We start from the raw sequence: 72,089 nt of genomic DNA on the forward strand, positions 1-72,089 counted from the left end.
AGCATAGAAAATTACATGAAATATCTTTACCATATGAAGATGGGTTTAATGAAAAAGATATACCAACAAAAGCAAAACCAATACATATGAACAAAGAGTATCCAGATATTCTTGTATTTCTTTTTTACAATATTCTAGATACTCTTTGTTCATATGTATTGGTTTTGCTTTTGTTGGTATATCTTTTTCATTAAACCCATCTTCATATGGTAAAGATATTTCATGTAATTTTCTATGCTGAAAAGCTGTGGGGTTTAGACTACATAATTCTTTCTTAATTTTTTCTTCAATTGTTTTTATTTTATCTTGTATTTCTGGAGTTTGTAACTGTTCTTCTATTCTTTTATGTGTAACTTCTTGGTTTAAATAATTAATTTGTCTTGTCTTTCTTTCTATAATATTAATTTGGAGTGGTAGATTTAGAATTTCCTCTTGGCTTAAACAATTAACTTGTTTTGTTTCTGTTTCCATAACTCTAATTTGTGTAGATAGGTGTTGTAACATATTGAGCTCATGATGTTTTGGAAAAAATTAAAAAGAAAAAATTTTATAAAAAACCTAAATATAATATAGACAAACCCCTTTATTATGAACAGAAATATTATAAAAAATTCCATAAAACTCCTAAAGGAAAACCTAAAACTTCTAATAAGAAAAAACAAGTGACATGTTGGAAATGTAAAAAACAAGGGCATTATGCTAATAAATGTACGACAGAACAAAAAATAAATAAAATAGAAAATAAAGAGATTAAACATGCTTTAACAGCAATATTAATCAATTCAGAATCAGAAGAAGAATCGATTTATGAAGATTCTTCTGAAACTGAAGACTATTTTATACAACAATTAGACCTTATGACAGAAGAAGAAAGCTCAGAAGGAGATAGTGGGAAAGAAGAACAAAATAATTGTTTAGGAATAGGATTATGTAACTGTAGAAATTGTGAAAAAACTGTAAATGTTTTAACTAGGGAACAAACCTCTACACTAGTCAAAATAATAGACAGGTTAGAAGATACTCCATTAAGAGATGATTTCATAAAACAATTAGCTGAATTAGTTAAAAAAGAAGAAGAAAGTAAGCAGGAAATAAGACCAACAGAAATAAAAGAAATTTATGATCGTTTTAAAAATCCGCAGGAAAAAGTTTCCCTTAATTCTCTCAAAGAGGAAATAAAAAAGTTAAAAAGAGAAGTTTCAGAATTAAAACAACAGAATATCAATATGGATTATAGATTACTAAAAATAGAAGGAGAAAATATAAATCCAAGAACAAACTTTACAAAATAATGATAAAAAAAATATATATATATATATATATATATATATATATATATATATATATATATAAATTATAAAAAAATAATTGAAAGTAATGTGATTAAGCATAATTTATTTAGATATAATTAAAAAATAATTGAATACTATGTACAGTAAAAAATTAATATTATTGAAAGATAAAATTAAATTAAAATTTATTTTTATATATCGTTTTTGTCCATAACGTTTTCGTCCTATTTAAGTCCCTAACGTTTCAAAATCGTCTCAATTTTTGTCCCGCCGTCAATTCTATTAACGGATCCCTAACGGCAGGACAACATTTAGTCAATTTTAAAACGTTAGGAACTTAAATAGGACGATTGAAACGTTAGGGACAACTTTGGGACTTATCCAAAATGTTAAAGACAAAAACAATACTTTACTCTATCATTTATCATCAATCATCAAACTCCAAAAATGGTATATGTGTGTATGTTTCACTTTGTTTAGAGTCACAATTAAGCAATAAAATGTTACCATACTTAAGGTTGATGACTTCAATACTCACGAGGAACTTTAAAAAGGTACAATAGGGTAAAATCTCCAATAATCATATTCATGTCAAACACAACAGCCTTCTGTCTAAAATTAAAAGTGAGTTAAGTCAGTTTGAGTGAATTTAAATTTATATATCTGTTTCGAAAGTTATCTAAAACGTTGATTTGGGTTTGAACGTGAGGTCTATATCCCTTAGTATGGCAGCGTCCGACCTCTTTGGTATCGAGGTGCTGCTTGTCCGAATTCTTCGTGAGAAGGTAGGAGGTGGTACCTGCAAGAGACTCCAATGCTTAAGTTAGCAAGGGCTTTAAGCAGGTTTTTAGTAGATTAGAACGTGAGTATACCTGAGGGGTATCAGTGTATTTATAGTAGAGTAAATAATCATCTTTGTTAGAGTAGTTCCATCTTTTCTGATGGATAACTGTTCCCTTTATCTTGAAAGTTTGTTAGGACTTGTCTTGTTAGAGAAGATAAAGATTTCAGTCGAGATTTCCGTAGGTAGTTACCTACCTTGAGTAGGTAAAGCTTTGCCCCGTTTCGCCGGTGTCCAACCTCTTTAAAGAGGTCGGGCTTATTGTGAAGGCCACCCTTCTTGGTAGGCCTCTTTGTCTTATTGGGCCTGGCTTTTATTTATTGAGCTAGGGTATGAATAATTCCCTTACTTGAGTCTTGAGCTTTCTGTAGGTCGGACTCAAGCAATTTGTGGCTTCTGCTTAGACATCGGGTGTCCCGCCCTTCTGTAGGTCGGATACTCGACGTGTTTTGAAAATTTTCAAACGTTGCTTCTTTAAAGATGGGCGAACGTTGCGCGGTAGTTTTTTCTTGAAATATGTGCATGTTTAAAGAGGAATAAAAGAGCCGTTTACCATTTGTCCCTTGTAAAAAGGCTTTTCAGCTCTTCTTCTCCCTTTTCCTTGTTTCTGAAAAAACTGCTTCATTTCTCCTTCACAAAGAACTTCTCTTGTGCAATCCGATCACTTCTGTTCCTTCCAAGATTTCTTTATCTTGGATTTTGAATATATTTTGCTTTCGCTAGCGTGAAGAGGAACGTCCGTGTTTTTGCTATTTAGGCGTGCCCTCCCTTTTTCTACAGTCTTCATCGAGGATGATTTTGTTTCCTCTTTTTCTTGTATTCTTATTTCTATTTGTTTGGGATTGCTTTGTTGTTGTTATTGAGTTTGCTTCTACTGTCTTTGCACTTTTTGTTTGAGAAAAGTCTATTTTGATTTTCTTGTTTGATGTGGAACGCTTGGAATGTTAAAAACGTTTGTCATCAAAAGATTCTGAAAGACTCTCTTTTCTCTGAAAGAATCTTCTTTTGTATTATGGTACCTGTTACCCTTTGTGTATTGTGTTGCCCCTAACGGTGTCACTTTAATGTGATGACGTTGCATAAGAGAGGCACCATTTGGTTGTTCTGTAGGAGAATTTTTTAAAAGAGTAGCTTTCTTTTTGGCTTTGTTGATTTACCCGACTTGTTTTGGACGAGGTCCGACTTCTTTTAGTAACGGTCTTCTTTACTTTTGCATTTGTAGGTGTAGCCTTTATGTCTCGCGCTGTTCTTACGTATATGTCAAACAAAGTCCCCCTTAGTCTTTGAGTTTGGGTAAACACCACCGTTCTTTCTTGTGCCCCTGTGACTGATAGAGAGTATTGTGAGGAATTTTGTAGGCATCATAATATATGTGAGAGCAGAAAAGATGAGAGGAACTATGTGTTAAAGGCCCCTGATCCAGAAGAGAGAGTGTGTTTTCCTCCCCTGGAGAATTTTGAGCAACCTTTCTTCTATGCTTATGATTGCTTTTTCACTAGGTTAGGTATCCGACTTTCTTTTACTGCCTTTGGTTTGGATGTTCTACGGTCTTGTAACCTTGCCCCTAGTCAATTGCACCCGAACTCTTGGGCTTTTATGAAAATGTACCAGCTCCTATGTCGGGAGCTGGTTGTCCGACCTTCATTAAATGTCTTCTTTTATCTTTTTGTTGCAACAAAACCATACAGTTCCATAAAAAAGTCGGGGTGGATATCCTTCCGAGTTGTACAAGGTCGGAAGGTTTTCTCTATCTTTGATGATTCTTTTCACGATTTTAAAAATTATTTTTCAAGGTCCGGAGTGTTGAGAGAGTCCGACCTTTCTTTTACCCGAAAATCAAGAATTTCCTTTTCTCTTGTACTGGCAAGATACCCTTATAACCCTTAGGCGTGAGGTAGCCGAGTTAGATGACATGGAGAGGGGTGTGGTTCTTTTAGATACCTGGGACCAGACTCCTTACTTGGATACGAAAAGATTTTTGGGAGATCCCAGCATTTTGAAGTTTGAGCTCAGTAGCTCCCTCTTCCCTTACTTGTTGACTTCTGTGTTTTATTATTTTCATTTTTTGATATATATTTTGTTTTGTTTTGCAGAAAGTGTGGCTAGTTCTTCGAAACACTAAGAAAACTGTTGTAGTCCGTAATCTTCAGCAGTAGAAAGAGGTCGGGGCCGGATCCTCTGTCCAATCTTCCCTGAGGAAGTCGGAGTCGGGTCCGTCCGAATAGAAGGTCATCATTCCTACTCCCCTCTCCAAACTTATTCCTTCTGAACCTTCCCCTTAGTCTCCTTCTTCCACTGAACCTCCCTCCAAGAAACAAAAAATGGAAGAGGAGGAAAGCATTTATACAAGGAACTTTGACGCCTTGGCTTGGAGGGAGAAGAACGTCCTCCCTTACCACCATTTGGGCACGGATGATGTGCCACTTCAAAACCACCTCCAGACTTTGGCGCGTGGAGGTCTTCGTACAGTCGGAGTTTGTACTACCCTTGATAGGGAGTTGAGGAACTCTTCCCATTCAAGCCACAACTAGTGCGTTGGTGGCTGCCCGGACCGATGTGGAGAGGTTGAATAAGATAAAAAAAGAATTGGAGCAGGAGAGGGAGACCTTGAGGACCGACCTGGGGAAAGCTCGGGAGAGAACGAGCAAGTCGGAGGCTTCTGCTGCCTTAGCTGAGGAGAAGACAAAGAGATATGAAGAGAGCTATACTCATGTCTTCAAGGAAAGACTGGCACTGGAGAAAGAGTTGGAAAAAATGAAAGAGAAGCTCGCCGACCTTGAGGAGTCGGTAGCATTGGGGTTGGATGAGATGTTCGAGAACCTAGAAGCTCAGGTTAAGGTCTTGGCTCCCGACCTTGATCTTTTCCTTTTCAGCATGGACAGCATAATGGTGGATGGCAAGATAGTCCCTACACCCGAGGAAGATAACGAGGAGCCTCCACTTAATCTGAAGACCTCGGGGCCTCAGGTCGGTCAGACCTCCACATCGGAAGCCCAACCCGAAGCTGCTGTCATGGAGACCTCTTCTTCGGCTCCTGTTGTTGTTTCGGCTGTGCCAGTGTCCGTCCATCCTCCAACTCCTTCGGCCAAGAAAAATGAGTTACAGGCGAGGACTTTACTCCTCTTTGAGCCTTTTGTATTTTGCTTTAGATGTACTGGTATGGCCCACTTATGGGTCTTATAACACTTTAATTTTTTTGCAATAGCTTGTAATTTTCTGAACACTTTTATCTTCTATGTAGTTGCTTTTCACAACTTTTTTATGAAGTAATGTTCAAAACTGTCTTTTAATGTTGTAAAGTACCCTTCCATTTTTTTTTTAAACGAAGTTATGTTCTTGTAGTGGGGTATAGTTTGCTTTGACTTTTGAGTCTCAGTAATTTTCGAACGTTTATTAGTTTCCTTACATAGATCCGACTTCGAGTAGTTGGCCTTTGTTAAGTTACTTTTGCAACTCGTTTTTTATCTATCCTTCTTAAGGTCGCTTTGTACGAGTTGTTTATATAACTTCTTACATTAACTTGTACCTCGTTGCTTCATCTTGCTGACCACTTTAGGTCGGGCAATGATTTTCGCAGTTTATCGAACTTAAATTAATGCATTCAAGATAGGAAAATTTTAAAGAAAGAAATGGAATATGAATTTTTATTGATGCTTAAGAAATTCCCTTACAAAAGCATACTAGGGGTTTGAACGTCCCTAGCCCTCATATTGGTGCCTTGTTAAAAAACCCTTGAAGTCAGGAAAAAGAGTGCACCCATTTAAACGAGGTTCACTACTTAGTTGTAGTATTTGTTTAAGTTACAAGCGTGCCAAGACCTCAGGAGCTCCCGCCCTTGAAGGTCGGACACTTTGTAATAATCTTTACCTAAGACCTCTACTATCCTGTAAGGTCCTTTCCAATTTGTAGCCAGATTTTCTTCTCCTGACTTCTGTATTCTGATGTCATTTCGGATTAGGATAAGGTCATTGGTACTGAAGTTTCTTTTGATCACCTTTTGGTTGTACCTTAGAGCCATCCTTTGCTTTAGAGCTTCCTCCCTAATCCGAGCTCTTTCTCGAACTTCATGGAGGAGGTTGAGCTCTTCATTTTGCGCTCGGGTATTAACTCTTTCATTGTAAAATATGACCTTAGGTGATTCTTCAGCTACCTCTATGGGGATCATTGCTTCCATTCCGTAAGCAAGTCGGAAGGGTAATTCTCTCATTGTGGAATGTGGAGTGGTCTGATATGTCCATAAGACTTAAGGAAGCTCGTCAGCCCAAGCCCCCCCCTTTGCGTCTTGTAGTCGACATTTTAACCCGGCTAATATGACTTTGTTGGCAGCTTCAGCCTGTCTATTGGCCTGGGGTGTTCTACCGATGTGAACTAGTATTTTATTTTTAGGTCGGCCACCAAGTTCCTAAAGGTTGAGTCGGTAAATTGAGTCCCATTGTCCATGGTGATGGAGTGGGGAATCCAAACCTTGTGACAATGTTCTTATACAGGAATTTCTTACTTCTTTGAGCAGTGATAGTTGCTAAGGGCTCTGCCTCAATCTATTTAGTGAAGTAGTCAATTCCTACTATGAGGTATTTGACTTGGCCTAGTGCTTGTGGAAAATATCCGAGTAGATCAAGGACCCATTTTGCAAATGGCCATGATGAGGTAACACTAATGAGCTCTTAAGGAGGTGCCACATGGAAATTAACATGTTTCTGGCAAGGTGGAAATGCCTTAACAAACTTGGCTGCCCCCTTCTGTAAGGTCGGCCAGAAGAAGCCAGCCCGGATCACTTTTTTGGCTAGTGACTAAGCTCCCAAGTGGTTTCCACATATGCCACTATGTACGTCCTCCAAGACTTCCTTTGTGTTGGAGGTCGGGACACATTTTAAAAGGTTTGTTGAGATCCCTCTTTTGTATAAGATATTGTGGACCAGTGTGTGATTTTGTGCCTCTTTTACGAGCCTTCTGACTTCCTTTTTATCCTTGGAAAGTATGTCAAATTTGAGGTAGCTGACTATAGGAGTCATCCACCCTAAATGTTGATTTGATATAGTCAATACTTCCTCCTCTTTTGATATGGATGGTGATTGCATAGTCTCTTGAATGAGACTTCTATTGTTGTCCCCTGGCTTGATGCTGGCTAATTTTGAGAGGGCATCAGCTCGGGCGTTGGATTCTCGGGTTATATGTCGGACTTCACTTTTCAAAAAGTGTGTCAATTGTTCTCGGATTTTATCCAAGTATTTCTTCATAGTGGTGTCTTTAGCTTGATAAGTGTCATTAATTTGCGAAGTTATTACTTGCGAATCATTGAACACCACCACTTTTTCTGCCTCTACTTCTTTAGCCAGCTTCAAGCCAGCAAGTAAAGCTTCATATACTGCTTGATTGTTGGAAGCGGGGAACTCGAACCTTAAAGAGAGTTCTATCCGAGTTCCTTGGTCACTTTCTAGAATGACACCTGCTCCACTTCCGTCTTTGTTTGATGACCCGTCTACATACAAACTCCATATAACTGGGTTTTCCGGACTTTTCGTATATTCAGCGATAAAGTCGGCAAAGTATTGAGATTTAATAGCTGTCCGAGCTTCGTACCTCAGGTCGAACTCGGACAGTTCCACCGCCCATTGTAGCATTCTTCTGGCCAAGTCTTTTTTTGTAGAATGTGTTTCATTGGTTGGTTAGTGCGGACTATGATGGTATGAGTCTGGAAATACAGTCGAAGCCTTCGAGATGTGAAAATAAAGGCATAAGCAGTCGGTTTTTTATTATATTAATTATTTTATCTTTTTAATAAGTTAATTTTAAATGAAAAATTTTCTTCTGTTTAAAAAATAAATTTAAAACTATTTTTTATTTGGTGATAATGTAATATAATTCGGTTGGAATAGATATATTATTGTTTCATTTGAATTTCAAATAAATTTTGAACAGTTATAATTTTTTGTTATTCGAAACGCTATATAAATACTTTTACTCTCTTCTAATGACATAGACGTTAGCATATTATCAAATTATCTTTTCTAATATCATTCTATAAAAGCATTATCTACTCCATATTTATTTATTTATTTGGCGTCACATTCATCCAGGTCTCTATTTTAGTTCTCAATGCTAATTCATTCCTGCATGTGCATCCAATAATCTTTACTCCCAACTTATATATGCAAATATCTTGTTAAAAAGATTAATTTTTGCCATTAATTTTTTTTTTATTTCACTGACCCTTTTGGTTTCGCTTTGATTATTTATGCTGTATTTAAAATATTGAATTAACATTAATTAATTTATTTATGTATTAAAAATATGTTCCTAAATATTTTCTATTTTAAAACTTATCCAATTATCTCATTGAAAAGATAAATTTTTTCTAAGTTTAATTTTATTTTGCTGACCTTGTTGGACTTATTTTCTCCATATTAGGCTTAGCTTTTTGGCTCTTTGGACTACATACACAAGGTAAGTAACGAAAGAATAAAATTCTTTAATATTTGAATATATATTTATTGAGCTCTTTTATTTCGTAAGTACATACTCTCTAAATTATCTATTTTTTAATTAATATTATAAACCCTAAATATTAATTGTTGAAAACGGAAAACTTGTATGTTCAAAGATAAATCAACAACTTATTTGGCAGACTATTTGATCATTATTTTAACTTTAATTAGGTTAGAAAAATATTTATTCCCTCTTAATGAATATAAAACTGTATTATAAACACGTTTACAAAATCAATCTTTAATAATGATTTTTCGTGTTTAATAAATTATTATTTGTTTAAATAAATTTTGTAGTTTTACACACTACATTTAAAATAAACATTGACGTCGTTATCCAGGACCTAGAAGTTAACACCGTACGATGACAGACGATATCTCTGAAGATTTTTACATAGTTTCTGACTCTAAAGCCCTAGAAGAAAAGCAACATAACTGCGATTGTGCATAAGTCATACATCCCCGAACTAATAGAGGGAAAGGTGTGGCTAGAAATGCGCATCCTTCAAACTCGGAAGGACACAAAATAAGCTCAGAAGTGCACCCACCTGAAATATCCAGACCAAAAAATCCCACAGAAATTATGGGACTTGTCTACGGACATCAAAACCGATTAGAACAAGAACAGGAACTAGAACGACAACGAGAATCTGAAAGAGTCCTGAGAAGGGAGGTACGACGATGAAGGAAATTAGAAAGAAAAGCTCTTGAAATTGGAATCCAACTTAGTTGAGGTCACCAACCAAAGAACAAACATTGCCATGCATGTTGATCTCAATAAAATATCAGGAAAAGACAAAGAAACTTTAAATTGAATTTGTTTTAATTTATGAATTCAGACATTTTATTTTTTCTTGTATATTTATACTTGAATGTAAACATAAAATATCTTATGGTAAACGAGGTAATATAATTACAAAAATTTGTTCACATGATTAAATAAACATATATTTAATTGATTATTTTTTTTACTCAAAACAAATCGAAAGATAGTGTTACGGTTTAAGTAACAGTGATTCAAACATATTTTTTAAAATAAATTTTTAGAATATATTAAAAATTAAATATAGACAAACCCAATTTACTTACTAATCAATACTTCTATATTTTACGAAAGGCAACATTATGTTATTATAACATTGAAGGAAGTGGTGAGAACTTAAGTAAATTATACCCTATTGATTTTTTAAAAAGAGATAACATTCAAATGTGTAAATGAGAATTTAAACTCATTTTACGACGGTTGAAAGAAAACTGCCGCTAATAATAAAAAAAGCTACCAATTCCAAACGGCAAATTAATTTGTTACGTAATTTGAGGAATTATTATTCACATACTTTAAGCGCTGAACGCTAAAATAAACTTTAATATTGGTAGTTTTGCTAACAAACCATATCCGTAAAGTTAATTTTAAAGAGCTAGTTTTGCTAAGAAACCATTATCTTAGCTTTGCAAAACTATTTTTTTTTATATATTTTTTTATTATTATATTAAAATATAGTTAAAATAATACTTATCTTTTATTAAATTAGACTTTCAAGCAATCTAAACGGTTATAAAATTTTGCATCTTTAAAGTCTATATAAAGACTTGCACTCTGCCATTTATCAAAGTTTTAATTGTGCCCTGTGAAACAAGGTGTCAGGTTAGTTTTTTCCCATCACGGTTATTACTAACACAAAGTAGGGGTGTTAATGGATCGGATCTGATCCGCATATCCGCGGTGTTTATCCGAATCTGATCCGAAAATTGCGGATATAAATCCGATTTGCAAGGCTTTTGGATCGGATCAGATCAGATTCGCACACTAATCAGATCGGATTGCGGATTTTGTGTTAGTATCCGCATATCCGCAAAAATAAAGAAATAAATAAGTAAATATTCTTTTTATGTTTTATTTCAACTAATAATTATCATATATGTTGTATTATTTTAATTTATTATTTAAAAAAAGTAGGTTTAATATTATTTTAAGAGTAAACATATTTAAAAAAATAGAAAAAATGAATTTTATTGATATTTTTTTAATAAAAATAAGTTTTTAAAAATATTTTTGTGTTTTGCGGATATATCCGATATCCGATCCGATCCGATCCGCACATTTCGCAAATGTGCGGATCGGATTGGATCGGATCCAACCTTAAAAACTGCGGATATTGGATCCGATCCGATCCGATGATTTTAGTGCGGATCGGATCGAAATTTTAGCCATATCCGATCCGATCCGCGTGCACCCCTAACACAAAGCATTAATATATTGAATTTTTTACTTTCTCCTCAATCCTTCTCTTTCTTTTATATCAGTGTTCTACATAAAATGTATTTATGCAATTAATTATATCATTTAAATGATTAATGTCGAGATAAATGATTAAAATATTTTTATTGATAAATACAAAAGTTGATAAATTTTATTTGTATTTTAGCTAATTAAATTATCTAACTATTATATGCTGGTAGTAATATTTATTTACTTTTATTAGACACAAATTATCCTATTGATTTTTTCTCCTAATTAAGTTTTAATTACATCCAAATGGCTTTTATTTCATACTATGCATGTAATTTTCTTGGGAACTATAATTGCTTTAAAACACGTGTTAGACTTCAGTCTATGATTGATTTTAATTGTTCGTAGTTGAATTAATACACAACCAGGTGAAATGATCAAGTAATTTGAGACTGAATGAGTAAAATAATATTCACCACAAATATACAATTTTTTTTCCTTTTAATTATGCTAACAATCTATTATAAGATTAATCTGTGCCATTAATTTTATTATTTAACCAACTAACAAATTTTTTGGTATTCTTTTAGGAAAGGGAGATTTATTAAGAAAATCAGGAACATCCACAAAGGTATGTTTTCAATTTTTCAAATATAAAAAGAAGTTATGAAATTAATATTAACGAATTTTTTATGTTATTTGTTTGAAACATTAAGATTTACAAAGTGGATACCGTTTATTTAAATGATGGTTAATTAAAGTATCTAATTATTAGATATTAATTCTTTGTTGTACATTTATAAGGGTAAGATTTACAGTTTAACACAAAAATATAGAAGATATCACCTAAGAAAAAAAAATTTGTTGATTCAATTTCGTGTAATTGAACTACTATGCAATTTGGATTTAAAATAAATTTTAAATTTCAAATGGTTAGTTCTTTGGTAGTGGTGATTATTCTTATGGATTTGACAAACACTTTTAATGTTGTATTTCTCAAACTTAAATTATATGTTTCACCATATGAAAAGTAGCATATATGCCTCTCTTTTTTGAAGGAGTGAATATACACATAATTGGAGATACAAAGTAAAGAGATCAATTAATCTACACACACCACTCATCCATCGTTATCGAACACAGTAAGTCATCACCCACAGACATTACATATATTGTTTGTTTTACTTTTTATATTATAATTAGCATTTGGTTATTCTGTAATTTAGAAAACAAAAACAAATTAATTATTTTGCACACATATTTATGCTGATTACATGTATGTTAATATTATAACAGGTAGTGCCTAGTAATAAGAAAGAATAATTAGTTTTTGTAACTTGAACTATAATAATAAGCAACATAAGTAAAAATGGAGATAAAATAGATATTAATATCTAATATTTCTTCTAAATGTATGTTGTTCGACGGGTGTCATTAGCCTTGGGGATGTTGATATGTTTTGTTTCCTTTCAGAAGCCAAAAAAACAAAGTAAGAATATAAAAGTAAGTGACTATTAAAGTTGCGAGAACCGAATCAGTCATTGAATCGGTCAGGTGACAGATTCAATAGTTCAATGGTTAAATCAAAATTGAACTATAGTTGAATCGATTTAATTAAATATACAATAAAAACATTAGAAATTCAATATACAATTTTAAATATTTAAATTTAATATTTTAAAATTAATACAATTTAAAATTTTACTATTTCACATGGTTATTTATTCATATTTTATCATTAAAAATTTTTAATAAAAAATTTCTAATTAACTCCTAAACTATAATCAAACTCAATTGCTTGACTATCAAGATGATAACTCTAACAGAAGAATTATTGTGATAAAAGAAACAAAAATGAATTCAAAGACTTAGAATTGAGAACATAATTATTGAGAATCAATATACACTAATTATATTATTTTGAAGTTAAAACTGAGTCACACTTCCAAATACAAGATCTGCACTATATATATATATATGGAAGCTATTAGCCTGAATCATAATAACTAATTAATCAAGAGTCTACCTACTCTTCTTTCACTCTTTCTTGAACTGAATATTATTCTATTATATTTATATCCTTCAACAAAATCTCAAAAGCTAAAATAACAAAAAATGTTAAAGAGAGTAAATCCAAAAAAGTTATTTTAAACCAATCAACTAATAATTGGATAAAATTCCTTATTTACAACCACTACTAAAAAACTAGTTATTACAGACAGATATTTCCGACAGATTTTATCCCACGGAAATATAGAGGGAATCTCAGAGGGATTTTTTGTTGAAAAATCAAAAAAATGGATTAGCATAAATTACAGACAGAAAAAAAATCCGTCGATAATTCTGTCGAAAAAATTAATTTTTTTCCGTGGGAAATGGTTACAGACAGAAAATTCGTCTGTAATTAAATAGACAAAATGGTGTGTTTTGTTAAATTATTACAGACGAAAAATCCGTCTGTAATTTAAATTTTCCGTCAGTAAATATTGAGATAACCCTAATCTTATCTCTATCCACTCGATCCATTTACACTCTACCCATATCAAATGAGCTTGTTCCTCTCTCCGTCACCGAGTTGCTTCTTCTCTCCATCACACCAGCTTCGTCCGCCGCTGTCGCCGCCGCTGACGTCACAGATCTATCTCCGTCGTACCTTGCGTCGCACGGGCTCCCTCCGCCGCCGCATCCAACCCTAACCCCAGAGCTTCGTCGCGCCTCCAACCCTAATTCCAGGACTTCGTCGCACTTCCAACCCCTGCTTCGCCGCTCCCTCCGTCTCAAAGCCTCCGTCGTGCTCACTCTCTCGTAAGCCTTCAAATGTCGCTCCTTCCTCCATGGCTAAAACCCGTAACGCTCTGTTTTTCCTCCTGCGTCGCCGGTCTCTGTCTCCTCCTGCGTGTGGTTGTGCTGAAGCTCCATGGGAAGGATATACAACGGATTCCATGGGTGAAGCTTAACCACAGCTACAGAAGTACCGCGAGACTCGATTGAAGCAGTACAAGAACTACGAGAACCTCTCGTTCTCGTGAGGATCTCGACAAGGTGAACACCTCAGCTGCTTCACGCTTTCACTTCTGATTCAGATAAAATTATGAATACTAATTCTAATTCGTTTTTAAACTCCCTGTTTATTTATTTATTTGGCAGGAGTGTTTGGAAGTGCAGAAGGAGAAGGCCTTCTGTATTGGCACCACTTGGGGTAATGATCACCACATGTTTGATACAATGACTGTGATGTCTTTTACCTTCATTTTTATCCCTTTGTTCTACGATACATTACATTACAAGAATGTGTTTTGTTTTATCCCTTTAGTTTTTCTATAAATTACTTATCTTCATATTCAGTGATGTGCATATTCTCCTTACATGAAAATGGTACTTTGTACTGTTCAATTTGTGTGTTTGTTCTATAACTTGAAAGCTTATGGTTACTTCTTAATGGCGGTGTTTCTGTTTATTTGGTTGTTTGACTTGTATTAGTTTCAGATTAGTTTTCCTTTTGCTGATATATATGTCTGCCACTAACCTCTCTTTTTAATTTAGATCTACAACTGCAGTTGTCCTGAGGTGAGTAGAAAGTATCAGGTTTCGGCATATTTAGAAAGGTTGTTATAGGAGAAACTCAAGTGAAGTTTGGAAGTTTAGAAGATCAGGGGTATAATTATGCTCAATCTACCTGTTACATAGAGCTCGTGAACTGTGTGAAGAATATTTTCATTCTTTTTCATTTAGTTTAGAAATGCAACTCATGATTAAGTTTTATTAGTTACTTCAAGTTTCATGTTTTAGGCCTCTTATATATATGCTTCTGATGATGGTTTTTCAATTAAATTTTATGGATTGGTACAATCTTCAGATTCACTTCGATGTATCAACTGTATATACATGCTTTAAGTTCACGTTAGCCCTTTATGGGGAAAAGTGTAGCAGCATATTTTTGCTTGTCATTTGCTGTTTTTTATTTTATTTTTTGGTGTTGGAAAATCTTGTAAGATATGTGGCTTGTTTCATAACCATGACGAATATTCTTGCCCAATGATGAAGCTGAAGCATGGAGGGTCTGCGGCAAATATGGTGTCAACAGCACCGCTCTCTTTCTCAGCTTCTTTTCCTCCGAGCAATTTCTTTCTAGATTTTTGTCAAAGGTACATAGCTACACACAGCCTTTTCGTTTTCCTGGGACTCTCCCTCTCTTGTGTAATATCATTATTACTATTTGCAAACTGGAGTACCAAAAATTTAGTTCGATTTTTTCAATAGTCTGCTAATTTGAGCTGTTTTCTTGATATATCTTAAAGTTCTGTTCAAGCAATTGCTTTTACTATGGAGATTTGAATAACTGCAGAGCACGGCTGGTTATTCCTGCTATTGGTTTTAGCATTGGATTCAAATGGATTGATTCAACAATGGGGGTTTATACTTAATCAAATCTGTTTTGCACATCATTGCTATAAACGATGATTTCAGAAATAGAAGTGAAACAAATGGTACCAGAGCAATTAGAAAAAGGAAATAATAGCATATTACAATGCAACTAAGTAGTTGCAGCCGCCAGCCGCCTGAGTAGGAATCAAGAAATAACTTGCATTACTTTAGATTGTGGCATATGGAAAAAGGTTGAGTTTGAGTACAATTGAGATATAATAATTTATATTGTCTTCTTTTATTTGTTAAACTTTTTGGGAGAAGTAGTGATACACTGCTAGCCAATAATAATAAACCTCTTCTTAGTTGTGTTTGTTGTGACATTACTGCAAAGGAATTGAATAAACAGACATGCAAGAGGTTATATGCAGAACCATGTTATGGATTCGGCTCACCAAGCTCTTGATGCCTGATTCTATTTCCATTGCTTATTTCATCAAACAGTTCATAACATCCTTTTTCAATTATTACTTCCTTTTCCAAAAACAATAAGAAAGCAAAAATAAGCTAAATTTTTTCATGAGGTATTAAATTTGGATCCTGCATTACACATTTGATTTATATGAGTGTTTTATATTCTTCCATTTCTAGAAAAAATACAAGATTATTTATTAAAGGAGCATATAAAAACAATGACTATGATGCTTCTCCAAGATTATTTATGGTTGTTCCATTTATCTCAGTTACCTTTGAGAATATGTAGTGGTTGTTGAAGTACATAACAACTAGCATAAGGTTAATTTATCATGATATGTGTAACTGGTTTAACTCATCCGCATTGATTAAAAAGGAAGTGATAATCTGCAGCCTAAGGACTAGAACATTTTGGCCTTATGGTATGTAGAGTAAACTGATTGATAATGCTCACTGTTAAATAACTAGAACATTTTGGCCTTATGGTATGCCTTGCATTAGATTAAATTTTTACATTCCTGTTTATTAGTTATTTCAATGAGATAGGACATCTTTACTATTAGACTTATACAATTAAGTTGACTTTTGATGGGTTTGAAAGAGATTATATATCCAACTTTACTGTTTGCCTGGTTTTCAGTTTCAAGTGGTGTGACTGAATTTCTAATGCACATATGTGATATCATGTTCTTGAGACTACACTTCAGGCTCTAATGTTCTTGCTTTTCTTCTTGTGTTGATGTTGAAAATGCAATTCTCGCAGTGGATAGAGCAAGCTTCTGAACCCAACAAGGAAGCAGTTATTAAAGCATTGCTAGGTGCAAAAGAAGCTATGCTTGGGATTAGATATCATATGCGCCTAATGGGTGAGGCTGCAGGTGTTCTTGTAAGTTCCTTTCATTGATTTGGCACTTATTATTAGGCTTCTTCTGTTTGAATGATGTTGATTATAAATTATATCTGCTGGTAGAATATCACTACTCTTTCCTTGCAATTCATGCAGATTGAACCAGAATCACAAACAAAACTTTTAGATGCTACACTGAACTTGGAAGGAGTGTTGTTGGCTGGAGTTCCAGGAGCAGGAGGATTTGATGCCGTCTTTGCTGTTACTTTGGGATATTCAAGCAGCAATGTGACAAAAACATGGAGCTCACTCAATGTTCTTGCCCTTCTGGTTAAAGATGATCCTTGTGGCGTTTCTTTAGAAAGTGCTGACCCTAGAACAAATGAAATCACTTCAGCTATATCTTCAATTCATATTGAATAATTTATTGTAAATATTATTTATTTTTAATACAATGAATTTGTTTATTTTGTGAAATATTATAAATATTAGAATATAAATTAGATAAAAATTTGTATTAAATTTATATTTATTTTGTATGAAAACAAGTTTATTTTGTAATTAGAAAAAGTAAAAAAAATTCTATTTTACCTTACAGACGGATTTACAGACGGATTTTCTGTCTGTAATCATGATTTTCCAAAGTTTAAATTACAGACAGAAAATCCGTCTGAAAATCTGTCTGTAATTACAGACAAAAAATCCGTCTGAAAATCTGTCTGTAATTATAGACGGAAAATTTGTCTGAAAATTCGCCTGTAATTACAGATGGAAAATTCGTCTGAAAATCCGTCTGTAATTACAGACGGAAAATCCGTCTGTAAGTTTGTCGCCTTCAGGAAATGGAGGGAGAATTTACAGAGGGAAAATCCGTCGGTAACTAGTAAAAATCCGTCGATAATTTTCCGATGGAAAAAAATCCGTCGGTAAATAATTTCCGACGGGGCTTTTACAGAGGGACAAAATCCGTCGATAACCAAAAATCCGTCTGTAATAAAGACTAAATCTGTCTGTAAATCTGTCTGTATTTATCCATTTTCTAGTTGTGAACCCACGTAAAAAATCAACTAACAATTTCATGACATACACAACAAAGACTTAAACTGCTAATACACCCAAATAAATTAAATATGTAAACAAGACTTATAAATTAGTTAAAAAGCATTAAATGCATGCATAATCTATTATCATTATTTATTTAAATATTTATTTTTTCAATAATTGGTATGTAATTATTAATTACTATAAAATATTTTTACTTTATATTAGATATAGATAAAAACTGAATTTTAGAGACACGGGGTAGTGTAGAATATAAGCAAGGATTAAACAATTTCTTAGATTTTATATTTGCTAATGCATCGTCAGATGGTATGATAAAATATCCATGTCTAGAGTGTGGGTTCCAACTTATGAAACAAGAGAATATGCGTATGACCACCTGTTGATAAGGCCCTTCCCCTAGGTACACTGTCTGAATTCGTCATGGTGAGAAACCTTGTGACGAGGGCACAAGGTTCAAGCGCTCTACTGATAGTCCAATATCCTGAGCAAATCCAATGACGCAAATGGTCAATGAAGCATTCGATTTCTCAATACAACACGGGAGCAATGACACCACAATGGAAGAACATGTTAATGATGATGAACAAGAATTTCCGAATTTATATGACGAGCCAAGTTGCGCGGCGAGGGATTTTAATGATTTACTTGCAGATGGAGAGCAGCAATTATATCTCGGATGCTCAAAATACTCAAAGCTATTATTCTTAGTGAAGCTTTACCATATAAAGTGTATGTGTGGTGTTAGTGACAAGGCGATGTCAATGATCCTAGATTTGTTATGAGAGGACATTCTATGAGACCAAAAAGACAATTAGAAAACTGGAAATTTAATACAAGAAAATAGATGCATGTTCAAATGATTGCATGTTATACCGGGATGATGATGAAGACTTGACCAAGTGCAAACGATGCAGAACTTCAAGATGGAAGCAAAAGACGCGGAAGGGTTCTATTCTCAAGCTAAAAATTCATGTCAAGAGAAATGGGAAACGAATACCAGCAAAGACTCTCCGTTACTTTCTTCTCATTCCGGGACTGCAACAGTTATTCATGTGCAGCAAAACATCTAAAGACATGTTATGGCATAAAGAGGGTCATAACAACGATGGTCTTTTGAGGCATCCAAGAGACGCTGAAGAATGGAGAAAATTTGATGCGAATAATACTTTTTTTCATTGGATCCGCGCAGTGTTCGCTTGGCCTTAGCTAGCGACGAATTTAATCCTTTTGGGAACATGAGCACAAAGTATTCCATTTGGCTTGTGATTCTTATCCCGTACAATTTTTCTCCATGGCTTTGCATGAATCAAAGGTCTTTTATTATCTATGATTATTCCTAGGCCTAAAATGCTAGGTAATGACAAAGATATTTACTTGCAGTCCTTGGTTGATGAGTTGAAGTAATTATGGAATGACATTTGTAAGATCCATAACTTTTGAAAATTTTATTATAAACTAATGTCAAATTCAATTATCTATTTATAGCTTTAATTTTAAAAATTTCTTTATTAAAGATAATTAAAGCAAGTTTTGATTAATTGAATTTAAAATAAATTAAGATTCTTATCTAATTTTATAATTATTGGTTTATTTTCTATATTTAAATTATAACGTTAGTAGTTATGCAATAATAAGAATTTGATTTAATTTAAATATTGATATTTTTATATAAATTAATCTTATTATCTTATTATTTCAATTAAAATATTTGATTTTAAATTAATTAGTATTTTGGTACAACAAATAATATTTTTAGAGTAATTTTTAAGGATTTAATTAGATTTCAAATTAATATCCTATGTCTCAATTTTATTAAAATTACCAAAAACACCCTCATACCTATTTTCACCCAAAACAAACCCTAACCCTAATATCACAAACACACACAACACACACAGCACCAGCAGCAGCAACGGCTGCAACAAGAAAAGAAAGGGAAGAGAGGAGAGGGGGAGGCCGCGAGAAGAAGAAAGGAAGGGGGGAAGGGAGAAGGAGATCCGAGAGGAAGAGGGCGCCGGTGGAGGGGGGAAGTTGTCTGTGCCGCCGCCGTCCGTTCCGTCCACGAGCTGCCGCCAGAACTGCGCGAGGAGAAGGAGGCATCGCCATCCTATGGAGCCCGCATCGTCACCGTTCAGTCCTTTGCCAGAGCAGAGACAGGTCATCGTGCCGCTGCTGCTATCCGAGCCGTCTTCGTCGTTGCCGCCATCGTTGACGAGCCCAGCCGCCACCGTCGCGTGCTCCATTGCCGTTGCTGGAGGTTAGCCGCCGATCTGATCTGAGGGAGACAGAAACGTGAACAGAAGAGAAGACAAGGAGCCACCGCCACTGTTGCTGAACCCCCAGAGCTTCACGCCGCCTCTACCATCCGAAACCTTGCTGTCGTTGCCGATGACCACTTTCGGTACGGGTTTTAAGTTTGGTTTTTGTTCTTTTGGGTTCTGACAAGATTTTGACGCTGCATGGTTGTTACATTCGCCATCACCGGGGTTTTTACTCGCCGCTGTCACTTGGGGTTATTATCGGAGCTACTGCCGGGTCAATTCGGAGTCGCGTCTGCTTTGTTTTGTTATTACAGTAAGTGTTTATGTTTCAAAAACCCCTGTGTTAGTATTCTGTTATGTTTGGTCATAAATTCTGAGGTTCTGGTAACGTAGGGTCGTGCTCTGAATGTTGTATGTTGCTTTAATATTGCTGTGGTTGCTGCGAATATGGTTTGAGCTGAGGTTGTGGCTTTCGCTGACCGCAGGCCGAGAGAAAAGACTTTCTTTGATGCGTTTGGATTACGGATTCGTTTATCGAGGTAGAGACGTTTTCTTAAATTCATTTTACTTTCAAGAGTTCTTATAAGTCGATGATAATATGAAAAATATATTTTTATAATTACATGAGTCTTACGAATTGAATTGGACTGTTTGGATGGCTGTGATTATTTATTTGATTGATTTATTGAATTATTGAGGAAGCTGGTTATTCTGATTTGCTATTTTGGTTTGTTAAGTTGGTCATTGTTGAATTGATTTTCCTTTAATTACTGGAAGAGGTTTAATGTTAGAATTTAGTTTCATTTTGGAAATTTTTTATTTTAGAAAAGATTCAAAACTGGAATTTGTTTTGATTTTGGAAAGGATTTGATATTTGAAGTTAGTTGGGAACAGGTTGGAAATTGTGGCTTGGTTGGGACCCGTAAGGGTGGCATAGTCCAAATTTTAGAGATGCTGCCCAAATTTTTATAAAAATTTGAGACTTCATTTAAAATGGGTATTTAGAAAGATTTAGATTTTTAAGGGATTTTATAATTTGATTTTTGCAGTTATTAAGAAAAGGTTACGTTTTGGAGTTTGATTTATTTAGAAGAGAATGAATTATGTTTTCAATTTGAATTATTGAAGAAAATAATAAGAGATATGATGAGAATGAGTGCGAGAATGAAGATTGATTTTTGAGTATGATTTTTGAATAATTGAATGGTAATGAGAATGAATGTAAAAATTAAATTGAATTTGATTGAGATACCTGGGTAGTAGTAAGGATTGTGGTTCGTCCCGCTTGCTCCAGGTCAATGCTTGAGATTTGATAATAATGATGATTATTTTTAGACTGAATGAATGTATGTTTGAGATACCTGGGCAGTAGCAAGGAATAGTGGTTCGTCTCGCTTGCTCCATGTCAGTGATTATGACGCCTGAGTAGTAGCAGCAGTAGTGAATTATTCCACTTGCTCCAGGTTGAACTTTTAAACACCCGCCTAGGTAGTAGTAGTAGTAGTGGTAAGTTGTCTAGGTTGAAATATTACACGTTGTGTTGACTTACGATAGCGTAAGTTGTCTGGGTTGAAAAGTTATGATTGTCACATTCTGATGGAACATTTACTTCTAATGCACTGCCTGTCCCAGTGGCCACCGTAATTGCCGATCTTTCATCATTTTTTTGAGCACTTTGTGGGAAAGCCATTAACCCTCTACAGCTTAATGAACTCCAACATCATGTTGTTCATACCCTATGTCGTATGGAAATGAATTTTCCTCCATCGTTCTTCATAGTCATGGTACACCTTATCGTGCATTTTATTAAAGAAGTAAAACTTGGTGGTCCAGTACATTTTTGGTAGATATATCCAATAGAGAGGTTAGTTCCTATATAACCCCGTCTAGACATGTGGTTTGATCAAATTTTTATACTAAGCATATCATTTAATTTTATTTGAAAGGTATCTGGGTCGTTTGAAACAATATGTGCCCAACAGAACACAAGCAGAAGGCCCAATTGCGGAGGGCTACTTATCTGAGAAAATTTTAACTTTCTGCTCTAGATATCTGGATAACATTGAGACTATGATAAATCGACCGGTGCGAGTTGATGATCAACCTAGTGGAGTGAGCCCTAATACAGGGGACATTGTGTTCCCGAAAGTTGGAAAGGCTGTTTCTGAATGGAACAACATCAAGCACATCGTCACGTGCTAGTCAACTGCGAGGCTGTTTCTGAATTTATTGAGTAAGTAATCTTATGTTATATTTCAAATTAAAGCTTGGATACAAATCTTTTCATCCGTCCACTATTTGCGATTAATGTTTTGCTATTTCATATAGTTCATTTAGAGAAAAAATAAAGAGAATGTTACAAGATCAAACAAGGTCGCAATAAAAAATAGACAGCATTGTTCACAAGGAATTTACTCAGTGGTTCAAACAAGAGGTTAGCATAGAGTATGCATTATGCCATTTGCCTTGTTAGCATAAAATATTTATTGCAATATACTACCTTTGATGATATTAAGAATGGTTGTTATATGGTAGCAGGTTCCAATGGAAAGCACTCAGTATTCAAATGAAATTAAATGGCTTGCATATGGACCCATACTTCAAGCAAGACATTTTGAGGCGTACAACATCAACCGGTATAAGTTTAGAACTATGACAAAGGAAGAAAGGATGAAAATCCAAAATAGTAGAGTATATGTCTCATCTAATACACGAAGTTATGCAAGCATGTGTGACAATAAAGTGGTTGTTGGTAATGTTTCATATTCCGCAAAATAGTAAACATAATTGAATTGAATTACAGCTGTCGGTTCACAGCATGTTGTTCAAGTATATTTGGGCGGATACAACTACCAGTAGAGGTATCAAATAAGACCATTTCGATCTTACTAGTGTTAACTTCTCTCGTTCGATACACACCGGTGATTGAGAAGACCATGAATTGTACATATTGGCATCAGCGGCTCATCTCGTACACTATATGGATGATGAATTAGATAAAGAATGGAGCGTAGTGGTTCATGTGAAACCAAAGACTTGTATGACATAGAAGAAGAGAATGAAGAAGCTAAAGTTGGTTTTTCTCTACAGCCAGGGTTGAACATGTCAGCGGCAGGTGACATTGGAGATTTACAGTTGACAAAGAATGATGATATAGAAGACCCCACAGACAATGCTTCTAAAAATATCGATGAGGTTGCATACTGGAAATAGAATAAAAGTCAATGTAATTTAAAAAGGGTCTTTGTGTAATTAAAAAATTTAATAATCTTAATGATATATGTAGTTTGCTAGCTATATCACGATCTGTATTTTTGTATTTCAATTAAGTCTTTACTGATTTGTTGGGTTTAATGAATAAAAGCAGTTTCACATTTCTTTATAAGTTTTTTTTTTCAGAAAAAGTTAGTTTACAATAAAGTATTAATTTTGTTATTATTGTTGTTGTTCTTAATGTCATTTTTATGATAATCATGATCTCTAATAATTATTATCAATTTTAAGATTGTTATGACTAATAAATATTAGTGAACATAAAATGATGGTGTAACATACTAAATGAAAACGGAGGACTTTTCATTTTATTGTGCAAGCACAACATTCGCTAAAGAAATGGTTATGATCTCTCTATTCTCTTTATTGAAACAGGCAATTTCTGTTACTAGAGACATATGATTTCGTAAAGTGAATGTTAGATGTTGGTTGGAGACTATATCAGCACGCTCTTGCTTCAACCAATACTTGGAAACGGCGAACAAATCTACCATGCAGGTTTGTTCCTTAGGCATATCCTAAAAAATTTGTGCTAAACTATATTTGAATAATATTTATTTTAAGTTGATATATGCTAACAAATTTGCTGCAATAATATTTGTTACGTTAACATTTAAATTTGTAGGAACTTCATGAATGGAATCAGTGTACGAGAAGAAATTTGGCTATGTTTTTGTGACATGCATCTGAGAAGAGCTCTAAAGACATACTTGCTGAATTGAAGGTAAAAAAAAATATCTAATATAGAAAGTGCATCATGAAGAAACAATGTGTTTTACGAAAAAGACCATGAACTATATTTTTTTATTATGTAAACGCACTTTATAAACAAGCATGCTGTTGAGTTGGATATTGCATCACAGGAGAAAATGAAGTTTATAGAATTGCACATTACAGAGCTTCTTTCTAAGAAATCTACCCAAAGTTCCAACAAGGGAGATGGTAACTATTGTTCAATTTTAGTTAATTTTAAAATTGTCTTTACATATTAATGTACCTTAATTCTCTAAATTACTATCTAATAACTTGAGAGTTCTCAGTTTCTTCTGAATAGACTCAGACTGTTGTATGCATGTTGATAATTTCAGTATTAGCTGAATATTCAATCAAAATAGTTAATAACAGTGTAGATGGGGCAAAGACTGATTCAAAAGATAATTTAGTTGATATCTTGTCTGTTGAAATTGACATCTCCTTGCAGTTTGATCTCAATAAGGTTCCAAAAAAAGACAATGAAACTTTAGATTATCAACAAAGACAAGATGATGTACATGTTGCAAATAGGGGCTTTAATCTAAATAAAAGTCATGGTTTAGAGGACATATCAGATCCTGTAATACGTGAGGGTTGTAGATTCTTGACATAGTATTTTTTGCCAAATCAATACAATGTTGAAAAAAAAATTTGACATTTTATTTTAAGACTTAGGTTGATTCCCTTAATTTAATAGTTTGGGTCGTAATATTACATATTTGTCTACTTTAAGAATTTCTTAATTTAGGTTTAGTAAAGTTTAACTTTGAAGAAGCTAAATTAAATTTATGCTCGATTGAATTTTATAAATTCAGAAATTGACTTATTTTTTTCTTTTATATTTATGCTTGAATGCAAACTTAAAAGATCTTATAGTAAATGAGAAAATCTAATTACTAAATTTGTTCACATGATTAAACAAATATATTTTTTTAACTGATTAATTTTTTTACGTAAAACAAATCCAAAAATAGTGTAATGGTTTAAGTAACAGTGATTCAAACATATTTCATAAAAAAAGTAGTGAGAACTTAAGTAGATTATACCCTGTTGGTTTTTTAAAAAGGGATAACATCCAAATATGTATGTAAACGCATTTTACGGGGGTTGGAAGAAAACGCCGCTAATAGCTACACATTCTTTTCTAGCCGCACCAACCGACGCTAAATGCCAAACTAATTGCAGTCCCACTCTTTTCCGCTGCATCAACCGCCACCATTATTCATTTTGCAGCGATTTTTTTAACCTCCATAAAAACACCGCTGATATCTGCCAGATTTGTTGTAGTGATGGTAAATGTCATCAACGTGATAGTGCAAGTATAGGAGGTGCTGCATAAAATACCTGATATGTATGATGTGTGTCTTGTTTCATTAATAGTGTTGTCCTATTATGTTTAAACTTTTGTTAAATATATCCCTTAATTGAGCATGATGTAGATTGAGTTTATATCATGCATAGTTGATAAACAAATTACTTAATGACGCTACATGTCACCATTTTAAAAAATTTAATAAACTACAATAACACGAGTTAAACAAAGTACAAATATTATATTAGTCCCACGCTACTTTCTAATTGTCCACTTTATATCTTTGCAAAATTGTTTGCACTTCTTCGCAACATTTTTAAATGCAGATGGGGCGAATTTGTTTGCATTTTGGTGTAGGGATCAGATCTAAAATTATATCCTTTGCCTCGAGAATATAGAGTTGGAGAGTCACTTGTGGTTGTACCTATACCACTTACATAAAATATAAAGACAAGATATATATCAATCGAATAATAAAATACTAGACGAAAAAAATAAATGTAGATCCATTATAATACTAACAACAGACACATGAACCAACGAGCAAAATACAATTAATTTCAAAGACTTGAATAAACACAAGTACAATACCTATACTCAGCCCAGGGTCATCACCATGGTCGTCATCGTCATCACTCTCGTCATGACCATCATCTTCATCCCCCTCCAGGGACTCAACTAGGTAGTCATCATCATCACCGTCGAGTTCCCTTGTGCTCTCCTTGATGAGACCTATTGGGATACGATAGGATTCCTACTATTAACAATCCTTCGGTCCTCGTTATTCCTACTCGAATCAACAGTTAGTCTGCCTATAGAGTTTGTTGAAGGAGTACAACACCAAATTCTTGAATCCAATTACCTCCTTCCCTAGGTCAGCACACTCAACTGCATCGACATGGGTGGGGGGACTTCGCTCTGGTTACACAACTGTGATTGACCCAATTGCGTCGCCATGAATCCAAGTAGCTGGAAAAACCATGTTGGGTCCCTTGTTTCCAACTGTGATACACCTCAATACTATTGATGCCATGGATATGGCGGTGTAAAATGTGATGTGGAATATGTCTGAAGAACATATGGAATCGAAGACTGCTGAGATGGATCTTACAGTGGTGTTGGCTGTGGGGGTTGTTGTGGCTGTGGCAGTGGCGGTGACTTTGGTTAGGATGGATGATTCACCATAGTATTGCCCTCTTAATTTTTTTTACAATACAAGATCGAACCAATACAAGTGAGTGTCATATTTCATGCAATACCAATACATGTAAAAGTCCAATGGATGTTGCAAAGACATAGGATCTCATATAGGACATGACTGTATCGATTGGTCCATTACATTATCCAAAATGGATGGTTGACAGACGAATCAAAGTTTTTAGTCTGGTCAAAACCTCACCATATTGATCATCCAGAAACCTCTCCTGATGTAGGACACCCTATATAAAACCAAATTGTCTCCTGCACCTTTCAGTTGCATGCCACTCAAGAGTCTCAAATGATATCAACGGTACCGTTGTGCTCCAAACCAGTGAATGAAGATGGATGTCATCTTTTAGAATGACGTATGGATCTGTTCAATCAACACCGTAAGCTTCCCAAACAAACTGGACAAATACAAAAAAAAAATATTCACCAAATAATACAAAGGTTCAACATACATGGATTTCAAGATGATTTTATATTATTCAATTAGAACATACATAGCCTTCCTGCACCTCATCTAACAATCTCCTAAAGTGAGCAATAGTATGATATCTATACGACCGATTAGCACGCTCCCAGTTACACCATTTGACATCATTTTTTTTCACTAGTAAACTTTTTGACTAGACATTATAATACAATGTAAAACACTTAGTAAAGTTATTAATAATTAATATTACCAGTTAGCAAGTGAAAAATATTGCGGGAAGCCAAGAATCAGGAGAAGAAATGGAAAACAAATCCAAGCCCAGATATGCAATAATGTCAGTGGACCATCAATCTCCTTATAGTCAAAACGAGATGCCTTACATAAGGCTCTTTACAAGGGTGCTAGGATGCTGATCCCCAGCTAATTTCGCTGACCCAAGAAAAGTTGTGGAGTAGCGGCATAAATTTCCAGTGAACTACTAACCCAGACTTATTAGTAAACAAAATTGACATAAACAATAGCAAGATATGGCACTTCACATACCTCTTGATGGCAACTTGATCGTTCAAATGTAATTCATCTTTCACATTCTAATCTAGGTAAATTTGATGTAACTTTTTCTGCAATCATTGGTCCTAGGTACAACTCCAAATTGATGCATGCATTCAGCTTCTATGGCCTCATAACTATTCATGGTTACTCTTGTAACAGCAAGACTATTTATCGAAATACCTAGAATTAAAGTCATATCTTCCAACGTAATAGCGTACTCACCAGTTAAAAGATGAAAGGTATGCATGTCTGAGTGTCATCTCTCAACTAAAGTTGTTAACAAAGCCGACTAACCTTAGATCTCTCCAATCTGAGATACGTGATAAAAGACAGTGTCTCGCAAAAAAAAAAAAAAAGGCTCAACAATTGAATTGTATGCAACTAATGAATTCATGTGGACACACCTTAACATTCGTGAATCCTACAAAACATAGACAAATAGTAACTCAAGTAGTTTCAGTTAATTAATCAATAATAAATTAAAACACTTATAATTTCAATTTCCATTAACATACTAACAATTATTATTAACTTAACATGAATATTAAAAAAATAATTTAACCTCTATACTAAACTAACTAATATAATTAATAAAATTACCCATGGATTAATATTAACTTAATTATCATAATAATTAATTTTATTATCAATAATATCCAGACAAATTTAATTCTTATTTCTAACGATATATACTAACAAATATAGTTAATAAATAAATTTACCCTATAACTACACTCATGCATACATACAAAGTGAAATAATTAATTATATTTTATCATAAACTCTAAATAATTATAATTTTTATTTATTAAGATTATGGAAATAATTAGTTCTAATCCCTAACAACAATTAATAACATTAAAATAACTACCAAAAATATAATCATTTATTTTCATTAACATTTTAACTTTATCATTAAGATTAACATTATCGAAAAATTAAAATTCTAATTGCTATCTATTACAAGTATAGTTAATAAATTTAACCCATAATTATAATTTATATTCTCATACAACTAAAATAATTAATCAAATTATCGACAAACCCTAAATTAAACACCATTAATTTAGTTATTAAAATTGCTTAATTAAATTACTATAGCACTGACATTGACACTAAACAAAAACTACCAAAGAATCGAATATGAAATATTATGATTAAAATTAACCAACAAATTAAATTCTAATTTCCATCCTACTCTAAACAAATACAATTAAATTAATAAATCTATAAAATAAATCTAAATTTTATTAAGACATAACTAATATATCTCTAATTTTTATTATCATACTAATTATCATTAATATAAACTAACTATATAATTCTAATATTTATCTATACACGATATATCTAATACTACCATTTAATTATTATAAACAATATTAATTTACAGTATTATTATTTTTATAGACACTGAAAAAATTACAAAAAGATTACTTATATAATTAAGTTGACTAAGATAGTTAACAACGTAAAATTTAAGATATCAACTTCTTTAGTTTATGGTTTAAGAGTGATAGTATTAAAAATTGAGAGTGAATCGAGTGAGAGTGAGAAGGATCAGCGAAGGAGAGAAAAAAGACTTTTGGAGAGTTTAGATTTGTGGAATTGATTCCTACCGTCTGTTTTCAAACTATTTAACTCTGGCCATCTAATATGTGATGGGAATCAAATTAATTTAAATCTGATCGTTCGATTCTTGCATGCGTGTGTTGGCCAATTACAAATATGAGGGTTTAATTTGATATTAAAACTAACCGTCCGATTTGTCTTAAGGCAAATTTGATTTTTTTATTTATTCGCTGTCATCATCCACACTCAAATAAAACATAACAACATCCAATATTGATAGAAAACATCACTGTTACAACAATAACAAAATAAAAAAAAACTAAATGAAGATTAAAAAATATTAGAGTATAAAATACAGAGCTGAGTATTATTCCCACTTCCTGCTCCCCTCTATTACTATAGATGTACCTCTTAGGCTGTTAGTGATTGCAGCAAACAATAATTTAGTCAAAAAAATGGACGAAGTTGCTAAATAGGACTTACAATGCTCCACAAAATAAAGTAATAATTTAGTCATTTTTGCCATTCTTCTCAACTAGGCCTGGCAGCATGGACCCTATCCGCGGGTACCCAACTCGACCTAACCCGGTCGGGTAGGGTTGCCAACTCGATCCGCTGCGGGTAAGGTTGGGCACGGAGCGGGGTACGGGTTGAGCCTCAACCTTATCCACCCTACCCGCACCCCCATAATATGTGTTATATATGCTTTAAAAGGAAAAGTATAGAATACCAATAGATTATCTGCCAACTTATTGCCAACAATAATTAATTATTATATTTTAAACACATGTATAAAGAGACACATCCAAAAAGTACATCTATAAAGACACTTCTATTAGTCTCAGTCATAAAAAAGACATTTTTATTAGACACATCCACAAAAACACTTCCATTAAACACGGTTATAAATAAGAGTTGGCAGAAGTGCTGTTAGTAACGTAGCGGGATTGGCTTTAAAATGTTACATATGAGAGTTGGCGGGATTGGCTTTAAAATGTTACATATGAGAGTTGAACCAATGACCTTAAGCATGTGCAAAAAGTTCCTAGACACTAAACCAAATTTATAAATTTGTAAACTTTACTCATTTATTTTTATAAAACATATTTCTCATTTAATGAGATATAAATACAATTTTTAACAATCTGGTGGCCTCAATCATTCAGATTACAGCCCTTATTTCACAGCCACTCCCTCAATGGTGCAAGAAGAACCCTAATCCTCTTCTCTCAATTCTCAAATTCAAATCTCTTTGGACTCTGATCGTGTCGCCGGCACTACTCATATTACTCGCGTCGCCGGCGGTGTTGTAGTCTCCCGTCACTCTCGTCGCCAGCTTGTTCGCGAAGGCCTTCTATTAGGTAGTATTTCTCTTGATGATGCTCATCATCCTGCACGAAATACAGATTGTGGACATCTATTGACTTTAAATCTCTGATTCTTTGTTCAGGTGATAACAACATCGATGATCTGGTCTCTGTTGACTCATTAGACTTGTTCCCTAACTTAGTGGTAAGCTTTATACTGTGAAGTTTTATATACCTTGCATAGTGTACTTCTTAGCTATAATTATTTTGAGTATTTCAAATTATTTTGTAGCTATAATTATTCTGAGTATTTTTTGAGCATGTCTTTCATGTCTGATTGAGTTATTGTGTCTCTTGCTTCTTGTAAACACATTTTTTTGTGTATATTCCTCTGGAACTGCTTTCTTTATATCACATGGATGGAGTCAGATTATGAATTCATAATTTACCATAACACTAAGACTCACCTTTGAGGCTGAAATTTATTTATAAACAAAAAATGGAAACTAGGAAAGACACGACATAAATTAAAGGTTGCTCTTCTCGAAGCTTATTCAAAGCTAAGCAAGTTTGAAGACCCCTCCCAAACCCCCCCTCCCCCTTTCCCGAAAAAATTAAAGGTTGCAATGATCTATCCTTAACTGCACTCTATGTCTCACTAATGAATCATTTTATTTTTAGTTCTTTATTTGTCTATTATCATTGCAAGTTTACATTGAGAAAGTAACTAATCTATCTTGTAAAACTCTTCTTTCCTTTTCACTGTAGAAAATAATTTAAAAATTTTAATGGAGAGATAACCTATATAATTCACCAATTAACATACAATAGTGTTTTTATTTGCTAAATTTTATCTTTAATGAATATATACTTAAACGCTGATTGTTTATCTATTTTTTATTTAGTAATACTTGTTTAATTAATTTTGACTCATTTCTATAACAATAATTTTTAATTTCTTATACCTTTACAAAAAGAGTGAAGTTGAAATTCTGTGACTAGAAAATAGAATTTTTGACTAGTTATGACAAGATGATTATTTTTTTCTTTTTCTTTTATTTTATTTGTATGTGTGTGTAATTTGATTATGTAATTTGATTTTATTTGGACTAGTTGTAATTTGTATATCTGACTATCTGTACAAAGTGTATTTAAACATGTCACATATATATATTTGTAGGGAATTCACTTTGAAATGTCAAGTACCAACATGGATGTAATGGCACAAGATGTGGCAACAGAAGAACAACAACAAGAACCCCCAGTGGAAGCAACCACTAATTTTGTTTCAGATGAGTCCGCTTCGATTGAAAATAGCAACAAATCGAGTGTGAAGAGTGTTTATTGGCAATACTTTAGTCGATTTCAAGAGGAAAAGACTGGAAGGCAAAATGCAACCATTGCAAATCTGTTCTTGGAGCCAATCCAAGAAATGGAACTATAAATTTGAAGAATCATGTGCTCCACTATTGTAAAAGGATCAAATTAGCAAATTCTAGGCAATCAACAATTGTGGATTCATTGTCTAAACATGCAAGGAGTGCTGCGGATGCCTTTGCATTTGATCTATCTTATACAAGAAGGTGTATTGTCAAGGCCATATGTATGCATGAGTACTCTTTATCTTTTGTGGAACATGTTGGAATGAAGGAAGTATATGCATCAATGCAACTAACTTTTAAGGTGCCTAGTCGAAACACAATCAAGAAGGACATTTTTGAAATGTATGAGTTGGAGAAGCTTAACATGACTAAGCTAATGGATGGAAATGATAGTCGAGTAGCAATTACAACCGACATGTGGACTTCCAACCAAGAAAAATGATACATAATTGTCACGGCACACTACATTTATAGTTCATGGATTTTGTAAATGCACGTATTAAGGTAAACTTCTAAATTATACTTCTAGTAATTGATATGACTTTTAATATTTTTTACTTGAAATTAATTTGTCTTTTAGATAATAATTGAAATATATTTTTGAACGATTTTCAGTTTTACTTATGTTCCCGCTCCTCATACGAGTGAAGTGCTCTCGAATGCATTAATGAAAGTTTTGTTAGAGTGGAACATAGATAGAAAATTGTCAACTATTACATTGGATAATTGCTCTACTAATGATGCTATGGTTGATGAGTTGTTGGGGCACTTACATTCAAAATATTTGTTGTTGGGGGGTTCCATGTTGCATATGCGTTATTTGTGCTCATATCTTGAACCTAATTGTGAAAGATGGCCTAAATTTGGTTAAGGAAAGTGTGAAAAAATTTGTGACAGTGTGGTGTATTGGACTTCAACCCCTAAAAGACATGAAACCTTTGTGAGTTGGTGTAGTAAGTCAAATGTTCAATTTATAAAAAAAATTAGCTCTTGGTTGTCCAACTAGATGGAACTCCACTTATGTGATGTTAGAGACTGCATGGTTGTATCGAAATGTGTTTCCTCGATTAAGACAAAAGGATCCTAATTACAAAAGTTTGCCAAGCAATGAGGAGTGGGACCTTGTTAAAGAAATTTGTGGTAAATTAAAGTTGTTTTATGATGTGACACAATTATTTTCTGGTACTCAAGTTCCAACAGCCAACATTTATTTTAACAAAGTATGTGATATAAATGTTGCCTTGAAAAAATGGTCTGCTTCTCCAAATTTACTGATTAGTAATATGGCATGTAGTATGAAGATAAAATTTGATAAGTATTGGGAAGAAATTCATGACATGATGGGTGTTGCTGTCATTCTAGATCCTAGGTATAAGCTTGCTAGGTTTGAGTATAAATTCTCAATGTTATGTCAAAATCAAGATGAGTGCTCAAGTAAGATTGAGAGGATCAAACAGATATGCTATGACTTGCTTTATGAGTACCAACAGAATCCGTCTAATTCAAGTAATGCATTTGAGGATTCTACACAAGAGCTACAGATGAATGCAGAGCAAGATGATGATGCTGCTTACCAGTTGTATATTAGACAAAAGAAGAAGAAAAATGGTTCATTTGTGAAGACTGAATTTGATCATTACATAGAGGAAGATGTTCATCATTTGAGTGCCGACTTTGATATTTTTGCTTAATGGAAGTGAATGGGGTTAGATTTCCAACACTTCAAAGAATTGCGAGAGATATATTTGCTATCCCTGTGTCTACTGTTGTTTCTGAGTCTTCTTTTAGCACAAGTAGTCGAGTAATTGCTCCTCATTGTGGCAGTTTTCATGAAGATATTGTGGAAGCTCTTATGTGTAATCAAAACTGGTTGTGGGCAGCATATCGTCAAAGAGGTTATTTATGATTTAACTTTTCTATTTGTTTATGGTAATGTTAAATTTATATATAGATTGATTAATAAATAAATTTATTATCTTTGATTTTTAGGTGGAAAACCTGATTATCAAATTGCAAATGATGATGATGCGGTATATGAAGTCATAAACTAGTGATGGTGTTGTTGCAACAAATGGAATGCTCATGGAGACATGAAATTAAATAATTTTATTTATGTTTATGTTATTTACTTAGACAAAGACTTTTATGTGTAATTTAATATTTGATGGTTATGTTGTGTATGAGATACTTGTATTATTTGTGGGATAATTTGTGTTGTTTGAATACTTGTATTATTTGAATGCTCATGGGATAACTTGTGTTATTTGATGGTTATGTTGTGTATGAGATACTTGTGTTATTTATGAGATATTTGTGTTATTATAATGTTTCTTTTTGTCAACCCACGGGTAGAATTGGATACCGCGGATTGAGTACGGATAGGATTATGGTTGGATATTTCTCAACCTGCGAGTAGAATATGGTAGAGTAGGATTAATTGTTGGTTAAAAACTCAACCCGCAAGTAGGGTTAGGATTGGGTTCAAATCATACCTTACCCAACTCATTGCCACCCCTATTCTCAGCCACCTGCAGTCCTGCGCCATTGGTAAACTTCTAATCAAAATACGTATATGAATAGATTTTTAAATTTGTAGAGAATTAATTTAACCTATTAAATTTGGAGATATTGTAAAAGTGAAAATAAAAAAAAAAAGTAAAAAGCGTGGTTTAATAAAACTTGATTTTTTAAGAAAATAGTTTACTAAAATTAATTTTTTAAACATAACTTTTCAAATATTATAACGATTATATATGTTGGTAAAACAAAACAAAAAGTAACTTTTATTTCGATAAGTATTTTATTAAAATTAATTTTTTAAACATAACTTTTCAAATATTATAACGATTATGTTGGTAAAACAAAACAAAAAGAAACTTTTATTTCGATAAGTATAATTTACAAAAGTTTTATTTAATAAAATTGTTTTTAATTTATAAAATAACTCTAATATATATAAATATTTATCAATATATAAATTTGAATTAAACTCTTTAACCTTAAAAAAAATACAAATTAATTTAAAAAACAATTTTATAAATTTTTACAAAATTCTTAACAGAATGAGACATACGTATAGCTCTCCTTTGTCCTTTATGTCTGACTAATTTAATTTTATGCCTGTAATAATTGCTGACCTTATTATCATAATTAGCTATTTAGCCATATTTTTCACTATGGTTAACAGCTTAATACATAAGGCTAACTATATTTACACAAATTATTAAAACCTTTTTTAAAATTACTAATAATACAAATATTTTTAAAATTTGATTGAACTCTAACTTAAAAGCAATATATTATGGTATATTATACTTTCTAATAAAACAAAAAATTACTCTTTTATAATAAAAAATCACAAAAAAATATTATATACAATATATATACTCTCTATAAATTTAATAAAATTCATCACTTTTCACTTAATCTTATTCTGTACCCAAAAAATTTCTCTAATCTAATTACTTTAGAAAGTACAATGACATGATGTTGAGTTGAGCAGTGACCGGTTGGGGTGACAAGTCTAGCACTTTTTCACGTACGAGTCAACTACTGAATAGAATGACCCATGAACCGACCAACCCCCTTTCTTATTTCTTACTTCTATTTCTTCATTTTTTGTTCTCTTAAATTCTCACGTTTAAGAAGGACCTGTGGTGGAAGAAAAAAGTAAAAGTAAGGGAAAGTCGCAGAGAAAAAAGCGCTTTGCTTTATTCAGGGCTTAAGCAGTGGCCGGTGGAGAATCCAACCTCATAAATGGACCCATTAACCACACCACTTCGGCCCATTTTCTTTTTCCATCCCAAATTGATTATCATTCAATGGAATTCATGAACCCTTTTCGGTCGAAGTATATATTCAAATTAGTCTCAAATAAATTTTATATCAAATATTCTAATTTTAAATTTTTTTTTATTATTTTAAAAGTATCTGAAAACTACACTTATCAGATATATTGATTTCTCTATTATTTCAAATAAAATTTTGAATATGTATTTTTTAAATAAATAAATTTACAATAAATTATAGATAAAAATTTATATATAATTATTTTCATATAAAATTAATAATTAAAAATCGTTATAATTTTTACTTAAATTTTATTATTAGACAATAAAATCTTTGATAAATTTATAAGACAAATGAATCCTTATTTCAGTCGCACTAGTGTCGGAAAATTTAAAAATAATAAAAATTTATTGAAAATTAAAATATTTAATTTAATTTAAGAAAAAAACTAATTTGGATGTTTATTAAAATTTCAACTTCTTCAAACCAACCAAAACCGCCCAAGTGGAACTTCCATTGCCTTGGAAGGAGTTTGAAAGTAGTATTCAGCGGGACTGCCTTTCTTAAGCAGTTTCTTGTTTTTTTTTCTTTCTTAATTTTTTATTTATTTTTTTTTTAAGTCGCAAAAAAAAAAACCAACCAAAACCGAATACTATTCTTGGTTGTAGGATCCATCGTCACACAAAATTCACAATGACAGAAAAGACAATGGGTGCATGTCCAAAAAAAAAAAAAAAGGAGGATGACAGTGTGTGAGAGAAAGAAAGACTAACCTTTATCGCCCACACACAAGAAGAGGCATCAAAACCCCGTGTTTGCCAGCTGTCGCTTTTTTTTAAATTTTAAAAATATCAAAACCAGCGAAGAAATTCCAAATTTTAAAATGTCCAGGTAACCGACAATGGTGCAGAAAATAAAATAGTAATTAATCACACAATAAATACAAAAAATAAAACGATCCGACGGTTCATATCGCGTTTCAGAAACGGCCCCACCCACGCTTCCCAAAACGCAATTATCGGACGCAGCAGACTCAAAAACCACCCCTCTCACTTTCGCCTTCTCCGCGTTCTACCATCTCATCGCTCTCTATTTCATTTTCTCTCTCTAGAAACCAGATCTCTTCTCTCTCCCTCTCTCTCTCTCTTTCTCTCTTTCTCGCTCTTACGCTCACTCTCTAGGTTCGGAGAAATGGCGGCAGCACCATCGCCACGGGAGGAGAACGTATACATGGCGAAACTGGCGGAGCAGGCAGAGCGTTACGAGGAGATGGTTGAGTTCATGGAAAAGGTGTCAGCCGCCGCCGATAACGAGGAGCTGACGGTGGAGGAGAGGAACTTGCTCTCGGTGGCGTACAAGAACGTGATCGGAGCTAGGCGCGCGTCGTGGAGGATTATCTCTTCCATCGAGCAGAAGGAGGAGAGTCGCGGCAACGAGGACCACGTTGCGGTGATCCGTGACTACAGATCCAAGATCGAGTCGGAGCTCTCCAACATCTGCGACGGGATCTTGAAGCTCCTCGACACCCGCCTCATCCCCTCCGCCTCCTCCGGCGATTCCAAGGTCTTCTACCTTAAGATGAAGGGAGACTACCACCGGTATCTCGCCGAGTTTAAGACCGGCGCAGAGCGCAAGGAGGCCGCCGAGAGCACCCTCGCGGCTTACAAATCTGCTCAGGTATATCAGTTTTCTTGTTTCTGGTAGATCTCTGTTATATTTCGGTTCAGATCTGTTAGATTTTGTTAGCCAGATTTCAGATCTTAACCTTCTATTTTGTTGTGATTCTTCAAATCTGCACTCTTTCTCTTGGTTATTCTTGATACTCTGCGGTTACGCATGTTTGATTTTAAATATTTTAAATATTTTCGTCATCAGACATGGTTGCTAAAAATTTCCATGATTATTTGTGAAATATCTGTGTGATTATCCTTGTAAACAATTTTGAATTAGGAAATTTTGATGTGGCTTTTTTCTGTTTTATTTTATTTTGTTGTTACTTTGATGCATGTAATAAGTTTTACATGTGATTAGGTCTAATACTGTGTGCTTCTTTGTGTTGTTAAGGACATTGCTAACGCGGAGCTGCCACCAACTCACCCAATCAGGCTGGGTCTTGCTCTAAACTTCTCTGTGTTCTACTACGAAATCCTCAACTCTCCGGATCGTGCTTGCAACCTTGCAAAACAGGTTAGATTTTGCTAGATCCTTGTTATTTTACTGTTTACTTCTATCAGATGTTTCGATGGATTGCGATGGAAAGGGAAAAACTGTGGACTGGGCCCTTTTGCAGTGCCATCATCAACGGTTACTGTTTAGTGTTTTTTGAATAACTCAAATCAACCTGTCTATTTACCACTATGGCAAAATATTTATTGAGTTATTGCTAGGCAATAAATGTTTTGAAGTTCATTAAAAATAAAGCTAATAAATAATAAAATATTTGACAAGTCATATCCTCGTAATAGATGAGCGATCCCCTTCAAGCGTTAGAGAATAACTTCATGATTCGTCCTGATCTTGTAGTATATTGTTTATATACTCATGAACATGATGATGAATATTTTCACTTCTATATTCAATAGGCTTTTGATGAAGCCATTGCTGAATTGGACACACTTGGAGAGGAGTCTTACAAGGATAGCACTTTGATCATGCAACTCCTCCGTGATAACCTCACCCTGTGGACCTCTGACATGCAGGTATTGATTCGAACCCCCATATTATGTTTGTCTGTCACATCATTTCATGAGCTATGTATTGAACTTCTATTTGTTCTTTGTTATGGTTTCAGGATGATGGAGCAGATGAAATAAAAGAAGCTCCTAAACCAGATGAACAGCAGTAAACAAATTTTTACTGCTAATTAGAATTGAACTTCTCCTCTATATGTTTTTCAAAGGAGAAGCTGCTTGTTTGATCTCGTTTGGGTACTGAGATTTTAGGCATTCATGTCTGTTATGAATTATGGATGTATTGGGCTGTTTTTAGTTTGTCCTTCCTTTTTAAGTGTTTCTAAATTGCTTATTTTCTTGAGGACACCCAAGTTTTTATTACATGGAATGGAATTTTAAGATTCACTTCACCTCTAGAGAATTTGCCGCTGCTGACTTTTTCTTAGTCATTGTTCTCTTCGCCTATGTTCATATCCGAAACTACATACTCTGAATTAATTACTTAGCCGGTTAGCCCGAAGTCGCCGTCCAGACGAATAATTAACCCGAGATTACTGATTGTTTTTTACGTACGTACCGCATTCCTGTATTTTCTGTTGATTTGTGCCATTTCTTGATATTCATAATCATAAAATGCTCTGCGCTAAGGACAAACAATGAAACAAGCATAGGACGGCTTTGCTTGTTAGTGAGAAAGCTGAGACACATGTGGGACTGAATTCGTTGTCCTGATTGCAACAAACTGTTTCCTCTGCACCAAGTACGGCTTTGATAGCTCTATCCCTAATGTCACCGTCCTATTTTAACTTAAATCATATAAATAAAATGTTAAGAGGGACCTAAATAATGCGAGATAAACAAAAGAACCTGAAGCATGAACTTCAACAATCAATATAGATGTTAAGTCAAGCCTATTAAAAGTGAGAAACACCATCGGTCCATAGCAACACCATGAAACCACGCTGTCCCGGGAAGTATAATGGTAGTATAAACATGATTGGCGTGGAAGGATTTTGTGGAAGCCTGGATGGAAATGTGAAAAGGTGTTCGTAATTGGATCTATTTGGAACATATATGATGGTTATTGTTGGAGTTGTACCGAGGCCTATGACGCCTAAACTTATTATGGGAGTACTGAAGAAAAGTTACCTATTCAACTGTCATACTCACACAGTCCTCACATAGTCACATGTCTTTTCCAGTTGTCAAAATCGTCTTGATGCAATTTATTCACACGCTCCAGCCCAGTTTTATATTCATATTTTCCAGTAAAAAAATAATTAAATAAATTATTTTTTATTAATAAAATAAAAATTTGCTAAAAAAAGGCTTTTGCTAAGAATATTGCAAGTAAACAATTTTAATAAAAAGTGTAAATCAAACTTTTAAAGTTTTTATATATTAAATACATTGAAATTTTCATTTTTTTTTTTACTCTTTTATCCTATAACTTCTTAACATATTTTAGATAAATTCATAAAAATAACACGATCTAATGACTAAAATAAATAGATACTAAGAACTTTCATAGTACTTGTATAATTTACACACCAATTTTTTTTATTAATTAAAATCCTATTTAACATAAAAATTATTGCATGCAAAAGAGCTTAGATTCAAATGGATAATACAAAACGTATACATAGCTTTATTTTTCCTTCATTCTTTAAAATAGTTGGATGGTAATATTACAACTTTCTTTTCTATAATGGTCCCATGAACGTATAATGTAGGTAAATGAGTCAACGCTGATTAGGGGTGGCAATGGGGCGTTTGCCCTATCCGACTCCGTTTCGTCTTACAATAATTTGCATTTAATTTGTTCGCTTTTATTTGCGGATAATAAAAAGTTAAATCCTAGTTCATCTCATCTCTACTCGTTCTTATAATTATTAAAATTTAACAAATAAAATTAAATTTTAAAATGTATATAACTATCATTATATACATAACATAAATTAAAGTAAAAATTTAAATATAATACAATATTATTAATCATTTTACTAATTATATATATAAGGACAGGTTTAACTTAAATGCGATCCCGTCCCGTTCAAAAACCCACTTTGTTAAAAATTTATTCTGGTGCAGAAGCGAATAATTATCCACCCCAAACGAAAAGGGGCAGAATGGATACCTACAAATTCAGATAATGTTACCATTCTTGGTTATGGGAAAAAAAATTAGGAGCTACTCAAATGAAGATGCAAAAAACATCTTTTTATGAAGATGCTTTGTATAAAAGTGTGATTTATTAATTTGGCCACACTTCAAATAAAAACAACACTTTTATAACATATCAAAATCTAACCCTACAATCTATCATCTAAGGGTCAAAAAGAAAAATCATCACATGAAGACAATTATAATATCTTCATGGGAGTACCCACCAAAAAAATTTTGTGCCAAAATAGCTGGGAGTGGAGCTATTTGTGGTTTGATAGGTGCTGGATGTTAATTATATTTAAAATTTTTATTTTTTCTTTCCACCAAACATTAAATTACCCTTAGTTTTTTTTTTTTTTTTTTTTTTTTTGTCTTTTTGCTGATCTATATAAAGTATTGGAAGCAATTTCCTTAATTTAAGACTGCTTTTAATATGTCAATAAAACATACAAGTATATCATAGTTATGCATTACTCCCATTGTCACCCAATATTAAAAAAATAAACCTTAATATCAAGTATATGCATTATGGTGTATTATTGATTCACTTGTCATGTAATTATTATTATTATTATTATTACTATTTTAGTTTTTAGATATTACGTATACTTATGTATATACAATTTTTTTTATCATAATAAGAATTTTGGTACTATTACAAAATTCTAACCGTTGTTTTAAGTAAATAGGAGTTTTATGTCACGATAATTTTTATAATGTTATATTTAATAGTATTTGTATAGTATTTTAGAGTGTTTGAAATTATTTTAGATAATTCTAAAATATTTTAAAATATTTTTGAAAGTTCTGAAAAATAATAAAAAATTCTAGAAAATTTTAAAAGGTTATAGAACATTTTAAAAAAGTGTGCGTATATGTAGAAGTATGAAAAGTGATATAGAATAATCTAAAAAAATTTAGAAATATGTGATAGATTAGATATTTGATAAAGATTCTGGACACTCGATCTAGACCATTAATTAGATTTAATTATAACTATCTATTAAGGAGGTGGATGGCTATAAATATGAGTGAAAATTTTGGTATTGGGTGTGTGAGTTATTTTAAAAAAAAAAAAAATTGTGTAGTGAAATATTCTTGCTACCAAAACTTCTTTTCTCTTGTATTCATATTTTTTTTTGCTAAACATTGATGGTTAAACTTACTTGATCTTAGCTTAAGAGGTTAATTAAGTCCAAGTGCCAGTACAGTAGTGTTGGAATGTCTCCAAGGCCGTGACAACTTGACATCAGAACAAGGTTCGAGAGAAAACACAAGTGATTCGTGGTTAGGTTTCTAGTATGACAATTGAGCATGTTGAGACTCAAAGGAGAATAGATGCTGTTTCTTCTCAATGAAAAAGAAAAAAGATATATTCTTCAAGTGAACCTAAAGGTAAGGATTCTAATTTCTTCGAAGAGGGATTTTTTTTTTTTGTTGGAGAAGGTTCTATATCCTCTATAGATGTGTACCTTCAAATGATAGAACATATCAAGGAGACCATCAAAACTCATGTATTGAAAGAATTAGAAGCTTTGAAAGCATACTCCAAATATTCGTCGTCTCTCTTATAATGGTCGGTCGAGATTTTGCCTCCTTGAATAGTTTTAAGGAATTTTTAAGTTTCTCTTCTATTTAGAGCATGCTTTCCTTAAAAGCATTTAGTTCTTCTAACACGAGTCTTAAGGATCTCCTTGTAATGTTCTATCCTTTGAAAACGCATATCCATAGAGGATAGAACATTTTCCAACAAAAAAACACTCTCTACAAAAAAATTAAAGTCCTTACCTTTAGACTTATTTAAAGAATACGTGTTCTTCATTTTTCATTGAAAATGAATAATATCACTTTTCCTTTATGCTCCATAGTTATACTAGAAGTCATACCCACAAATCAATTGAGTTCTCTCTTGAACCATGCTCTGATGTCAAAGTGTCACCACTTTGAACACATTTCAATGCTACCGTGCTGACATTTGAACTTATTTAACCTTTAAATTAAAACCAAGTTAGTCTAATCATCAATATTTAACAAAAAAATTATGAATACAGCTGAACACAAAAAAAAAGAGATTTTGGTGAAAAGAATATTTCACTACACAAGTATTTATTATAAATAACTCATACAACTAATGCCAAAACTCTCACTTCTATTTATAACCAACCACCTCCTTAATTGACAATTATGGTTGAATCTAATCAAACAGTCTAAATCAAATGTATAAAATCTTCATTACAAATATCTAATCTATCGCATTTGTCTAAACTCTTCTAAATTATTCTATATCACTCTTCATATTTTTATATATATTCACATTTTTTTTATAATACTCTATGATATTTTAAAGTTTTTTAAAACTTTTTTAGAATTTTTCGAAACTTTTGAGATATTTTAGAATATTTTAAAATTCTATCTCAAATAATCTAGAATATTATACAAAACTATAAAATATAATATTCTAAAAGTTATAATGACACTTAGTTCTTTGAATATCAAAATACTTTTTATATATTCATATAATATTTAAATCATATAAAGTTTCTTTCTTTTGGCCAAATTATCATGCACGTGGCATGAATAAGTACGCGTTACGATGTAAATCTAACGTATATATAAACAATGCAAGCATAGAAGATTTCTTTAATGTAAAAGAAATTTGAATAATTAAATGAAAAATAAACATAATATTTTCTTTTTGTTTTGGGTTTTTCCATTTTGGTTCTCTTTATTACAAATACATTGAACCCATTTCCTTGACTAGATTTTCTAAAATAAAATTGATAGGAATGTGGGTGGAATATGGGTGGAATTGGAATCAGCATGATGTGTGTTTTATGGCGTGGAATGAAAAAAAAAAAAAAAGTATCGATAAATTATACATAACATGGTACATGTGTGATGTGTCAGCAGTTTACAAAGAAATCGCAAACGCAAAAATAAAAAAATAAAAAAAATTCTCATTTTAAAACAATTTATGAAAAAAAATAAACAGATGAAAAAATTAATATGAAAAACAAAAAAAAAATCAATTTTTTATGCCAAACACACAAATTTTATGATGTAACATATAATTTTTTTAAGTTAAACACACAATTCTAAAGAGAAACATGAAATACAAATATAAACTATTTAACGATAAACACACAAATTTTTTTGAAAAAACATAAGAAGCAAGTATAAAAATTGATTTTATTAATGATAAAAGATTTTGTTATGATAAACAAAATTTTTTTTTAAGATAAACACATTTTTGAAGATATTTGAAGAGAAATATAGAAAGCAAACATAGAAATTTTTTACGGTTAATACAAATTCAAAATATTTATGTGTTATTTAAGTTACATTTTTATGTTTTTGATCTAAAATTTCTATGCTTTTCTTGTATTATTTAACTAAAAAATTTACACAATTTAAAATAATTTATGTACTACTCAATTAAAATTTATGTATTGTTCTTCTGCTTTATTCAACTAAAAATTCTGTAAGTTTAAAATATTTTATATATTTTTCAACTAAAACTTTTGTTTTTTTTGTGTTATTTTTGTGTTATGCTTTTATAATGTTAATTTAAAATGATTTATTTGAATAAAATATTTCATTAATAGTAGCAATTTGAACAAAACAGAAAGAAAATTAAAAGAGAGAGGCATTGGAAAGAAAGAGGAAAATTTTGGTGATAGAAGAAAGAAAGAAAAAAAAATCAACAAAAAAAGAAGAAAAAAGAAAAGAGAAGTTGAGAAAAAAATAACATTTAAAAAAAAAAAAGAAAGAAGAAGATGTAGAAAAGAAAAGGCGTGTATAAAAAACATAAAACTTTTAATTTTTAAAAATTTGGTTGAATTTAATTATAAAAATCGATTTGATCATTAATTTGAATAAATTTTATGAGTTTAGCCGTGTAGCTAAAATATGTTTTTGTGATAAATTCATTATTAATAAAATTTTTTAAATATTTTTATTTAATAATATAAAATAAATATATTAATAATTTAAATTTTTTATATTTTTAATTAAAATTTTATTAGTTTGTAAATTTAATACGTGTATAGATATACTCAAATTTTATTGGTGAATATATTGGTAACATGCTAATATAATATACTACTATGCTATTGATGGAAAAATATAAAAATGCGGATAACTTCTTTATGGCATAGCACTGATGAGTGCTTTTGACCAAACTTTAGATATGGAATTGAGCTCATTGGTTAGCATTCCGTCCAAATCAATGAAAATCGGAATTCGCATGATGCTCTTCCAATCACATCAGTGCCCTAGTAGAAGAGTAATGTCCAAATTATTTTTTTTTTCTTCCCTACGCATAAATTAGATACGAATACAACTATTGATAAGTTGGTATTTAATAGTTTTTACAGTGAGAAAAAAGTTTTTAAGCTTTTCCAAAAAGTTATTTAATAGAGGAATTATTTTGTTGAAATTTTGAATGATAAATAATTTATTTTTTATTTATTAATATTAATTTATCTAATATTCTAAAAGAACAAAGATTAATTTCTCTAAAAAAATAGTAGAAATCAATTTAAATTTTAAAGTATTGCCGTTAATAGAAACATTACTGAGTAGTCGAAGGATTTTTTTATTTAAATTAAATAAATATAATATTTATTAAAATAAATAAACATTGAAGAAATTATTAAAATATATCTTCAGTCACATCTTGAGTATTGAAGATCATTGTTCAAAATGGCCATATCTCGGGTGCACTGATCCCATGTTGTAATATGGTGTCTACGAATCATATTTCAAATGCAATCGTAATATGAGTATAAGTATATCTTGGATACACTGCACCCGAGATACAAGCGTTTTCTAATTCGAATCAGTGCATTCGAGATAAGGGGAAATATCGAAATGCCCCCCTCAGCATTCGAGATATAGTTAAGATTATAATTAGGGTCTCAGCACCCAAGATATGTGTATTATTGTATAGATGTCTCTGTACTCAAGATATGTTGTAGAATAAGTCTATTTATAGAGACCATCCCAATACCTCTCCTCACACAATTCACAAACCATTCTTCTCTTTCTCTTCTTTTCGGTTTTGTTCTGATGGAGAATAATCAATTTTTCTTTGTGGTGGTTTATCCCAATGGGGCCGGTGGATGGTTGGTCACAGACTTCATATCGCGTTCGTCTGACCGAGCGTACATGCGACTGCGGCCTATTCCAGTCATTGCATTACCCATGTCGACACGCCCTGGCGGCATGTGCAACTACAAGTATTGAGTGGGGTCATTTCATGAACCCCGTGTACACGATGGTCTCTGTATTTAAGGTATACGAGAGGGAATTTCAGCCGATACCAGATGAAAAGATGTGGCCTTCATGGTAGGGTGCACGCCTAAAGCCCAACTCAGCCATGCGAAGGAAGGCATTGGGAAAGCCGATATCCACTCGGATCCGGATTGAGATAGATGCCATTGAACGTGCGGAGAAGAGATGTGGGCTCTGCCACAGAGAGGGCCACACCAGACGTGGGTGTCCCAATGCGCCTCACTCGGATCCATGACGACGCATGCAGTTTAGGGTTTAGGCCTTTTGGTTCTAATGTTGCCACTTTAATGTAGTGATTGTTATTAAATGTGTTTAATGTGTAATGAAGTATGATTTCTGTATAACTAGTTACTTTTATATTACAGGTCCATTTTTTATCTACAATGTTACAATATTTTTGTAAAAAAGGCATTCACTAAAATGGATAAACAAATAGAAGACGAGTCTGGTAATATCCTGGTAATTTTCCCTTATCTCAGATACATTGACCCGAATCAGAAAATGCGCGTATCTCGGGTACAATGTATCCAAAATATGCTTATGTTCATATTACAGTTACATCCGAGATATAATTTGCAAACATCCTACCACAGCACGGGATTAATGCACCGAGATATAACTGAAGATGTATTTTAATAATTTTTTTTATCTTTATTTATTTTGATAAATATTATATTTATTTAATTTAAATAAAAAAAATCGGTGGCCGAAAGGCTTTACTTCACTTATGCTTTAGACGAAAAAAGTGGAAATCAAGTAAGCAAGAACCCAGTCCAATAAAAAAAAAGGTGAGCAATAACAAGTACAAGAAATATTATAGAACTGAACAATGCATTACAGGAGCAAAATCTGTATACTAGTTTCATAAAACAAGTACATAATATATCTTCCGCATTGCAATTATTATGGCTCTAATCTACACAAAATATTATTTGAGAAACGTAAACTATGTCTTTGTTATTGGATGCTCTACTTAACTTTTGTGCTTAAATATAATGTCACTAATTGAGCTTTAAGTGGATAACCTTTCTACCAAGACGAGAGCTGAACCTTTCTGGATTGAATTATTGGTGAAACTTTTTTTATTATTAATAATAATTTCTTTGAGTTCGACTATCATAACACTGATAAAAATTGAGTTCAAATATCAGGATGATAGCTTGCTAAATGACCAACCCTATTTGTTTTATCAGTGATATTTGAAGACCGAACTCAGAAATTTAGATAATTAAAGAGCGTGTTTGGTTTGTATTTTTTTTTTTTTAATTTTATAAAAAGAAAAACAAAAAGTGAAAAAAAATGATTTTATTGTCTGTTTTTTTTTTTCTACACAAAATTTTAAAAATAAAAAATACTAAATATAAAAAAAAATGCAAACTAAATCACAATAGTATGTCAGAGAAACTCCAACACTTAGGACAATTTACGTTTAGCAATTAATTAAGGGGAATATTAGGGGGACAATGACTTTGTTGAACAATATGAACAACCACCAATCAAATAAAAACACACTACACCTCTAAATTAATCTTCTAAATTTTAATATTAAAATAACCATCCGTACACTAGTAAAATGAACATCCGATATATCTATTGTTTACATTGTTTAATATTTTCATTGTTTACCTATACTTTTCCATTAATTAATACCAAGAAAAAACTAAAAGGAAAAGAGCAAGGAATTCGTTAGTTTCTTTCAACCCAAAAAGCAGGATATTTCATCGTAATATCCAATCCCACCATTTGTCTTTAGAGCATTGACCATTTCCTTTGCAGAAGTTACTTTAACACCAAAAAAGGTCCAAAGGGGGTCACGTAATAGTGTAATACTTAATAAATATTATGGACAATATTCATTGGTGGGTGGTTTTTTTAATTTTCCTCACTGAGTCAGTCATCTGTGTTGGAGACTTGGAGATGCCGCCCAATAAATTTTCACTCCATTTTCTGAGAAATTTCGTTGAGATTACAGACTTTGGCAAACTTTTCAAAAAAGTGTTTTGAGTTTTTAAAAAGCATAATTTTTTTTTTTAAAACCAAAAGTTCAATACAACAAGGTGGAGCAGTTAGAAAGTACCAAGTTATTAGGTAACAAATAGAAAATTAAATTGTAGTAATTTTAACATTGTCATCAACAACTAGAAGGATCAAAATCAGCTCACTATTTGTAGCTCATAATCAACTTGTTGATAACTTCTACAACATCTGCTTCTTGATTTTTGAATATCCTGCTATTTCTTTCCAACCAAGTATTTCAGATGATAGCACAAAAACTAATCAACCACCTATTGTGTTCATTGTTTCTAGCAGGAGCTCATGTCCAACTCTCGAAGTGTTGCTTAATTGTTCCTGGAACAAACCATAGTTTCTTATAGGCGAACAATCAAGAACATCACACCTGCCAAGTAAATTCACAACAAAAAACAAATGGTAATCATTTTCAGAATCCTTTTTATACAACACACAATCAGTATCATTTTGATCAATAATGCCAAATCTGCTTAATCTGTCCTTAATATTGACCCTGCCAATTAACACAAACCAGGTGAACAACTCAACTCTTTGTGGAACCAACCCCCTCCAAATAGAACAAGTGAAGCGATAACTGAAAATGTTCTCCAGGAGTGTTCAGCCTGCAAAACCTGCACAAAGGAATTAGTAGAATAAATGTCTGATCTATCAAATTTTCACACTATCTTGTCCTCTCGAATGCTAAATTGACAGATTGTGCACCCCATAAAGCTGATTCACTAATTTCAACTCCCATTGGAACAGTTTCCTTCTCCATTGAAAATTTCATATCTACTCTAACCCATCTCAGAACTCACAATCCTTAATTACAGATCCCTTTTGGTTTGAAACTGAGAAAAACCATGGAAAAATGTCTTTCAGCACACCACAAGCCAGCCAATTATCTTCCTAGAATCAAATTCTTCTTCCATCCTCTATCTCCAAAGACAATCCTCTAACTATCTTATCCATCACTTGCTGATCTTTTATCTGTAGCTAACAAATATTCTTCCATGGACCTCCTCTTTTAGGTACAGGCTGACCAGAAAATGGAATATTTGGGTTCATGTCATTGTAAGGCAACACAATTTTCTTCCATAATGAACCATCTTCTTTCGAAAACTACCACCACCACTTAAATAACAGTGCTACATTCAGAACTACTGCATCACTCACTCCCAACCCTCTTAGCTGTTTTGGAGTTTGCACAATTTTTCACTTCACCAAAGGTACCCCGTGCTTGCCATCCTCTCCACTCCATAAGAACCTCCTCTGCAAGGAGATCAACTTCTCTACTACTACTCTGGGCATCTTATATAAATTGAAGTAGTAAATTGGCAGGCTATTCAGAATTATCTACCCACTCATACTCACAATTAACCGAAATCAAACTAGATTTATCAAAATTAATACTCAAGCCTGACATCATCTCAAAACACCACAGAAGCCGCTTGTAGTTCCTGACAGTCTCCTCTTTCTGTGGGCAAAATAGTATGGTGTTGTTTGCAAATTACGTGGGACAACTCAATATTGTTCTTACCAACCAACAGAGGAGCAATCTTTCCATTCCTTACTGCCTCTCTTACCATCCTATAAAGGACATCAGCAACAAGAACAAATAAGAATGGAGAAAGAGGATCACCTTGCCTTAAGCCCCGTTCCATCTTAAAGGACTTAGAAGGCGACCCATTTATCAAAACCAACATCGACGCCATGCAAATACATTCCTTAATCCACCCTCTCCATCTTTGTCCAAACGCCATCTTCTGAAGTACAATATCCACAAAAGTCCACTTCACTCTATCATAAGCTTTTTGAAAATCCAGCTTGATTATTGCCAACCTCTTCTTACTCGTCTTCAACCACTACACCGTCTCACATGCAATCAAAGTATCATCATGTATCTTCCTACCGTTCACAAAAGTACTCTAAGTCTCTCCTACTAATCCTGGCATCACCCTCTGCATTCTCCGAACTAGCACATTCGATATGACCTTATACACACATCTGACCATGCTAATTAGCCAAAGATCTTTGATCTCCCTACCTTCAACAAATTTCGGAGCCAGCACCACCCAAGTAACATTAGAATCTCTTGGTAACTCTGTTGACTGAAAGAAATCTATGACAGCCTTAGTGAAGTCAGACCCAATTTCTTCCTAACACTTAATGAAGTTTATATTGTAGCCATCACACCCAGGCGCCATTGACGACTCGCAATCCCACACTACATCTTTTATTTCTTCAATCGAAGGCATCCTCTCTAACTCTGCAGACTCCTCTTCATGTATCTTATTAACTAGCCCATCACGGAAGCCTATCAAATGTGACGCTTCCTGATGATACAAGTTCTTGCAAAAATCTCTTATGGCGAGTTTGATCCTGGCTTGATTCCTCACCACCCTTCCATTTATCACTAAGGCATCGATGTGATTGCTCCGTCTTCTAGCTGAGGCTAAATATCTAGTCTTCTTATCCATGTGTTTAGCATGTCGAGACCTTGACATCTGCTTCCAATAATTCTCCTTCCTGACATACCATTTCTTGCAAACACTAACAAGGGCCCTCCTTGCCTCTATAGTTGCATCATAGCATCCATTACTAACCAACTCATCTACCTTCCAGATTTCATCCTCCAGCTTGTTTATCCTCAATTCAATATCATCAAACTTCTCCTTATGCCATCTCCTGAACCATATCGTTAAAGCCTTCAGTTTTTTCAGTAAAATGAACATCTTCTAACCCTCTCCATTTCTCATTTACCATTCTGAGAAAACCATCATGCGTGAACCAAGAATCTAAACTTCGGAACGACCTTGGCCCCCCTCGCACTCTACTATCCTCCACTATCAACGGACAATGATCCGATAAACCTCTCTGCCCACCTTTAAGTCACGTCTCAGGAAACTCTTCAACCCATTCCACGCTAACCAACACCCGATCAATACGACTGCATGATTGGCCCCTAAACCAAGTAAACTTACGATCATTCAACTCTAAATCTACAAGCTCCATATCCTGTATCTATCTTCTAAAATCTTTCGCTGCTGCTGTTAATGTACTGGCTCCTTTTCTCTCATCCACTGTCACAACCTCATTAAAGTCACCCATGTAGCAAATTGGGACTTGACATAACCCAGGGATAAAGCTCAACTCTTCCCACACAGTCAGTTTGTCCTCTCTGGCATGTGTACTGTACACCAAGCAAAACACACAATTGAAACTATTATTCGTCAACACTCATTCCACACACAACCATCTCTTCCCTTTATAACAATTACTCGACTTAAAACATCATGTCGTCCCACATCAACAATAAACCCCCCAAAAGCACCTTCCGATCCCACAAATTTCCAACTCACTGCATCATTCTCTCAAATTTGCACTACATCAAACCTAGTCACTACCTGTTTCTTTGTTTCTATCAATCTTAACATGTTTACCTTATTTTTTCTCTTAAAATTTTTTACCATTCCCAACTTTTCAACACTTCTATACCCCTCACATTCCAATAATTGTAAATCATTTAAGTATTGTATTATACACCTTATTATTTCGATTTTTAGGATAACTCCTTCTTGCTTTCTCCTTTTGTTTTGCTTGCCTCCTTTTCTGTGCATTCGCTTCATTTTGAGTTTGAAGAATAGCCATAATCGTCATTTAAAAAACATAATTATTTTATTTAATATTTGATAAATAAAAGATTATGTGTTTGAGCTTTTAATTTTGAAATGTAATATATATATATATATATATATATATATATATACTCTTTATTATACTTTATATTTATTAAATAATTTTATCAAACACAATATTTATAGTTTGTATTTATTAAAAGTTATTTTTATTTTTATTTATCAAATATAATTACTATAAATGTTAAAAATTATTTTTTTAAAAAGCTAATTTTAACAAATTATTTTTAAAAAGCCAAAAATTTATCAAATCGAAACTTAACCTTAAAATGTAATATTATCAATATAAGAAAATTTTATACCTTTATTTAATTATACATAAAAAAAATTATATTAAAAATATTTTGTTTAACTATTCATTTTTTTTTTTGAAAAATAATTTTAATACATCTATGGTTTAAAACATTTTATGTGATTATTAGTTCAACCACAAAAAACTGATGAGAAACTATATATGAAAAGTGAATAACCAATAGACACGTTGCACTATTTACATTGGACTTAGTTTTGGTCAGAGTAGAGGGCCTATTGCCCAAATGAAGAAAAGAAACTGAAGAAGGCAACAGAGACTACTAATACAAACCACATGTGCCTGAATTCGAAATTTCGAATCGCCAATAACTTCTCTCATACCTTCAGAAGAGGAATGGATCCTCTCACAATTTTTTTTAATTGAAAAAATAAAATATGACCTCTCACCCTATATTTTGGATGGAAAATTGGAACCGAGGCTTACTTTTTGGGACGTTCCGCCGAAGGAGGTAGCCATGCCCATGAGCACCTTCCCTCTGGGCCTGTGGCCCCATCCTTTCCTCTGGGCCTATGACCCCATCATATACCCAAAAAAAAAAGGGCCTCCACCCTCCATGTAAAAAATCCTTTTTTTTTCGGTTAATATAACATCTTTGAATCATGCATGCCTTAGATTTGGAAAATTATTAAAGGGATAAGAGAATTTTACGCATCACTCTTATTGTATTAAACTAAATTTATTCCTTAATTCTCAGTCTTAATCTTAAATTTTACTATTCCTTTTTTTTTTGGTACATGAAGGGGCATTAAGCCCGAAGGTTATAGGACAAAAGAAGAAAAGATAACCCTCAGGACGTGGTGTAACTTCCCCTACAAGAAGGAAAGTAACCACTTCTCTATAATATCCCATCAAATCAAGTATTTCTCAATCCTAATTTATTTAAACCTGTTTAAAATTTTTGTGAACTTAAATATCAGAATCTCTTACATATACCTCTCGTTCGGAGCTAACCTGAAAGCACATTCAAGACTGTCACCGCCACCTCCCACCTCTTACTTTCAAGCTCAGAACCCTTTACAGCTTTGGAACACTTATATTCCCACGATGTCTTTTTATTTTTTGGGTCAGTATTCCCACGATGTCTAAACAACATGGCAAAACAACTTTTTTTAATGGTATCACAACCAAAAGATTTTTATTCCTAAAAACCTCACGAGTCTCATGCACAAGCCCTGGAATAAACACGTATACCATAGAGTTGGAAGAGGCTTTCTTATCTTTTTAAAATATAATATTCAACGTTGTTTGTTAATGTACATGCCAATCCAAAATCCGAATTTTAAGGTCAGAATAGAACCATCTAAAGTGATAACAAAGTAATCCAAAAAGATGCTATCTACGTGAATTACAGGGGAATGCTGATTCTCAATGAAACTTTGACTTTCAACTGATTCCAAGGCAATTTTCCTCTACACCCTAAACCTAACCATCATTCTCTAAACTTCAACATTGCACCTAAGACAATAGCTATAACATCCAAATGAAACAAGAATTAGGGACTCTTTACACTGCTCATCCAATTTAATCACTATACCAGTTCAATTAGTTTTTGTATGCATTTTCAATTTCATTTTCTCCATTGCAACGGAAAATTTGAGGAACAAGGAACAATCCAAAATGAAGCAAAGAAAGCTCTACACAGTAATCAGTTATCATGAGTTTAACCCACTCTTGGGTTGAGTTAACATAAAATTTATCAGTGCTTTCAAACTGTCATTGTACCCACTTAACTTGAACTCCACATCCATACTACATCACATAACTTTATACATGAGTAATCAAATAAACTCAGAAGCAAATAGATTGAGAACTTTCCACCATGAAAACTTCATCCAAAAGGCTAAGTTCAAAGAGCAAGAATCACAACCAATATACCCAAATAAACCTACGATTATATTTCGCATCTCTCCTCAAATATGAAGAGAAACTTCATTAGCATTAGACAATAACAAGGATGTACCCCAGAAAGTCTCTCATGTCCAGCAAGTACCTTAAAATGTGCAAAGCATCATAAATGGATATAATAATCATCCAAGCTTTACCAGTGCATTATATATGCATATGACAATCATCTAAAAGTGAATAGTGGAATATAAATAAATGAATCCAACAATCATCTATAAGTAGCCATGCATTATAGAGCATAAAGCACTAAAAGAATGCCCATGTAATATAGTGAAATCTCTACAAGGTAGAGCCATTGGCATTCTCCAACAACACCAACAAAGACATTTCTTTAACCATGATTCCAATGGAAGAATTTCAAACCAAATTTTCTTCACCGTAACATTTCCAAGGAGCAAGACTGCTCCCTAAGACATTCACCGCAAAACTGGTCAACTATTTCTAATTCAAGACCATTGAGGCTTCCAGATGCAGCACTGCAAGACCACAACCCCTTAAAAAAGAAGGTAGGGGACCATTATCTCAAAACCAACTAATTCAAGCCAGAAAATGTTGCTAATATAGCTAGACTGACAAACAGCAAAGAAATAGCAATATCTACATTAGTACATTACAAGACAATTACATATTCAACTAAATGAAATAGAAGATTAAAAAAAGCAAAAAAACATAAAAAAGACATCATAAAAAGAGAAATGTTGAAGGCAACGATAAAAGGTTTTTACATTTAAAAAAAAAAGAAAAAAAGAAAGAAAGAAAGGCATGATCGAACTATATTTGTATAGACCTAATTTCTCCTGATTCCCCCCAAATATCCAAATATCCCTAAAAAAACCATAGATAAATGCAAAATTGTTCCTTTCTCATGTCTTTGATATCCCATTTACAGAAAATAAAATAAAGCAAAGTAAATTAAGAAGTAGCAGTAGACTAGTTTAAGTCCAACCACCACAAATTGAATAAACCGTCATTGCCGCCACCACTGCCTCCTAAAACCATTTACAGAACCAACAAAAGAACCAATCCTATAACCTGAATCTCGAAAGCCATCATCAACATCATATTCTGGCCATTGCCCATTGCTTCTTACCTACCTCAAAGACCTCTCCACCTAGGGCTCGGAACAGGCACGGTTGGTGAAAGGGGAAGCTGCGGAAACCCTAATTGACCTGAATTTGGGGAAAATAGTAGACCCGGAGATAACAGAGGGTAAGAGGAAAGGCCGAACGGTGAATTCAAGCATCCAAATGGTGAAGGAGGAGATGGAAACGGAAATTGCGCCTGCGATGTGACCGTTGGCTGCGGCTGCGGATGCGGTTGCGGTGGTGCCGGCGCTTCCGAGGGAACCACCGCCTGATGCGTCAATGGAATCTGCTGCGGTGGTGGCTGGGATTCTTGCTCCGACGCAACCTGAGGCTGAGGCTTTGACTGTGGTTGTGGCTGAGACTGCGACTGAGGTTGATGCTGAGATTGGGGTTGCGGTTGCGGTGGATTGAAGCTGTTCCAGCGTGGCGAGACCAAAGGTTGCAACGGCGAAAACCCTGAGAACTGCTTCGAGCTTTGGTCCACGTTGTTACCGTGAAGATACCTTAGGTAGGCGGAAACAGGGGACTCAGCGGCAGCGTGGACAGCAGGCAACGGCGGAAGAGGAGAGAGAGGCGGCGCTGCTGGCCTGCCGAAGCCAGAAAAGCCTCCAAGGCCAGCAGCGTTGACGGCGGGCTGTGGAGGCGGCATCTGATGGGGGCGAAGCATAGAGGGCGGGCGGTTAGCAATCTGAGGAAGCGGAGGAGGGCGGATCCTCTGGAGACGGGAGCTCGGGGGCCTGGGCTGGTGAATGGGGGGAGGGGTGGAGATTCTTTCATGGGCCGGTGAGCCCGTGAGCTTCTGGACAACATCCCTGAAGTCGTTCTTGTTGATGTTGTAGACTGGTGGCTGGTGCTGCAGGTTCTGATGCTGCGACGACAGTTGAAGGCTGTTGTTGTTGGCGTTGGTGGTTGGGTTTTGATTCTGGTGGGCTTCGAAGGGGTTGGGCTTTTTAGTGACGGTGGTGCTGGTGGTGGCGGGTTTAGAGATCTTTTGAGAGAGCTTGTTGAGTTGCCTCAGGTAGTTGTCTCTGCTTGTGCTGTTACTTTGAGGTGCTGCTGCTTCTGCACTATCCATTTCCCACAACGACGCCACTCTTCTCTTCTCGCAAGATCTAAATGTTGTGACTTCTCTTTCTTTTCTTTCTTTGCTCTTATCACACGCCCACACTATGAGAGACTAGGGACCCCAAAACTCTACACTCTTTCAATATTAATATTCTCTATATATACTTCTTTTTCCTTCAATAATTTTCTCTTAATTAATTAATATGAAAACCGACTCAGAGATAAATGTTGCAAGATGTGGATACTGAATAACTTTGAAAATGGTTGGGGAAAAAAAAGATGGAATATGTCTCTGTCTATTTGGTGCTTCTGTTCTTTCACTGCTTTTAATAATTAATATTGTGCAAGGTTGTTTTATTTTTATTTATTTATTTTATCTTTTAGAAAGGCTTGAAAGAAGAGAACAGGACAGAATGGCACAAAAGAAGGGAACTAGCGAAGCCATTCCCTTCTCTCTTCTTTCATTTTCTCCCCCTCCTTTTTCCGCTACTACTCTTATATCATCATGTGTATCTTATCTCCTACTAATAATTCTTATATTAATTGCCTAACGTCACACTACACTCGGTGCTATGCTATGTGTCATAGACTCGTAACTCCAGTGAGACAAAAGCTGAATATTACCAAAATAAAAAATAAAAAAATCTCATCCAATTATTCTCGCTATCATAACCTTCGCTAAAACTAAAAAGGATTGCTTGATGAGTATTGTTTTTCAGAAATGTAACATTTAGTTATTAAATTACTAGCAGTATAGTAAGTAGTAGAGGGAGGGGACGATTCAATCATTCACGTGGAGTGTTTGGGTCAAAGTCACTGTTTTGGGTCAAACCTGTTAAGGATGCCTTCGGCTTTTGGCAGTGACCGGTTCGGCCACGACACAGAATCTTAAATCAGCTTATACCCATTGCCCAGCACGAGAATGATGGCTCCACCCAAAAATAGAAAACACGAATATGGCCCTCATACACCCAAACCCAGAATCAACCAAGCCTTTACTATTTTTCACATTAATTTAGTTATAATAAGTGTCTTACTAAAGAAGTAAAGAGAGGGATACTTACTCAACCAACAAAAATAGAGATTACTACTCGTAAATTTTAAAAACAAAAATGTTACGTAATCTTTAAAATTCAGTTTTTTATCGGTCTTTTTAAAATTTATTATTATTTAATTATTTTAAATATCTATTTTTATGTATTAGTTGTTTAAAAACTTAAAAAAGTTACTTATATTTTTTTGTAAAGACTGAATGAAAGATAATATTTAAAAAATATTTAATTATACTGATTTAAAAAGTCTTGCCGAAATTCCCACATTTATTAGAAAAGAAGTTTATGTTTTGTATTTTTTTTCCTTCGTACTAATTTCTTTTAGAATAATTCTTAAAACATTTTTTATCAATTAAGGATATTATATTTTTGTTAATTAAATAAATTTTAATTCTTTATATATTATATTTTATGTCAGTAATTCAAATTTAATATTTAGTATTTAAAATTTAAGATGTATTTTTTTTTTAAATTTTTAATAACAAATTAATTTTTAAAAAATAATGTACTCTTTACTTTCTCAAAACTATTAATATTTGCCTTAATTCTTGCCAAAAGAATTAATTTATCACATTCCTTTAACGAGTGAAGACCTATTATATTAGTCTTATTCATAAATTAGTAGATTAGTAGTTTTTTTAAAAACATGGAAAGATGATTTATGGTTAATTGTTTAGTATATTGTTTTAGATGTTCTGTTTGAATTATTCAAATGTATTCCTTGAAATATAATTTGATAATTGACTTCAGAATAATAAAAAAGATATTAAATTACTAACGAACCGAATGAAGATAATACAAGATATTTCATATAAAAAGAGCAATAGAGTTATGCGTCTAATTTTTTTTAAATTAATTCTTTAACTAAGTTACAATGTATTTTTTCTTGAAATATAGTATATATGCCCTCTACTCCTTTTTTTTGTTTCGTTATTTTCTTTTACACCCTTCTTCTTATTATTCTTTTTATATGCGCTTTTTTTTTACTATATCTATAATTTTAAGTATTATGTACAAAATTTGTTATATTATGTATAAAAATTTATGTGGTATATAACAAAATTTTTATGTTAAAGAAGTGTGAAGTTAAAGAACCACGAATGCAAAATTTTTTTATTGAATTTGTATTAATTTGATTGGACTTAATTACTAAAAAAGCTTGTTCTGTAGCATTGCCTAAATATATTTTTTAAAAAATATAATAAATCGTATTTAATAAATTCAGTGTTAAATAAAAGTAAATACAGTCAATGTTTTTATAGATATGGAAAATATTCAATATTATTGCCAATTAACTCAAAAAACTATTTGCTTCAAAAACTCAAAAAAAAAAGTTATTATATTGATATCTTAATGATGAAATAATCTAAAGAAGTATTTTCATAATTTTGCTAAATTATTATTACAATGTTTTGACCAGGAAAAAATATTCTTACTATTTAATAAATACTATTCTAAATAAAAATAAATGCAGTCAATGTTTTTAAGATATAGAAAATACTCAATATTATTGCTAAGAATATAAAACAATTATTAATTACTACAAATAATTAAATAAAATAATTATTAATAAAATGATGTTACAAGTGAAGTTAAAATGATTTGAACTCTAAGGAATTATTTTTCTTTTGTTTGGCACCATGCATTTTTTTTTTTAACAATGCTGTATAGTGGTAATTAAAATTAACCACTTCATGTTTTGGTCAAAAGTCCATTTTCTCTGTACTGTGCTGGTCAACAATTTTATTGAACGCTTTTCTATACTTCCAAAGAGCTTTTTAAGTTGAGGTTTTCATGCATCCTCATCATAATTACTTCTAATCCTCCCCTATTGTGAGTAACAGCTGAGGTGCTTTGGAAAACAAAATTTGTCACTCTGATTAGTCAATTTTATTATGAAAATGATATTTATATTATTTTTTGGGCACATCTTATGTTATACATTCTTTTTTTTTTTTAAATGATACATAATTATTTCCTTTTTTTATTATATTCACGTTTATATCTAAAAATTTAAAATGTATACATAAATATACTAAAGACAAATATCATAATTCTTTAATTAATTAATTAATTATCATTATAAATGAAAAATACATCGATTTTTCTAGAAATAATTTAAATTTAGTATGAAAGGATCTATGTATATTTTGTTTTTATATATATATAATTAAATTTGATAAAAAAATATTTATCTTTAAAATAAAAAGATACAAACCTATTTATATTTTTTTTTCAAAAATAATTTAACAACAGCCTATAGTTAATGCTAGGTATACAGAAAGTAAGATTAGACAGTGACATAAGCGAATATTAAAAACAAACAAGGGAGATACTACAAGGTTTCAGTCAACAAAGTTTAATTGAAAGCCAATCCATAGGCTCAAGACTTTTTATCCGTTAATGCCACTAATGCTACTACTAAAGTGATTTGCATCAACATAAAAGGCCAACAATGTGGGGCCTCATTTTGTAGATAGATATTAAATTATTGTCACCGCTTAAAAATCAAATTATTTAAATTTATTTCTATTTACATTCCTAGTTGTAACTTATGTAACGTCTAAAATATGAAGCCGCATGTGGACCGGTTATTAAAAGGTGCGAGAAAGATTAGGTGAGTAAGAGTTTCTTCAACTAATATATAATCAATTCTCGACTTTTGGATTATTTACAATAAAATTTTAAATAAAATTTAGTATTCCAACAAATTATTATTTAATTTGTCGGATGAAAAAATATAGTAAAAAACAAAAAAAATTAATATATAATTAATAAATTTATTCTCATGTCCCACAATTTACAAAAAATTATTTATTTATTTTTTATTAAGTGATGTCGGTTATAAAATTGCTTCTCATAAAAAAAATATCATGAGATCAACATTTCTTATTAATACGGACTAATATTTTATTTTATTAAAATTTAAAATTAAAAATAATAAATTTTATTAGTTATGTAATTTTTTTTAGTAAGATAGGTAGATTTGATAAAATTGTGATCTGGATATGATTTTATCGAAGAAAATAAGATTGAAGAGGAAGAAGAAAACTTAGAAAAAATGAATTTGTCGTATGAACAAATACAAAACCTAAAATTGAAAGAAAAATCAGAGTACTACAGAGTACATATTGTTATCCATTATTTATAGCTATTAGAAAATTAACCTTACTAAAATCTAACTCAATATGGTAAATAAATTAACTATAGTTATGAGATAATTACTATTGCTAGCTTTAACCTTTAATCAAAACAAACTTTTCTATCATTCTAACTAAAGTTACAAAAATAAATACTATCAAAAAATTATTCAACTATAATCCGTTACAGCTTGCTTTTGTGAGTCATTAGATACTAACTTAATATCATCTCCAACATCCTCCCTCAAGTTGAAACTGATTGAATTAGTTGCAAGTTCAGCAATATTATTATCATCCTCTCTTGAATTAAGACTTATTGAAACCTTTAACCTCTTGTCATCATAGAATATCCTTCTTCAAGTGGGGCGTGTAAGTCAAGCATACCCAACTTGAAAAATAAAGGTTCAAAGACACCGGTCATAACGCTTTAGTAAGTAAATCAGCTGTTTGATGAGCTGATTTAATAGGTAGCTACCCCTGTTTGAGACTTTTCACAAACAATGTGACAATCTATTTCAATGTGCTTAGTTCTTTCGTGAAAGACCGGATTAACTGCAATATACAGCGCAGATTGATTGTCACAGTAGAGATTGATTGGCTGAGGATGAGATACATGATAGTCATTAAGAAGATAAAGAAGCCATTGACCTTCCCGAGTTGCTTGTGCCATGGCACGATATTCAGCTTCTAGCTTCTGAGGAAGAACATGTTGCAGTTGTTTGCTTCTTACTCTTCCAAGACACTAATGAAGAACCTAGGAAAAAACAATACCCAGTTATTGATCGACGAGTATCGGAACAAATTGCTCAATTCGAATCAACATAACCAATCAATTTGAGATCATTATTTGAAGAGAAGAAAAGACCCTTAGAAGAAGATTTCTTGATGTATCGAAGAACATGTAGTGCTGCCTTGTAATGGTCATCAGTTGCACAATCCAAAAGTTGGCTGAGTTTTCCAACTGCAAAAGTAATGTCCGGACGAGTATTTGTGAGATATAGGAGTCGTCCGAGAAATCTTCTATATTGTAATGGATCTGGTAATCTTGTGCCACTCTCCTTAGAAAGTTTTCCATTATACAGCATAGGAATTGAAGCAGGTTTAGCTTCCAACATACCATATTCCTCAAGCAAATCAAGAGTGTACTTACGTTGATACAAAGCAATTCATTTGGAACTACGAGCAACTTCCATTCCAAGAAAGTATTTCAATCGTCAAGAGCTCTTTTAATAGCTTGGATTTCGAATAGATTATCTCCAGATAAAACAAGATCATCAACATAAACAATAATAATAGCCAAGCCAAGCTTAGTGTGCTTGATGAACATAGAATGATCATGAGGATACTTGATAAAACCATGTTGTTGAAGAAAATCACTTAATCTTAAATTCCATTGACGGCTTGCCTGTTTCAAGTCATATAAAGAACGATTCAGCTTACAAATAACACCATTTGGAACATCGAGACCTTGGGGAGGTTTCATATAAACCTCTTCTTGCAACTCGCCATGCAAGAATGTTGTATTAACGTCTAATTGGTGAAGTTTCCAGCCATGGACAGCAGCAAGAGTAAGAACCAGTCGTAAAGTGGTGATTTTTACAACTGGACTGAATGTATCAAAGTAATCATAGTCAACTTGTTGACGAAAACCTTGAGCCACCAGACGTGTTTTGTGGCGTTCAACACTACCATCTGGATTAAACTTCACTTTAAAAACCTACTTGCATCCAATGATGCGCTTTTCAATAGGCAAAGAAGTAATAGACCAAGTCTTATTCTTCTCAAGAGCGAGCAATTCCGCACAAATTGTATTTCTCCAGCATTCATGTCGCACAGCTTGTTTATAAGTCTTTGGCTCAACTGTTGTGGTTATTGCTAGGAAAAAGGCTCTATGGACAGGGGACAGCTTCCCATAATCCACCATATGAGATAGACCATACCATTTGGAACATGATTGGTTACTAGAGTTTTCTGTTCTAAGTAACATACAATGATAATCTTGAAGATAAGAAGGTGGTTTATGTGTACGAGTTGATCGTATAAGATCCTGATTATGCATGTTATCATTTGAAAGAGAATTAGATGATGCACTATTTGGTGAACTAGTAGAAGCTACGTGTGAATCAGTGAGTGATGTATGGTCACTAGGCTCATGAAAGGAATCAGTAGTTGCATGAGATAGATGAAATGCATTTAAAAAATTCTAAGTAAAAAGATCAAATCCATTAAAATTAGAATCAGCAATAGGTAGAGAAGAGGCATTTATGAATTTTGTGAGCATGTCATCATGAAAAGATTTATAAGAAAAATAGTATTCATAAAAATCTACATTTCGAGACAAAAATAGTTCTCTAGTGTGAATATCAAACAGAATATATCCTTTTGTGCTAGTTGGGTAGCCAAGAAAAATACTCTTTCTTGCTTGTTTATCAATTTTTTTTCTTCCATGAGTTAATGTTGAAGCAAAAGCCAAGCATCCAAACACTTTAAGGTGACTAATGTCCGCATCCTTACCAAATAAGGTAGCATAAGGGGTTTTATTTTTTAAAACTGGAGTTGAAAGTCTATTAATTAAATGAACAGCTAAAATCAATAGCAAAATTCCAAAAAGTTTTTGGCAAGGACGATTGAAACATTAATGCTCTTGCAATGTTAAGAATATGTTGGTGTTTCCGCTCAACAATACTATTTTGTTGAGGTGTCTCAACACATGATATTTGATGCATAAAAAATACCAAATTTAAACTCAGGACCATTGTCAGTTCGAATAATCTTGAGAATTAAAATGTGTTTTCACATAGGCAACAAAATTCTGGACCAAACTGCTGGCTTATGACTTTAATTTCATGAAATAAATCCATACAAATCTGATTTTATCATCTACTACAGTTAAAAAATATTTATAACCTTGTAGAGAAATGAGTGACATTGACCCCCAGATATCAATATGTATTAAATCAAAACTGTTTAAACTTGTTGTTTCACTAAAGGTATATGATAACCGTTTTTGCTTCGCATAATGGCAAAAATCACATGGTTTAGAGCAAATAGATACAGAAAACTGCACACAAAGATATATTTATTTGATAATGTCAAATTTGCTTTGGGGTACATGACCCAATCTAAAATGCCATAAAATTCTCAATAGAGAAATTTGAAATTTGTGTAACCAAATTTGCTGTCCTAAGATTAGAAGAAAGTAAAATCTTGTCACTATGACTTTGCATGTCTAGAATTTTAGTACTTCTATTATATGCTGTATTTTCTATGTTGTCTTTATGTGCTAACTCTAATGCAGAAAAATCTAGTATGTATAATCCATGTTTTTCTCTAACTGTGCCAATCATCTTTAAAGAGGTCTAATTCTGTATCTCACAAAATTTGTCAGTAAAAACACATTTGCAATGCAGGCCTTCTGTAAGTTTGGAAATAGATAAAAGATTGAAGTTAAAACTTGGTATGTACAGCACATCGTGAGATAGAATGTAGCTGAAAATACCACAGTTCTACTTATAGTTGTAGTTGTATGTATTCCATCTGGTAATTTTATCAGATTGGTCTAATATGTCTAAAATTTGTAAAAAAAATACAATGAGTGTGATACATGATCAGTAGCTCCTATATCCAGCACCCAAGAATTTGAGAAAAAAATTTTTACTGATAAAAATCGTGCAATATGAGAGCTCATGCAAAGTTTATAAGTCTCTAAAGGTATACCTCCACTCCCTGCATTTAATAGACTGACATCTCTTACGTTTGTTCTTTGAAAAATTGTGCACACTCCTGCCGAAGAAAGGTAAGCAGTGTATCTCTCAAACTCTGATTGAATTGGGATTGACCATCAGCTTCCTTGTCCTGCTTGATATTGTGGGTGCTGCTCTCTTCAATTCCAACAGCAATAAGATTAGCCATAACTTCGTTGCTAGTCTCTCGTGGCCATTTCTGCTTTTGTAGATGAGGTGAAAATCCATGTTTGTGGTAACAAATATCTACAAGATGCCCTGCCTTGTGACAATAAGAACAGATCTTAGGTGCTGAATTCCTTCCACCTCTACTTCGACGAGTTCCTTGCTTGGATTATTGTTAAAATTATGAATTGAATTGCCCAAAGCTGGGAAGTAAACACTTGCTAGATTTGCAAGTAAATTAGTACTCGATTGTGGCTGCAAACTCGATAGTTGGCTTATAATGTGAGCTAGATTTTGAAGCTAAAAGCTCTCATGTGAGTCATCCCTCACATTAGGTCAAAAGGAGTGTTGGCCATTGATACTAATTCAATGCTCTATTTGTATTCAAAAATTTCACCTCTTTCACGATTCTCCACGCTCACCACACTATGATAAAATTGTGATCTGGATATGATTTTATTGAAGAAAATAAGATTGAAGTGGAAGAAGAAGACTCAGAGAAAGTGAATTTATCATATGAACAAATACAAAACCTAAAATTGAAAGAAAAACCACAAAGTACTATAGAGTACATATTGTTATCCACTATTTATAACTATTAGAAAATTAACCTTACTAAAACCTAACTCAATATGATAAATAAATTAACTATGGTTATGAGGTAATTACTATTGCTAGCTTTAACCTCTAATCAAAACAAACTTTTCTATCATTCTAACTAAAGTTACAAAAATAAATACTATCAAAAAAATATTCAACCATAATCAGTTACAGCTTGCTTTTGTGAGCCATTAGATACTAGTTTAATATCATCTCCAACGAGATTTTTTTAGTTAGTATAATTTTGTAGCCCATTAACCTTTTGTTAAAGAAAAGATACTACAAAGAATTTAATTTTAATATATTATTAGTATAAAGTAATTTTATATATATAATTATTAGAGTTAAATTCTAAAATAGTTTGAGATTAGTATCGTGCACTAAAATCATTTTTGAGATTCTAATTGCACTAATTTACGTTCTTGAGATTGACAAAAATGCACCACGTTAGACGTTAATCCCTGACTCATTTTCCATTAATGATGTGATGACATAACTTGATGATGTGGGCTGTTAGTGACACGTGTCACTCCATAATTTAGTCACGTGTAATGATATAATGATGTGTTGACCAGTGACACATGGCATGCTAATGTGAATGATTGTACCATGTGTCACAATGCTATTTGGCCACGTGTCGTAACAGTATTCATCCATGTGTCATCCATTATGTCATTATTATAGATGCACCAAATTAGTCTCTTGCTTTGCATTAAGTGACTCATTTTAGTTACTGAAATTAAATGTCGTACACCAAACTAGCCCCTTCAACATTTTTTCTCATTTTTTAAAAAATTTAAAATTTTCAATATATTGGATGCACTAATTTCAATTCTATTTTTTTACATATCGTTTAAATACAAGTGCTTTTATAAAAATTTTTAAGATTTTAGTTTTAATTATATAATTTTTTTATAATAATTTAACATTAGTAAATTTTGTAATATATAAATATATTATTATAAAAAAAGAATTATATGATTAATTATATTAGACACATTTTCATAAAAAAATATATTTTTAACAAAAAATTAAGAATTAAAATACACATTTTTTTTTGTTCTTATGAAATACATGTTTCCGTTGTATATAAATGGGATAGACTGAAGGCACTTCAAGTACCCTCACTATCATATCCGACCTCTTCAATCTAGACGAAAGAGGTCGGAGATAGTAGTGGGGGTGTTTGAAATATCTTCACGTCAACTCTAAGACGGCAGTTAGAGGTACCCGCAAGAGAAAAAATATTTTATAAAAGCACTTGTATTTAAATAACATGTGAAAAATTGAATTGAAATTAATGGATTCAAAGATATTAAGAATTTTGAATTTATAAAAAAAAGGAGAAAAAAATTAGTGAATGGACTAGTTTGATGCACGACATTCAATTTTGGGGACTAATATGACTCACTTAACACAAAGTGAGGACTCATTTGGTGCATCTACAATTATGACATAATGGATGACACGTGGACGAATACTGTTGCGACACGTGGCACAACCATCCACGTCAGCATGACATGTATCATTGGTCAACACATCATCATACCATTGCACATGACTAAATTATGGAGTGACATGTGTCACTAACAGCCTACGTCATCAAGTCATATCATCACATCGTTAATGGAAAATGAGTTGGAGATTAACGTAGTGCATTTTTGTCAATTTCAGGGACGTAATTGACGCAATTAGAATCTTAGGGACAATTTTAGTGCACGACGTCAATCTTAGATACCATTTTAGGATTTAACTCTAATTACTAATCATTATATCAATAAAAATAATTATTTATATATTAATTTTAGGGAAAATTATTGTAAAGGACCGTTATGAAGATTTAATTATTAAAAAGGATCTTTAATATTAAAATTATTAAGAAGGACCAAATCTTTTTATAATATTTAAGAAGAAGAATCAAATCTTTCTATAAAGAGACAAATATATCTTTAATTATTTTTTATTTATTTTTTATAATTTTCCCTTAAATAATAAAAATTACTAAAATAATAATAAAAAATAAAATTTTAATAACAGTTTTACGAAATATTATTTTCTAAAATTGGTCATCTAAAATTTTAAATTAATAATTATTCTTCAGATACTTATACAATAATACTTATTTCGTGTTATGTATTATAGTAAATCGAGTTTATGAACTGATTCAATTTATCATGTATTTTCTATAATAATAAATTGAATTGAATTGATTAGATTTATTAAAGAATTTAGTGCAGATATAATTTTTCACTTGTTTTAATAAATTGAAATGCCCTAATTCGATTTATTTAGATATTTTATCTTATTAATAATTTAAATTTATCTAATTTAATTTATATAGATATATTTAAAATAGATGTGTAATCAAATAATTTTATGTAGGACATCTGTATAATTTTAATCTCTATTTATTAACGTAAATTACCTTTAAATTTATATCATATTTTATTATTATAATTCAATGGCTAAATTAACATGATTGCTTTTTTTTTACCAAAGATAGGAGACTCGAATCCGCGACCTCTTAATTGAGTATGGGGAGACCTCTTAAAAATAAATTAACATAAATGCTATACCCCAAAGAAAATATAAAATGCAGGGTCTCTAAAAGTTATAATATTTATATTGATAAATTTTATTTCTCTTAAAATTTTAATAATTTTTATTAATTTTTTTTATTTATTTATTTATTTTTGTGATCTTTACCAACGAAAAAAATAAGGCTAAAAGATTAGAAAAATAAAAAAATAAATAAATAAATAATAATAATTACTAAAATTTTTGAAAAAAATTGTTAATATAAAAATTATAAAAAATAAATAAAAAATAATTAAAGATATATTTGTCTCTTTATAAAAAGATTTGGTTCTTCTTCTTAAATATTATAAAAAGATTTGGTCCTTTATAATAATTTTAATATTAAAGATTCTTTTTAATAATTAAATTTTTCTAATGGTTCTTTACAATAATTTTCTCTTAATTTTATAAATAATAATTTAAAAATAAATATAATTAAATAATTATATAAAACATTTTATATTATCGTTATTCGTTACATCAAAATTAAAGTCACGATACAAATTCCAAACTCCTATTTCTTCTGCTTGGAATGAACCTATCTATAATCGATTTCCTTCTTTTTGTAGCCCAAATTATAATGTTGGTCCTCTATCTCTAATATCTATGGTGATGTTTGGCATTAGCAATGCAAGCACCTGCTTTGTTCCTATGAGTCTATGATTAAACTCGCATTCAATAGGCAAATAATTATAAAAATCTTCAATTGGAAATATCATTAGTTAACTTTTCCAGCCTTATGTCATGGTGGTGTTTCTTACTTACTTTACCCTTCGGGACCCTTTTGACTGAGAACAAGGAAAGCAACTTACACAGTGTTTTCTTGCTGCGTATTAAAGGGGCAAGCGCGTTGGAATCTCAAGTTAGCATATAGTTTTTTTTTTCCCTCTTCAAACGAAAAAGAAAAAAAAAAAAAAATAAAGCCATATTAATTGGTTTAGTTCGTATTTAAATAAATAAAACGATAAAACTCATTCTAAGACTGAAATTATATTATATATTCCTCCGAATCTAAAACAGTATTTTTAACCATAAAATTAGCTGCGTAAGTAATTATTCTTTAAATTAAAATAATGCAAGACTTTTAATTTTTCTAACTTAAAGTCTCTTAAATCTTTTTTGTTAGAATTTTTTTAGAATAATATCCTAAAACTCTTTCTTGTGCAGTATAAGAAAAGTATTCAAACAATTTATCTCACAAAAAACATCACAAAAATTATATTTTCAAACAAAGATTAAATCTTTTCAAATAGCATAGAATTTACTTTGGAAAACATTAGTATTTTTTTATTTTTTAGAATAACTTTTTATCTAACATCCATGAAAATTATGAATAATAAGACAACCAAAATCTATTAATCGTGTATATATAGTGTTCTTGCTGAGATTGACCGGTGTATAGCTCGTCTGTCGATATATGTCTTCAAGCTTCTCGTCGGGATGAGTTATACGTCGGCAAGGAGAGAACAAGGGGTGAGTACCTGCAAAAGACACTCCGACGCTCAAGTCAGTAAGTGTTTAAGAGGTATATAATAATTCTATGAATATAGAATGTAAGACATGAAATCAAAGTTATCATGTGTTATGTTGTGTTTATAATAATTCTATTAATATAGAATGTAAGATATGATATAGAACTTATAGAACTTATCATGTTGTCCCATGAGATTAGATATAGAAGGTTCCTTTTATAGGCATAGAATATTAGAATTGATGAATGATATTCATGTTATGACCGTTTAGTCATTAAGATTGAAATAATGGTCATTAAGTCGGTAATGAAGGTGTCGGTTACAAGTAAAGAATGAATGATAACGCCGAGTTATAACTCATAATGCACAGTAAAGACCGAGTTATAAGGTGACGGATCACAGCCCCCAAGCTTTGTCTGCCGATCATATGATCCAGGCTAAGCTTAGAAAATAAAATGAGTTATAACTCGTTAAAAGATAAGTGAATAATGATATGGTGAGCCCCCAAACTTAGTCGGGTTATTATGTCGGCACTTATTCAAAAAATAATTGAGTGATAAGAGTCATTCAATCAAGATAGTTGTGTGGGGGATACTTTTCCGCTTAAGAACAATTTTAGCATTTGATTGTATGTGAACTGAAAAGTTCAGAGATAGATATCTATTGACGGAATCGATTGTATGATCCGAGAATATAATGATTAATTGTCTTGGGAATTTTTCCGGCCCACAACAACTTATTGATAAATTTCTCGCTCAAAACAATTAGTAATTGAATATTTACAATTTATAATGAAGGTCATACGACATGAATAAAATAAATTGAGAAAATGAATATACTAAAATCGCAACATATATTGAATAATATATATTGTAAAAGTAAAAGAGTTCAAAGTAGAAAAATATACCTTGAAAGTTGATAATTGTAGAGAAGAAGACGACATATATGAATGTCATATATGCCAAATGTGAATATTTGAATTTTGTTTTGTAGAACATGCTTTAATTTGATAATAAAGCAATAAGATAACCGTTATTGAATTATACATTTAGTATAATGTTTCTAGCAGTTACAATATGATGACGAGGGATATTCTTCGTGCAATAATAGTAAATTGCCTGTTTAATTTTCTACATTAAACAAATAGTAACATAAAATTTAATAGCAAAATAAAGTGAATAGTGTAACAGTTATATACAATTGATATATAATTAATTTTTGATGGAATCCAATTTTAAGATTTGAACTCATTATTACTGTCATTTAATTGTATAAATGAAATCATTAAGCAATAAGAATATAATACATAATAAAATAAAAATACAATTGATATGGTTGTTATATGTCATTATTGTATAGAACATATATGGAGGTTTGAATATAACCAATAAATCAGTAAATATTAGTTACACAAAATATAAATGTAAAAGTATGTTGAATAAAATATATAATTTTACTTGTGTAGATAGAGAACTTTGAAAAAGTAAACAAAATTGATAAGTGAGTTTATGCTCGGATTGATTGAAAACCGAGTTTGTTTCGGATTGATTGAAAGCCGAATTTATTCTTGGATTGGTTCATTGATCGATTATGAGATGTGGAATATTATGATACGTTAGATTAAAATTTGATAAAATGTATTAAATAAAATCTTAAACAAGATTGTTGAAATTGGTTCAAAAATTTGAATATAATTCAAGTTTTATGAACCTGAGGGGAGTAGGAATTATTTTACTCGCTCCCCACAGACGGCGCCAATTGTTCTTGCTGAGATTGACCGGTGTATAGCTCGTCCGTCGATGTATGTCTTCAAGCTTCTCGTCGGGATGAGTTATACATCGGCAAGGAGAGAACAAGGGGTGGGTACCTGCAAAAGACACTTCGACGTTCAAGTCAGTAAGTGTTTAAGAGGTATATAATAATTCTATGAATATAGAATATAAGACATGAAATCAAAGTTATCATGTGTTATGTTGTGTTTATAATAATTCTATTAATATAGAATGTAAGATATGATATAGAACTTATAGAACTTATCATGTTGCCCCATGAGATTAAATATAGAAGGTTTCTTTTATAGGCATAGAATATTAGAATTGATGAATGATATTCATGTTATGACCGTTTGGTCATTAAGATTGAAATAATAGTCATTAAGTCGGTAATGAAAGTGTCAGTTACAAGTAAAGAATAAATGATAATTAATGCTGAGTTATAACTCATAATACACAATAAAAACCGAGTTATAAGGTGACGAATGATATAGTTTGTTTAAAAAATTAAACAAGTTATCATATAATTTTTCAATAATAGATGAGTTGTGAATTTAACCATGTATAAAATTAATATCCATTGTCAGAATATATCTAATAAATACTAATTCATCCTAATTGATCTTAATATATTCTCACACCCATAAACTATTTGCATAAGCTTAATATACAAGATAAAATAAGTATAAGAAAATGTTTGTGCCATTGGCTAGTTACAATGGCTCTTTCCCCCCTTTTCTCCGTCCTTTTTTACATATCGAATTATTCATTATATTGATCTATATATCGACAATATTTTTTAATGAACATGTTGATATCGACGTTGTGTTCAGCTGTCCCTTTTCTATTGAGTTTGGGATTAGAAGGTTAGTTATTATTAGTATTTTTATTTGTAATAATATTATAGAAATATAAATTTTTAAAAATTATGATCTATTTTATTTTGACAGTATAAATTATATATAATATAAAAAAATTATAAAATTAAATTATTTTTACAAAAAAATTATAAATTGATAAAAGTGTTTGATTAAAAAGACTAAAATTTTTATAAATAAAGAAATAAATAATAAAAATTTTTAGTTATTATTTTATATAAAAAAGTTTAATTTTTTAGTAATAATTAATTTTAATATTTGTTATCTAAAATTTGAAATAATTGAACATGTATAACTGTATATTTTTATATATAATTAGGTGTTAAGTCTGTTGTACAAATAAAAATAATTAATTTTTATATTTTTTATTTAAAAATAATATTTTCTCTCTCTCTCAATATATAAAAATATAATTAGATATTTGTATAAAAAAATTATATTAGTAGTTATAAAATTAACTACTCAAAATTAATTTTTTTAAATAATTAAATTTTGATTCTAACTTTTAATTATAACATTAGTATTCTCTTCAAATTATATGTAATAAATCTTTGAAAGAAGAGAAATGAAAATATAGATTAGAAAGATAAGTGGTAAAAATTAAAACTAAATAAAAAATTAAAAAAATTATATAATAATAATATTTTTTATTTGAATTATATTATTTTATTAATTTTATTTTTTGTGGAACAGAAAGGTAGAAAAAATAGAGAATGAGAGAAAAGAGAGAGAAAGATAAAGATGAAGAATGAGAGTGAGCATTTGTTAATTTTGAAAGAAAAAATTTTATTTTAATTGTAATAAAAAATATCAGATAACATATTTTGATTTGTCAAATTACTAATATAAAATAGAGTGAAAAGGGAGTTTATTAATTTTGGAGGAAAATATTTTCTCTCAATTTTAATAAGAAAGTGTCATGTGACACATTTAGTTATTAAATTAAATAGTATGTAATATATGATACATAATATAAGTATATTTTAATTTTAATTTTAATGCAATTAAAAAATATCATGTTGTACATTTTGATTGTTAAATTCGT

At 32.1% G+C, this 72,089-nt stretch overlaps 4 protein-coding genes and 1 long non-coding RNA gene across 5 annotated transcripts; 3 read left to right on the forward strand and 2 right to left on the reverse strand.

Annotated features, from left to right (window-relative positions):
* The first annotated feature begins 16,426 nt into the window (after nucleotides 1–16,426).
* On the forward strand, nucleotides 16,427–16,957 carry LOC107608443 (phosphomevalonate kinase, peroxisomal-like). Its single transcript, XM_016310237.3, has 2 exons — nucleotides 16,427–16,573; nucleotides 16,691–16,957. Exons 1-2 carry the CDS (start codon nucleotides 16,427–16,429, stop codon nucleotides 16,955–16,957), a joined length of 414 nt encoding a protein of 137 aa, XP_016165723.1.
* A 13,157-nt stretch (nucleotides 16,958–30,114) lies between these two features.
* Nucleotides 30,115–33,927, forward strand: LOC110264414 (uncharacterized). The gene is made up of 5 exons (XR_002350572.2): nucleotides 30,115–30,319; nucleotides 30,409–30,470; nucleotides 31,446–32,151; nucleotides 33,472–33,542; nucleotides 33,637–33,927. It is a non-coding gene; the product is annotated as an uncharacterized LOC110264414 (long non-coding RNA).
* A 2,333-nt stretch (nucleotides 33,928–36,260) lies between these two features.
* Nucleotides 36,261–38,532, forward strand: LOC107606164 (14-3-3-like protein). The gene is made up of 4 exons (XM_016308165.3): nucleotides 36,261–37,113; nucleotides 37,501–37,623; nucleotides 38,019–38,135; nucleotides 38,228–38,532. The coding sequence occupies exons 1-4, from the start codon at nucleotides 36,628–36,630 to the stop codon at nucleotides 38,279–38,281; spliced, it is 780 nt and encodes a 259-aa protein (XP_016163651.1). The 5' UTR covers nucleotides 36,261–36,627; the 3' UTR covers nucleotides 38,282–38,532.
* A 9,314-nt stretch (nucleotides 38,533–47,846) lies between these two features.
* LOC148554316 (uncharacterized) lies at nucleotides 47,847–50,594 on the reverse strand. Its single transcript, XM_088495098.1, has 8 exons — nucleotides 50,476–50,594; nucleotides 49,811–50,267; nucleotides 49,592–49,738; nucleotides 49,166–49,444; nucleotides 48,615–48,701; nucleotides 48,141–48,211; nucleotides 48,028–48,093; nucleotides 47,847–47,967 (listed from the first exon to the last, which is right to left on the reverse strand). Exons 1-8 carry the CDS (start codon nucleotides 50,592–50,594, stop codon nucleotides 47,847–47,849), a joined length of 1,347 nt encoding a protein of 448 aa, XP_088351224.1.
* A 3,485-nt stretch (nucleotides 50,595–54,079) lies between these two features.
* On the reverse strand, nucleotides 54,080–56,109 carry LOC107606165 (VQ motif-containing protein). The gene has a single exon (XM_016308166.3). The coding sequence runs from the start codon at nucleotides 55,653–55,655 to the stop codon at nucleotides 54,591–54,593; it is 1,065 nt and encodes a 354-aa protein (XP_016163652.1). The 5' UTR covers nucleotides 55,656–56,109; the 3' UTR covers nucleotides 54,080–54,590.
* Nucleotides 56,110–72,089: the final 15,980 nt, after the last annotated feature.

This window comes from Arachis ipaensis, chromosome B7 (assembly GCF_059453495.1).
Source record: "Arachis ipaensis isolate K30076 ecotype BB chromosome B7, ASM5945349v1, whole genome shotgun sequence".
Classification (NCBI taxonomy): Eukaryota; Viridiplantae; Streptophyta; class Magnoliopsida; order Fabales; family Fabaceae; genus Arachis; species Arachis ipaensis.

What these genes read in the sequence shown, in the direction of transcription:
- LOC107608443 (XM_016310237.3), top strand. Translation starts at nt 16,427, where the DNA reads ATGTTGAAAATGCAATTCTCGCAGTGGATAGAGCAAGCTTCTGAACCC. An exon ending in GTGAGGCTGCAGGTGTTCTT is followed by an intron (nt 16,574 to 16,690) that starts GTAAGTTCCTTT and finishes CAATTCATGCAG; the next exon opens with ATTGAACCAGAATCACAAAC.
- LOC107606164 (XM_016308165.3), top strand. Translation starts at nt 36,628, where the DNA reads ATGGCGGCAGCACCATCGCCACGGGAGGAGAACGTATACATGGCGAAA. An exon ending in CGGCTTACAAATCTGCTCAG is followed by an intron (nt 37,114 to 37,500) that starts GTATATCAGTTT and finishes TGTGTTGTTAAG; the next exon opens with GACATTGCTAACGCGGAGCT. An exon ending in TGTGGACCTCTGACATGCAG is followed by an intron (nt 38,136 to 38,227) that starts GTATTGATTCGA and finishes TTATGGTTTCAG; the next exon opens with GATGATGGAGCAGATGAAAT.
- LOC148554316 (XM_088495098.1), bottom strand. Translation starts at nt 50,594, where the DNA reads ATGGAGCTTGTAGATTTAGAGTTGAATGATCGTAAGTTTACTTGGTTT. An exon ending in CGATTGAAGAAATAAAAGAT is followed by an intron (nt 49,739 to 49,810) that starts GTAGTGTGGGAT and finishes ATTAAGTGTTAG; the next exon opens with GAAGAAATTGGGTCTGACTT. An exon ending in AATGATACTGATTGTGTGTT is followed by an intron (nt 47,968 to 48,027) that starts GTATAAAAAGGA and finishes TTTACTTGGCAG; the next exon opens with GTGTGATGTTCTTGATTGTT.
- LOC107606165 (XM_016308166.3), bottom strand. Translation starts at nt 55,655, where the DNA reads ATGGATAGTGCAGAAGCAGCAGCACCTCAAAGTAACAGCACAAGCAGA.